We start from the raw sequence: 66,392 nt of genomic DNA, 5'->3' as shown, positions 1-66,392 counted from the left end.
GTGCCTCAGGTACTGGTTTTGTTCCTTGGGCTCTGGTTTTGTTCCTCGGTCCCTCTTTTTTTTCCTTGCCCTCTGGTTTTGTTCCTCGGGCACTGGTTTTGTTCCTCAGGCTCTGGTTTTTTTCCACGGGCTCTGGTGTAGTTTCTCGGGTCCTTTATTTATTCCTCAGGGTCTGTTTTTTTTCCTAGGGCTCTGGTTTTCTTCCTCGAGCTCTGGTTCCGTTCCTTGGGCTCTGATTTTGTTCCTCCAGCTGTGGTTTTGTTCCTCGGGCTCTAGTGTAGTGCCACGGTCTCTGGATTTCTTCCTTGGGCTCTTGTTTTGTTCCTCGGTCTCTGGTTTTGTTCCTTGACCTCTGGTTTTGTTCCTCGGGCTCTGGTTTTGTTCCTCGGGCTCTGGTTTTGTTCCTCGACATCTGGTTTTATTCCTCTAACTCTGGTTTTATTACTTGGGCTCTGGTTTTGTTCCTCGACTCCTGGTTTTATTGCTCGGGCCCTCCTTTTCTTCCTCGGTCTCTGGTTTTGATCCTCAGGCTTTGGTTTTCTTCCTCGGGCTCTGGTTTTGTTCCTCGGGCTCTGGTTTTGTTCCTCGGGCTCTGGTTTTGTTCCTCAAGCTCTGGTTTTGTTCCTCGGGCTCTAGTGTAGTTCCAAGGCCTCTGGTTTTGTTCCTCGGGCTCTGGTTTTCTTCCTCGGCCTCTGGTTTTAATCCTTGGGCTCTTGTTTTGTTCCTCCAACTCTGTTTTTTTCCCTCGGGCTCTGGTTTTGTTCCTCGGGCTCTCGTTTTGTTCCTCCAGCTCTGGTTTTATTCCTTGGGCTCTCGTTTTGTTCCTCGGGCTCTGGTTTTGTTCCTCGACATCTGGTTTTGTTACTCATCCTCTGGTTTTGTTCCTCGGGCTCTGGTTTTCTCCCTCAGCTTCTGGTTTAATTCCTTGGGCTCTGGTTTTGTTCCTCTAACTCTGGTTTTATTACTTGGGCTCTGGTTTTGCTCCTCTGGCTCTGGTTTTTGTTCCTCCAGCTCTGGTTTTATTCCTTGGGCTCTGGTTTTGTTCCTCGGGCTCTGGTTTAGTTACTCAGTCTCCGGTTTTATTCCTCGGGCTGTGGTTTTGTTCCTCTGGCTCTGGTTTTGTTCCTCCAGCTCTGGTTTTATTCCTTGGGCTCTGGTTTTGTTCCTCGGGCTCTGGTTTAGTTACTCAGTCTCCGTTTTTCTTCCTCGGGCTGTGGTTTTGTTCCTCTGGCTCTGGATTAATTCCTCGGGTCCTGATTTATTCCCTCGGGCTCTGGGTTTGTTCCTCGGACTCTGCTTTTGTCCCTCGGGCCCTCCTTTTTTTCCCCGGTCTATGGTTTTGTTCCTCAGGCTCTGGTTTTCTTCCTTGGGCTCTGGGTTTGTTACTTGGGCTCTGGTTTTGTTCCTCGAGCTCTGGTTTTGCTCCTTAGGCTCTGGATTTGTTCCTTGGGCTCTGGTTTAGTTCCTCGGGCTCTAGTTTTGTTCCTCAGGCTCTAGTTTTGTTCCACGGGCTCTGGTTTTGTTTCTCTAGTTCTCGTTTCATTCCTCGGGCACTGATTATTTTCCTCGGGCACTGGTTTTGTTCCTCTGGCTCTGGTTTTGTTCCTCGGACTCTGATTTTGTTCCTCCACACTTGGTTTTATTCCTCGGGCCCTCCTTTTGTTCCTCTGTCTCTGTTTTTTTTCCTCGACATTTGGTTTTGTTACTCATCCTCTGGTTTTGTTCCTCGGGCTCTGGTTTTCTCCCTCAGCTTCTGGTTTAATTCCTTGGGCTCTGGTTTTGTTCCTCTAACTCTGGTTTTATTCCTTGGGCTCTGGTTTTGGTTCCTCGGGCTCTGGTTTATTTACTCAGTCTCCGGTTTTCTTCCTCGGGCTGTGGTTTTGTTCCTCTGGCTCTGGTTTAATTCCTCGGGTCCTGATTTATTCCCTCGGGCTCTGGGTTTGTTTCTCGGAGTCTGGTTTTGTCCCTCGCGCCCTCCTTTTATTCCTCGGTCTATGGTTTTGTTACTCAGGCTCTGGTTTACTTCCTCGGGCTCTGGGTTTGTTCCTTGGGCTCTGGTTTTGTTCCTCGAGCTCTGGTTTTGTTCCTTAAGCTCTGGATTTGTTCCTTGGGCTCTGGGTTTGTTCCTCCAGCTCTGGTTTTGTTCCTCAGGCACTGGTTTAGTGCCTCAGGTACTGGTTTTGTTCCTCAGACTCTGGTTTTGTTCCTCGGTCCCTCGTTTTTTTCCTCGACATCTGGTTTTGTTCCTTGGGCTCTGGTTTTGTTCCTCAGGCTCTGGTTTTCTTCCTTGCCCTCTGGTTTAGTTCCTTGGGCTCTGGTTTTGTTCCTCGGGCTCTTATTTTGTTCCTCCAGCTCTGGTTTTGTTCCTCGGCCTCTAGTGTAGGTCCACGGACTCTGGTTTTGTTCCTCGGGCTCTTGTTTTGTTCCTCAGTCTCTGGTTTTGTTCCTTGAGCTCTGGTTTTGTTCCTCGACATCTGGTTTTATTCCTTGGGCTCTGGTTTTTTCCCTCGGACTCTGGTTTTGTTCCTCGACTCCTGGTTTTATTCCTCGGGCCCTCCTTTTGTTCCTCGGTCTCTGGTTTTGATCCTCAGGCTCTGGTTTTATTCCTTGGGCTCTGGTTTTCTTCCTCCAGCTCTGGTTTTGTTCCTCCGGCTCTGGTTTTGTTCCTCGGGCTCTGGTTTTGTTCCTCAAGCTCTGGTTTTGTTCCTCGGGCTCTAGTGTAGTTCCAAGGCCTCTGGTTTTGTTCCTCAGGCTCTGGTTTTCTTCCTCGGCTTCTGGTTTTAATCCTTGGGCTCTTGTTTTGTTCCTCCAACTCTGTTTTTATTCCTCGGGCTCTGGTTTTGTTCCTTGGGGTATGGTTTTGTTCCTCGGGCTCTGGTTTTGTTCCTCGGGCTCTACTGTAGTTCCAAGGCCTCTGGTTTTCTTCCTCGGGCTCTGGTTTTCTTCCTCGGCCTCTTGTTTTAATCCTTGGGGTCTTGTTTTCTTCCTCGAACTCTGTTTTTTTCCCTCGGGCTCTGGTTTTGCTCCTCGGGCTCTGGTTTTGTTCCTCCAGCTCTGGTTTTATTCCTCTGGCTCTCGTTTTGTTCCTCGGGCTCTGGTTTTGTTCCTCGACATCTGGTTTTGTTACTCATCCTCTGGTTTTGTTCCTCGGGCTCTGGTTTTCTCCCTCAGCTTCTGGTTTAATTCCTTGGGCTCTGGTTTTGTTCCTCTAACTCTGGTTTTATTCCTTGGGCTCTGGTTTTGCTCCTCTGGCTCTGGTTTTGTTCCTCCAGCTCTGGTTTTATTCCTTGGGCTCTGGTTTTGTTCCTCGGGCTCTGGTTTAGTTACTCAGTCTCCGGTTTTCTTCCTCGGGCTGTGGTTTTGTTCCTCTGGCTCTGGTTTAATTCCTCGGGTCCTGATTTATTCCCTCGGGATCTGGGTTTGTTCCTCGGACTCTGGTTTTGTCCCTCGTGCCCTCCTATTTTTCCTCGGTCTATGGTTTTGTTCCTCAGGCTCTGGTTTTCTTCCTTGGGCTCTGGGTTTGTTACTTGGGCTCTGGTTTTGTTCCTCGAGCTCTGGTTTTGCTGCTTAGGCTCTGGATTTGTTCCTTGGGCTCTGGTTTAGTTCCTCGGGCTCTAGTTTTGTTCCTCAGGCTCTAGTTTTCTTCCACGGGCTCTGGTTTTGTTTCTCTAGCTCTCGTTTCATTCCTCGGGCATTGATTATTTTCCTCGGGCACTGGTTTTGTTCCTCTGGCTCTGGTTTTGTTCCTTGGGCTCTGGTTTTGTTCCTCCACAATTGGTTTTATTCCTCGGGCCCTCCTTTTGTTCCTTTGTCTCTGGTTTTGTTCCTCGACATCTGGTTTTGTTACTCATCCTCTGGTTCTGTTCCTCGGGCTCTGGTTTTCTCCCTCAGCTTCTGGTTTAATTCCTTGGGCTCTGGTTTTGTTCCTCTAACTCTGGTTTTATTCCTTGGGCTCTGGTTTTGCTCCTCTGGCTCTGGTTTTGTTCCTCCAGCTCTGGTTTATTCCTTGGGCTCTGGTTTTGTTCCTCGGGCTCTGGTTTTATTCTTCAGGCTCTGGATTTGTTCCTCGGGCTCTGGTTTATTTCCTCGGGCTCTGGTTTTGTTCCTCTGCCTCTGGTTTTGTTCCTCAGGCACTGGTTTAGTGCCTCAGGTACTGGTTTTGTTCCTCGGACTCTGGTTTTGTTCCTCGGTCTCTCATTTTTTTCCTCGACATCTGGTTTTGTTCCTTGGGCTCTGGTTTTGTTCCTCAGGCTCTGGTTTTCTTCCTTGCTCTCTGGTTTAGTTCCTTGGGCTCTGGTTTTGTTCCTCAGGCTCTGGTTTTCTTCCTTGCTCTCTGGTTTAGTTCCTTGGGCTCTGGTTTTGTTCCTCGGGCTCTGGTTTTGTTCCTCGGGCTCTGGTTTTGTTCCTCCAGCTCTGGTTTTTTTCACGGGCTCTGGTGTAGTTTCTCGGGTCCTTTATTTCTTCCTCGGGGTCTGTTTTTTTTCCTAGGGCTCTGGTTTTCTTCCTCGAGCTCTGGTTCCGTTCCTTGGGCTCTGATTTTGTTCCTCCAGCTCTGGTTTTGTTCCTCGGGCTCTAGTGAAGTGCCACGGTCTCTGGATTTCTTCCTTGGGCTCTTGTTTTGTTCCTCGGTCTCTGGTTTTGTTCCTTGAGCTCTGGTTTTGTTCCTCGGGCTCTGGTTTTGTTCCTCGGACTCTGGTTTTGTTCCTCAACATCTGGTTTTATTCCTCTAACTCTGGTTTTATTACTCGGGCTCTGGTTTTGTTCCTCGGGCTCTGGTTTTGTTCCTCAAGCTCTGGTTTTGTTCCTCGGGCTCTAGTGTAGTTCCAAGGCCTCTGGTTTTGTTCCTCGGGCTCTGGTTTTCTTCCTCGGCCTCTGGTTTTAATCCTTGGGCTCTTGTTTTGTTCCTCCAACTCTGTTTTTTTTCCTCGGGCTCTGGTTTTGCTCCTCGGGCTCTGGTTTTGTTCCTCGGGCTCTGGTTTTATTCCTTGGGCTCTCGTTTTGTTCCTCGGGCTCTGGTTTTGTTTCTGTAGCTCTCGTTTCATTCCTCGGGCACTGATTACTTTCCTCGGGCACTGGTTTTGTTCCTCTGGCTCTGGTTTTGTTCCTTGGACTCTGGTTTTGTTCCTCCACACTTGGTTTTATTCTTCGGGCCCTTCTTTTGTTCCTCTGTCTCTGGTTTTGTTCCTCGACATCTGGTTTTGTTACTCATCCTCTGGTTCTGTTCCTCGGGCTCTGGTTTTCTCCCTCAGCTTCTGGTTTAATTCCTTGGGCTCTGGTTTTGTTCCTCTAACTCTGGTTTTATTACTTGGGCTCTGGTTTTGCTCCTCTGGCTCTGGTTTTGTTCCTCCAGCTCTGGTTTATTCCTTGGGCTCTGGTTTTGTTCCTCGGGCTCTGGTTTTATTCTTCAGGCTCTGGATTTGTTCCTCGGGCTCTGGTTTTTTTCCTCGGGCTCTGGTTTTGTTCCTCTGCCTCTGGTTTTGTTCCTCAGGCACTGGTTTAGTGCCTCAGGTACTGCTTTTGTTCCTCGGACTCTGGTTTTGTTCCTCGGTCTCTCATTTTTTTCCTCGACATCTGGTTTTGTTCCTTGGGCTCTGGTTTTGTTCCTCAGGCTCTGGTTTTCTTCCTTGCTCTCTGGTTTAGTTCCTTGGGCTCTGGTTTTGTTCCTCAGGCTCTGGTTTTCTTCCTTGCTCTCTGGTTTAGTTCCTTGGGCTCTGGTTTTGTTCCTCGGGCTCTGGTTTTGTTCCTCGGGCTCTGGTTTCTTTCCTCCAGCTCTGGTTTTTTTCCACGGGCTCTGGTGTAGTTTCTTGGGTCCTTTATTTCTTCCTCGGGGTCTGTTTTTTTTCCTAGGGCTCTGGTTTTCTTCCTCGAGCTCTGATTCCGTTCTTGGGTTCTGATTTTGTTCCTCCAGCTCTGGTTTTGTTCCTCGGGCTCTAGTGTAGTGCCACGGTCTCTGGTTTTCTTCCTCGGGCTCTTGTTTTGTTCCTCGGTCTCTGGTTTTGTTCCTTGAGCTCTGGTTTTGTTCCTCGGGCTCTGGTTTTGTTCCTCGGACTCTGGTTTTGTTCCTCGACATCTGGTTTTATTCCTCTAACTCTGGTTTTATTACTCGGGCTCTGGTTTTGTTCCTCGACTCCTGGTTTTATTCCTCGGGCCCTCCTTTTGTTCCTCGGTCTCTGGTTTTGATCCTCAGGCTCTAGTTTTCTTCCACGGGCTCTGGTTTTGTTTCTCTAGTTCTCGTTTCATTCCTCGGGCACTGATTATTTTCCTCGGGCACTGGTTTTGTTCCTCTGGCTCTGGTTTTGTTCCTCGGACTCTGATTTTGTTCCTCCACACTTGTTTTTATTCCTCGGGCCCTCCTTTTGTTCCTCTGTCTCTGGTTTTGTTCCTCGACATCTGGTTTTGTTACTCATCCTCTGGTTTTGTTCCTCGGGCTCTGGTTTTCTCCCTCAGCTTCTGGTTTAATTCCTTGGGCTCTGGTTTTGTTCCTCTAACTCTGGTTTTATTACTTGGGCTCTGGTTTTGCTCCTCTGGCTCTGGTTTTTGTTCCTCCAGCTCTGGTTTTATTCCTTGGGCTCTGGTTTTGTTCCTCGGGCTCTGGTTTAGTTACTCAGTCTCCGGTTTTCTTCCTCGGGCTGTGGTTTTGTTCCTCTGGCTCTGGTTTTGTTCCTCCAGCTCTGGTTTTATTCCTTGGGCTCTGGTTTTGTTCCTCGGGCTCTGGTTTAGTTACTCAGTCTCCGGTTTTCTTCCTCGGGCTGTGGTTTTGTTCCTCTGGCTCTGGTTTAATTCCTCGGGTCCTGATTTATTCCCTCGGGATCTGGGTTTGTTCCTCGGACTCTGGTTTTGTTCCTCGGGCCCTCCTTTTTTTCCTCGGTCTCTGGTTTTGTTCCTCAGGCTCTGGTTTTGTTCCTTGGGCTCTGGGTTTGTTACTTGGGCTCTGGTTTTGTTCCTCGAGCTCTGGTTTTGCTCCTTAGGCTCTGGATTTGTTCCTTGGGCTCTGGTTTAGTTCCTCTGGCTCTGGTTTTGTTCCTCAGGCTCTAGTTTTCTTCCACGGGCTCTGGTTTTGTTTCTCTAGTTCTCGTTTCATTCCTCGGGCACTGATTATTTTCCTCGGGCACTGGTTTTGTTCCTCTGGCTCTGGTTTTGTTCCTCGGACTCTGATTTTGTTCCTCCACAGTTGGTTTTATTCCTCGGGCCCTCCTTTTGTTCCTCTGTCTCTGGTTTTGTTCCTCGACATCTGGTTTTGTTACTCATCCTCTGGTTCTGTTCCTCGGGCTCTGGTTTTCTCCCTCAGCTTCTGGTTTAATTCCTTGGGCTCTGGTTTTGTTCCTCTAACTCTGGTTTTATTACTTGGGCTCTGTTTTTGTTCCTCGGGCTCTGGTTTTTGTTCCTCCAGCTCTGGTTTTATTCCTTGGGCTCTGGTTTTGTTCCTCGGGCTCTGGTTTAGTTACTCAGTCTCCGGTTTTCTTCCTCGGGCTGTGGTTTTGTTCCTCTGGCTCTGGTTTAATTCCTCGGGTCCTGATTTATTCCCTCGGGCTCTGGGTTTGTTTCTCGGAGTCTGGTTTTGTCCCTCGCACCCTCCTTTTGTTCCTCGGTCTATGGTTTTGTTCCTCAGGCTCTGGTTTACTTCCTCGGGCTCTGGGTTTGTTCCTTGGGCTCTGGTTTTGTTCCTCGAGCTCTCGTTTTGTTCCTTAAGCTCTGGATTTGTTCCTTGGGCTCTGGTTTAGTTCCTCAGGTACTGGGTTTTTCCCTCAGACTCTGGTTTTCTACCTCGGCCTCTGGTTTTGTTCCTTGAGCTCTGGTTTTGTTCCTCGGGCTCTGGTTTTGTTCCTCCAGCTCTGGTTTTGTTCCTCAGGCACTGGTTTAGTGCCTCAGGTACTGGTTTTGTTCCTCAGACTCTGGTTTTGTTCCTCGGTCCCTCGTTTATTTCCTCGACATCTGGTTTTGTTCCTTGGGCTCTGGTTTTGTTCCTCAGGCTCTGGTTTTCTTCCTTGCCCTCTGGTTTAGTTCCTTGGGCTCTGGTTTTGTTCCTCGGGCTCTTATTTTGTTCCTCCAGCTCTGGTTTTGTTCCTCGGCCTCTAGTGTAGGTCCACGGACTCTGGTTTTGTTCCTCGGGCTCTTGTTTTGTTCCTCAGTCTCTGGTTTTGTTCCTTGAGCTCTGGTTTTGTTCCTCGACATCTGGTTTTATTCCTTGGGCTCTGGTTTTTTCCCTCGGACTCTGGTTTTGTTCCTCGACTCCTGGTTTTATTCCTCGGGCCCTCCTTTTGTTCCTCGGTCTCTGGTTTTGATCCTCAGGCTCTGGTTTTCTTCCTTGGGCTCTGGTTTTGTTCCTCCGGCTCTGGTTTTGTTCCTCGGGCTCTGGTTTTGTTCCTCGGGCTCTGGTTTTGTTCCTCAAGCTCTGGTTTTGTTCCTCGGGCTCTAGTGTAGTTCCAAGGCCTCTGGTTTTGTTCCTCGGGCTCTGGTTTTCTTCCTCGGCCTCTGGTTTTAATCCTTGGGCTCTTGTTTTGTTCCTCCAACTCTGTTTTTTTTCCTCGGGCTCTGGTTTTGCTCCTCGGGCTCTGGTTTTGTTCCTCGGGCTCTGGTTTTATTCCTTGGGCTCTCGTTTTGTTCCTCGGGCTCTGATTTTGTTTCTCTAGCTCTCGTTTCATTCCTCGGGCACTGATTATTTTCCTCGGGCACTGGTTTTGTTCCTCTGGCTCTGGTTTTGTTCCTTGGACTCTGGTTTTGTTCCTCCACACTTGGTTTTATTCCTCGGGCCCTTCTTTTGTTCCTTTGTCTCTGGTTTTGTTCCTCGACATCTGGTTTTGTTCCTCGATGGCTGGTTCTGTTCCTCGGGCTCTGGTTTTCTTCCTCAGCTTCTGGTTTAATTCCTTGGGCTCTGGTTTTGTTCCTCTAACTCTGTTTTTATTAATTGGGCTCTGGTTTTGCTCCTCTGGCTCTGGTTTTGTTCCTCCAGCTCTGGTTTATTCCTTGGGCTCTGGTTTAGTTACTCAGTCTCCGGTTTTCTTCCTCGGGCTGTGGTTTTGTTCCTCTGGCTCTGGTTTAATTCCTCGGGTCCTGATTTATTCCCTCGGGCTCTGGGTTTGTTCCTCGGTCTATGGTTTTGTTCCTCAGGCTCTGGTTTTCTTCCGTGGGCTCTGGGTTTGTTACTTGGGCTCTGGTTTTGTTCCTCGACATCTGGTTTTGTTCCTCGGGCTCTGGTTTTCTTCCTCGGCCTCTGGTTTTAATCCTTGGGCTCTTGTTTTGTTCCTCCAATTCTGTTTTTTTTCCTCGGGCTCTGGTTTTGCTCCTCGGGCTCTTGTTTTGTTCCTCGGGCTCTGGTTTTATTCCTTGGGCTCTCGTTTTGTTCCTCGGGCTCTGGTTTTGTTTCTCTAGCTCTCGTTTCATTCCTCGGGCACTGATTATTTTCCTCGGGCACTGGTTTTGTTCCTCTGGCTCTGGTTTTGTTCCTCGGTCTCTGGTTTTGTTCCTCGACATCTGGTTTTGTTACTTATCCTCTGGTTTTGTTCCTCGGGCTCTGGTTTTCTCCCTCAACTTCTGGTTTAATACCTTGGGCTCTGGTTTTGTTCCTCTAACTCTGGTTTTATTACTCGGGCTCTGTTTTTGTTCCTCGGGCTCTGTTTTTGTTCCTCCAGCTCTGGTTTTATTCCTTGGGCTCTGGTTTCCTTCCTCTGGCGCTGGTTTGGTTCCTTGGACTCTGGTTTTGTTCCTCGGGCTCTGGTTTTATTCTTCAGGCTCTGGATTTGTTCCTCGGGCTCTGGTTTTTTTCCTCGGGCTCTGGTTTTGTTCCTTGAGCTCTGGTTTTCTTCCTCGGGCTCTGGTTTTGTTCCTCGGACTCTGGTTTTGTTCCTCGACATCTGGTTTTATTCCTCTAACTCTGGTTTTATTACTTGGGCTCTGGTTTTGTTCCTCGACTCCTGGTTTTATTGCTCGGCTCCTCCTTTTGTTCCTCGGTCTCTGGTTTTGATCCTCAGGCTTTGGTTTTGTTCCTCTGGCTCTGGTTTTGTTCCTCGGGCTCTGGTTTTGTTCCTCGGGCTCTGGTTTTGTTCCTCAAGCTCTGGTTTTGTTCCTCGGGCTCTAGTTTAGTTCCAAGGCCTCTGGTTTTGTTCCTCGGGCTCTGGTTTTCTTCCTCGGCCTCTGGTTTTAATCCTTGGGCTCTTGTTTTGTTCCTCCAACTCTGTTTTTTTCCCTCGGGCTCTGGTTTTGTTCCTCGGGCTCTGGTTTTGTTCCTCCAGCTCTGGTTTTATTCCTTGGGCTCTCGTTTTGTTCCTCGGGCTCTGGTTTTGTTCCTCGACATCTGGTTTTGTTCCTCATCCTCTGGTTTTGTTCCTCGGGCTCTGGTTTTCTCCCTCAGCTTCTGGTTTAATTCCTTGGGCTCTGGTTTTGTTCCTCTAACTCTGTTTTTATTACTTGGGCTCTGGTTTTGCTCCTCTGGCTCTGGTTTTTGTTCCTCCAGCTCTGGTTTTATTCCTTGGGCTCTGGTTTTGTTCCTCGGGTTCTGGTTTAGTTACTCAGTCTCCGTTTTTCTTCCTCGGGCTGTGGTTTTGTTCCTCTGACTCTGGTTTTGTTCCTCCAGCTCTGGTTTTATTCCTTGGGCTCTGGTTTTGTTCCTCGGGCTCTGGTTTAGTTACTCAGTCTCCGGTTTTCTTCCTCGGGCTATGGTTTTGTTCGTCTGGCTCTGGTTTAATTCCTCGGGTCCTGATTTATTCCCTCGGGCTCTGGGTTTGTTCCTCGGACTCTGGTTTTGTCCCTCGGGCCCTCCTTTTTTTCCTCGGTCTATGGTTTTGTTCCTCAGGCTCTGGTTTTCTTCCTTGGGCTCTGGGTTTGTTACTTGGGCTCTGGTTTTGTTCCTCGAGCTCTGGTTTTGCTGCTTAGGCTCTGGATTTGTTCCTTGGGCTCTGGTTTTGTTCCTCGGGCTCTGGTTTTGTTCCTCAAGCTCTGGTTTTGTTCCTCGGGCTCTAGTGTAGTTCCAAGGCCTCTGGTTTTGTTCCTCGGGCTCTAGTTTTCTTCCACGGGATCTGGTTTTGTTTCTCTAGCTCTCGTTTCCTTCCTCGGGCACTGATTATTTTCCTCGGGCACTGGTTTTGTTCCTCTGGCTCTGGTTTTGTTCCTTGGACTCTGGTTTTGTTCCTCCACCCTTGGTTTTATTCCTCGGGCCCTTCTTTTGTTCCTTTGTCTCTGGTTTTGTTCCTCGACATCTGGTTTTGTTACTCATCCTCTGGTTCTGTTCCTCGGGCTCTGGTTTTCTCCCTCAGCTTCTGGTTTAATTCCTTGGGCTCTGGTTTTGTTCCTCTAACTCTGGTTTTATTCCTTGGGCTCTGGTTTTGCTCCTCTGGCTCTGGTTTTGTTCCTCCAGCTCTGGTTTATTCCTTGGGCTCTGGTTTTGTTCCTCGGGCTCTGGTTTTATTCTTCAGGCTCTGGATTTGTTCCTCGGGCTCTGGTTTATTTCCTCGGGCTCTGGTTTTGTTCCTCTGCCTCTGGTTTTGTTCCTCAGGCACTGGTTTAGTGCCTCAGGTACTGGTTTTGTTCCTCGGACTCTGGTTTTGTTCCTCGGTCTCTCATTTTTTTCCTCGACATCTGGTTTTGTTCCTTGGGCTCTGGTTTTGTTCCTCAGGCTCTGGTTTTCTTCCTTGCTCTCTGGTTTAGTTCCTTGGGCTCTGGTTTTGTTCCTCAGGCTCTGGTTTTCTTCCTTGCTCTCTGGTTTAGTTCCTTGGGCTCTGGTTTTGTTCCTCGGGCTCTGGTTTTGTTTCTCGGGCTCTGGTTTTGTTCCTCCAGCTCTGGTTTTTTTCACGGGCTCTGGTGTAGTTTCTCGGGTCCTTTATTTCTTCCTCGGGGTCTGTTTTTTTTCCTAGGGCTCTGGTTTTCTTCCTCGAGCTCTGGTTCCGTTCCTTGGGCTCTGATTTTGTTCCTCCAGCTCTGGTTTTGTTCCTCGGGCTCTAGTGAAGTGCCACGGTCTCTGGATTTCTTCCTTGGGCTCTTGTTTTGTTCCTCGGTCTCTGGTTTTGTTCCTTGAGCTCTGGTTTTGTTCCTCGGGCTCTGGTTTTGTTCCTCGGACTCTGGTTTTGTTCCTCAACATCTGGTTTTATTCCTCTAACTCTGGTTTTATTACTCGGGCTCTGGTTTTGTTCCTCGGGCTCTGGTTTTGTTCCTCAAGCTCTGGTTTTGTTCCTCGGGCTCTAGTGTAGTTCCAAGGCCTCTGGTTTTGTTCCTCGGGCTCTGGTTTTCTTCCTCGGCCTCTGGTTTTAATCCTTGGGCTCTTGTTTTGTTCCTCCAACTCTGTTTTTTTTCCTCGGGCTCTGGTTTTGCTCCTCGGGCTCTGGTTTTGTTCCTCGGGCTCTGGTTTTATTCCTTGGGCTCTCGTTTTGTTCCTCGGGCTCTGGTTTTGTTTCTGTAGCTCTCGTTTCATTCCTCGGGCACTGATTACTTTCCTCGGGCACTGGTTTTGTTCCTCTGGCTCTGGTTTTGTTCCTTGGACTCTGGTTTTGTTCCTCCACACTTGGTTTTATTCTTCGGGCCCTTCTTTTGTTCCTTTGTCTCTGGTTTTGTTCCTCGACATCTGGTTTTGTTACTCATCCTCTGGTTCTGTTCCTCGGGCTCTGGTTTTCTCCCTCAGCTTCTGGTTTAATTCCTTGGGCTCTGGTTTTGTTCCTCTAACTCTGGTTTTATTACTTGGGCTCTGGTTTTGCTCCTCTGGCTCTGGTTTTGTTCCTCCAGCTCTGGTTTATTCCTTGGGCTCTGGTTTTGTTCCTCGGGCTCTGGTTTTATTCTTCAGGCTCTGGATTTGTTCCTCGGGCTCTGGTTTTTTTCCTCGGGCTCTGGTTTTGTTCCTCTGCCTCTGGTTTTGTTCCTCAGGCACTGGTTTAGTGCCTCAGGTACTGCTTTTGTTCCTCGGACTCTGGTTTTGTTCCTCGGTCTCTCATTTTTTTCCTCGACATCTGGTTTTGTTCCTTGGGCTCTGGTTTTGTTCCTCAGGCTCTGGTTTTCTTCCTTGCTCTCTGGTTTAGTTCCTTGGGCTCTGGTTTTGTTCCTCAGGCTCTGGTTTTCTTCCTTGCTCTCTGGTTTAGTTCCTTGGGCTCTGGTTTTGTTCCTCGGGCTCTGGTTTTGTTCCTCGGGCTCTGGTTTCTTTCCTCCAGCTCTGGTTTTTTTCCACGGGCTCTGGTGTAGTTTCTTGGGTCCTTTATTTCTTCCTCGGGGTCTGTTTTTTTTCCTAGGGCTCTGGTTTTCTTCCTCGAGCTCTGATTCCGTTCTTGGGTTCTGATTTTGTTCCTCCAGCTCTGGTTTTGTTCCTCGGGCTCTAGTGTAGTGCCACGGTCTCTGGTTTTCTTCCTCGGGCTCTTGTTTTGTTCCTCGGTCTCTGGTTTTGTTCCTTGAGCTCTGGTTTTGTTCCTCGGGCTCTGGTTTTGTTCCTCGGACTCTGGTTTTGTTCCTCGACATCTGGTTTTATTCCTCTAACTCTGGTTTTATTACTCGGGCTCTGGTTTTGTTCCTCGACTCCTGGTTTTATTCCTCGGGCCCTCCTTTTGTTCCTCGGTCTCTGGTTTTGATCCTCAGGCTCTAGTTTTCTTCCACGGGCTCTGGTTTTGTTTCTCTAGTTCTCGTTTCATTCCTCGGGCACTGATTATTTTCCTCGGGCACTGGTTTTGTTCCTCTGGCTCTGGTTTTGTTCCTCGGACTCTGATTTTGTTCCTCCACACTTGTTTTTATTCCTCGGGCCCTCCTTTTGTTCCTCTGTCTCTGGTTTTGTTCCTCGACATCTGGTTTTGTTACTCATCCTCTGGTTTTGTTCCTCGGGCTCTGGTTTTCTCCCTCAGCTTCTGGTTTAATTCCTTGGGCTCTGGTTTTGTTCCTCTAACTCTGGTTTTATTACTTGGGCTCTGGTTTTGCTCCTCTGGCTCTGGTTTTTGTTCCTCCAGCTCTGGTTTTATTCCTTGGGCTCTGGTTTTGTTCCTCGGGCTCTGGTTTAGTTACTCAGTCTCCGGTTTTCTTCCTCGGGCTGTGGTTTTGTTCCTCTGGCTCTGGTTTTGTTCCTCCAGCTCTGGTTTTATTCCTTGGGCTCTGGTTTTGTTCCTCGGGCTCTGGTTTAGTTACTCAGTCTCCGGTTTTCTTCCTCGGGCTGTGGTTTTGTTCCTCTGGCTCTGGTTTAATTCCTCGGGTCCTGATTTATTCCCTCGGGATCTGGGTTTGTTCCTCGGACTCTGGTTTTGTTCCTCGGGCCCTCCTTTTTTTCCTCGGTCTCTGGTTTTGTTCCTCAGGCTCTGGTTTTGTTCCTTGGGCTCTGGGTTTGTTCCTTGGGCTCTGGTTTTGTTCCTCGAGCTCTGGTTTTGCTCCTTAGGCTCTGGATTTGTTCCTTGGGCTCTGGTTTAGTTCCTCTGGCTCTGGTTTTGTTCCTCAGGCTCTAGTTTTCTTCCACGGGCTCTGGTTTTGTTTCTCTAGTTCTCGTTTCATTCCTCGGGCACTGATTATTTTCCTCGGGCACTGGTTTTGTTCCTCTGGCTCTGGTTTTGTTCCTTGGACTCTGATTTTGTTCCTCCACAGTTGGTTTTATTCCTCGGGCCCTCCTTTTGTTCCTCTGTCTCTGGTTTTGTTCCTCGACATCTGGTTTTGTTACTCATCCTCTGGTTTTGTTCCTCGGGCTCTGGTTTTCTCCCTCAGCTTCTGGTTTAATTCCTTGGGCTCTGGTTTTGTTCCTCTAACTCTGGTTTTATTACTTGGGCTCTGTTTTTGTTCCTCGGGCTCTGGTTTTTGTTCCTCCAGCTCTGGTTTTATTCCTTGGGCTCTGGTTTTGTTCCTCGGGCTCTGGTTTAGTTACTCAGTCTCCGGTTTTCTTCCTCGGGCTGTGGTTTTGTTCCTCTGGCTCTGGTTTAATTCCTCGGGTCCTGATTTATTCCCTCGGGCTCTGGGTTTGTTTCTCGGAGTCTGGTTTTGTCCCTCGCACCCTCCTTTTGTTCCTCGGTCTATGGTTTTGTTCCTCAGGCTCTGGTTTACTTCCTCGGGCTCTGGGTTTGTTCCTTGGGCTCTGGTTTTGTTCCTCGAGCTCTCGTTTTGTTCCTTAAGCTCTGGATTTGTTCCTTGGGCTCTGGTTTAGTTCCTCAGGTACTGGGTTTTTCCCTCAGACTCTGGTTTTCTACCTCGGCCTCTGGTTTTGTTCCTTGAGCTCTGGTTTTGTTCCTCGGGCTCTGGTTTTGTTCCTCCAGCTCTGGTTTTGTTCCTCAGGCACTGGTTTAGTGCCTCAGGTACTGGTTTTGTTCCTCAGACTCTGGTTTTGTTCCTCGGTCCCTCGTTTATTTCCTCGACATCTGGTTTTGTTCCTTGGGCTCTGGTTTTGTTCCTCAGGCTCTGGTTTTCTTCCTTGCCCTCTGGTTTAGTTCCTTGGGCTCTGGTTTTGTTCCTCGGGCTCTTATTTTGTTCCTCCAGCTCTGGTTTTGTTCCTCGGCCTCTAGTGTAGGTCCACGGACTCTGGTTTTGTTCCTCGGGCTCTTGTTTTGTTCCTCAGTCTCTGGTTTTGTTCCTTGAGCTCTGGTTTTGTTCCTCGACATCTGGTTTTATTCCTTGGGCTCTGGTTTTTTCCCTCGGACTCTGGTTTTGTTCCTCGACTCCTGGTTTTATTCCTCGGGCCCTCCTTTTGTTCCTCGGTCTCTGGTTTTGATCCTCAGGCTCTGGTTTTCTTCCTTGGGCTCTGGTTTTGTTCCTCCGGCTCTGGTTTTGTTCCTCGGGCTCTGGTTTTGTTCCTCGGGCTCTGGTTTTGTTCCTCAAGCTCTGGTTTTGTTCCTCGGGCTCTAGTGTAGTTCCAAGGCCTCTGGTTTTGTTCCTCGGGCTCTGGTTTTCTTCCTCGGCCTCTGGTTTTAATCCTTGGGCTCTTGTTTTGTTCCTCCAACTCTGTTTTTTTTCCTCGGGCTCTGGTTTTGCTCCTCGGGCTCTGGTTTTGTTCCTCGGGCTCTGGTTTTATTCCTTGGGCTCTCGTTTTGTTCCTCGGGCTCTGATTTTGTTTCTCTAGCTCTCGTTTCATTCCTCGGGCACTGATTATTTTCCTCGGGCACTGGTTTTGTTCCTCTGGCTCTGGTTTTGTTCCTTGGACTCTGGTTTTGTTCCTCCACACTTGGTTTTATTCCTCGGGCCCTTCTTTTGTTCCTTTGTCTCTGGTTTTGTTCCTCGACATCTGGTTTTGTTCCTCGATGGCTGGTTCTGTTCCTCGGGCTCTGGTTTTCTTCCTCAGCTTCTGGTTTAATTCCTTGGGCTCTGGTTTTGTTCCTCTAACTCTGTTTTTATTAATTGGGCTCTGGTTTTGCTCCTCTGGCTCTGGTTTTGTTCCTCCAGCTCTGGTTTATTCCTTGGGCTCTGGTTTAGTTACTCAGTCTCCGGTTTTCTTCCTCGGGCTGTGGTTTTGTTCCTCTGGCTCTGGTTTAATTCCTCGGGTCCTGATTTATTCCCTCGGGCTCTGGGTTTGTTCCTCGGTCTATGGTTTTGTTCCTCAGGCTCTGGTTTTCTTCCGTGGGCTCTGGGTTTGTTACTTGGGCTCTGGTTTTGTTCCTCGACATCTGGTTTTGTTCCTCGGGCTCTGGTTTTCTTCCTCGGCCTCTGGTTTTAATCCTTGGGCTCTTGTTTTGTTCCTCCAATTCTGTTTTTTTTCCTCGGGCTCTGGTTTTGCTCCTCGGGCTCTTGTTTTGTTCCTCGGGCTCTGGTTTTATTCCTTGGGCTCTCGTTTTGTTCCTCGGGCTCTGGTTTTGTTTCTCTAGCTCTCGTTTCATTCCTCGGGCACTGATTATTTTCCTCGGGCACTGGTTTTGTTCCTCTGGCTCTGGTTTTGTTCCTCGGTCTCTGGTTTTGTTCCTCGACATCTGGTTTTGTTACTTATCCTCTGGTTTTGTTCCTCGGGCTCTGGTTTTCTCCCTCAACTTCTGGTTTAATACCTTGGGCTCTGGTTTTGTTCCTCTAACTCTGGTTTTATTACTCGGGCTCTGTTTTTGTTCCTCGGGCTCTGTTTTTGTTCCTCCAGCTCTGGTTTTATTCCTTGGGCTCTGGTTTCCTTCCTCTGGCGCTGGTTTGGTTCCTTGGACTCTGGTTTTGTTCCTCGGGCTCTGGTTTTATTCTTCAGGCTCTGGATTTGTTCCTCGGGCTCTGGTTTTTTTCCTCGGGCTCTGGTTTTGTTCCTCTGGCTCTGGTTTTGTTCCTCAGGCACTGGTTTAGTGTCTCAGGTACTGGTTTTGTTCCTCAGACTCTGGTTTTGTTCCTCGGTCCCTCGTTTTTTTCCTCGACATCTGGTTTTGTTCCTCGGGCTCTGGTGTTGTTCCTCAGGCTCTGGTTTTCTTCCTTGCCCTCTGGTTTTGTTTCTCGGGCTCTGGTTTCTTTCCTCCAGCTCTGGTTTTTTTCCACGGGCTCTGGTGTAGTTTCTCGGGTCCTTTATTTCTTCCTCAGGGTCTGTTTTTTTTCCTAGGGCTCTGGTTTTCTTCCTCGAGCTCTGGTTCCGTTCCTTGGGCTCTTATTTTGTTCCTCCAGCTGTGGTTTTGTTCCTCAGGCTCTAGTGTAGTGCCACGGTCTCTGGATTTCTTCCTTGGGCTCTTGTTTTGTTCCTCGGTCTCTGGTTTTGTTCCTTGAGCTCTGGTTTTCTTCCTCGGGCTCTGGTTTTGTTCCTCGGACTCTGGTTTTGTTCCTCGACATCTGGTTTTATTCCTCTAACTCTGGTTTTATTACTTGGGCTCTGGTTTTGTTCCTCGACTCCTGGTTTTATTGCTCGGCTCCTCCTTTTGTTCCTCGGTCTCTGGTTTTGATCCTCAGGCTTTGGTTTTGTTCCTCTGGCTCTGGTTTTGTTCCTCGGGCTCTGGTTTTGTTCCTCGGGCTCTGGTTTTGTTCCTCAAGCTCTGGTTTTGTTCCTCGGGCTCTAGTTTAGTTCCAAGGCCTCTGGTTTTGTTCCTCGGGCTCTGGTTTTCTTCCTCGGCCTCTGGTTTTAATCCTTGGGCTCTTGTTTTGTTCCTCCAACTCTGTTTTTTTCCCTCGGGCTCTGGTTTTGTTCCTCGGGCTCTGGTTTTGTTCCTCCAGCTCTGGTTTTATTCCTTGGGCTCTCGTTTTGTTCCTCGGGCTCTGGTTTTGTTCCTCGACATCTGGTTTTGTTCCTCATCCTCTGGTTTTGTTCCTCGGGCTCTGGTTTTCTCCCTCAGCTTCTGGTTTAATTCCTTGGGCTCTGGTTTTGTTCCTCTAACTCTGTTTTTATTACTTGGGCTCTGGTTTTGCTCCTCTGGCTCTGGTTTTTGTTCCTCCAGCTCTGGTTTTATTCCTTGGGCTCTGGTTTTGTTCCTCGGGCTCTGGTTTAGTTACTCAGTCTCCGTTTTTCTTCCTCGGGCTGTGGTTTTGTTCCTCTGACTCTGGTTTTGTTCCTCCAGCTCTGGTTTTATTCCTTGGGCTCTGGTTTTGTTCCTCGGGCTCTGGTTTAGTTACTCAGTCTCCGGTTTTCTTCCTCGGGCTATGGTTTTGTTCGTCTGGCTCTGGTTTAATTCCTCGGGTCCTGATTTATTCCCTCGGGCTCTGGGTTTGTTCCTCGGACTCTGGTTTTGTCCCTCGGGCCCTCCTTTTTTTCCTCGGTCTATGGTTTTGTTCCTCAGGCTCTGGTTTTCTTCCTTGGGCTCTGGGTTTGTTACTTGGGCTCTGGTTTTGTTCCTCGAGCTCTGGTTTTGCTGCTTAGGCTCTGGATTTGTTCCTTGGGCTCTGGTTTTGTTCCTCGGGCTCTGGTTTTGTTCCTCAAGCTCTGGTTTTGTTCCTCGGGCTCTAGTGTAGTTCCAAGGCCTCTGGTTTTGTTCCTCGGGCTCTAGTTTTCTTCCACGGGATCTGGTTTTGTTTCTCTAGCTCTCGTTTCCTTCCTCGGGCACTGATTATTTTCCTCGGGCACTGGTTTTGTTCCTCTGGCTCTGGTTTTGTTCCTTGGACTCTGGTTTTGTTCCTCCACACTTGGTTTTATTCCTCGGGCCCTTCTTTTGTTCCTTTGTCTCTGGTTTTGTTCCTCGACATCTGGTTTTGTTACTCATCCTCTGGTTCTGTTCCTCGGGCTCTGGTTTTCTCCCTCAGCTTCTGGTTTAATTCCTTGGGCTCTGGTTTTGTTCCTCTAACTCTGGTTTTATTACTTGGGCTCTGGTTTTGCTCCTCTGGCTCTGGTTTTGTTCCTCTGGCTCTGGTTTTGTTCCTCCAGCTCTGGTTTATTCCTTGGGCTCTGGTTTTGTTCCTCGGGCTCTGGTTTAGTTACTCAGTCTCCGGTTTTCTTCCTCGGGCTGTGGTTTTGTTCCTCTGGCTCTGGTTTAATTCCTCGGGTCCTGATTTATTCCCTCGGGCTCTGGGTTTGTTCCTCGGTCTATGGTTTTGTTCCTCAGGCTCTGGTTTTCTTCCGTGGGCTCTGGGTTTGTTGCTTGGGCTCTGGTTTTGTTCCTCGAGCTCTGGTTTTGCTCCTTAGGCTCTGGATTTCTTCCTCGGCCTCTGGTTTTAATCCTTGGGCTCTTGTTTTGTTCCTCCAATTCTGTTTTTTTTCCTCGGGCTCTGGTTTTGCTCCTCGGGCTCTTGTTTTGTTCCTCGGGCTCTGGTTTTATTCCTTGGGCTCTCGTTTTGTTCCTCGGGCTCTGGTTTTGTTTCTCTAGCTCTCGTTTCATTCCTCGGGCACTGATTACTTTCCTCGGGCACTGGTTTTGTTCCTCTGGCTCTGGTTTTGTTCCTTGGACTCTGGTTTTGTTCCTCCACACTTGGTTTTATTCTTCGGGCCCTTCTTTTGTTCCTTTGTCTCTGGTTTTGTTCCTCGACATCTGGTTTTGTTACTCATCCTCTGGTTCTGTTCCTCGGGCTCTGGTTTTCTCCCTCAGCTTCTGGTTTAATTCCTTGGGCTCTGGTTTTGTTCCTCTAACTCTGGTTTTATTACTTGGGCTCTGGTTTTGCTCCTCTGGCTCTGGTTTTGTTCCTCCAGCTCTGGTTTATTCCTTGGGCTCTGGTTTTGTTCCTCGGGCTCTGGTTTTATTCTTCAGGCTCTGGATTTGTTCCTCGGGCTCTGGTTTTTTTCCTCGGGCTCTGGTTTTGTTCCTCTGCCTCTGGTTTTGTTCCTCAGGCACTGGTTTAGTGCCTCAGGTACTGCTTTTGTTCCTCGGACTCTGGTTTTGTTCCTCGGTCTCTCATTTTTTTCCTCGACATCTGGTTTTGTTCCTTGGGCTCTGGTTTTGTTCCTCAGGCTCTGGTTTTCTTCCTTGCTCTCTGGTTTAGTTCCTTGGGCTCTGGTTTTGTTCCTCAGGCTCTGGTTTTCTTCCTTGCTCTCTGGTTTAGTTCCTTGGGCTCTGGTTTTGTTCCTCGGGCTCTGGTTTTGTTCCTCGGGCTCTGGTTTCTTTCCTCCAGCTCTGGTTTTTTTCCACGGTCTCTGGTGTAGTTTCTTGGGTCCTTTATTTCTTCCTCGGGGTCTGTTTTTTTTCCTAGGGCTCTGGTTTTCTTCCTCGAGCTCTGATTCCGTTCTTGGGTTCTGATTTTGTTCCTCCAGCTCTGGTTTTGTTCCTCGGGCTCTAGTGTAGTGCCACGGTCTCTGGTTTTCTTCCTCGGGCTCTTGTTTTGTTCCTCGGTCTCTGGTTTTGTTCCTTGAGCTCTGGTTTTGTTCCTCGGGCTCTGGTTTTGTTCCTCGGACTCTGGTTTTGTTCCTCGACATCTGGTTTTATTCCTCTAACTCTGGTTTTATTACTCGGGCTCTGGTTTTGTTCCTCGACTCCTGGTTTTATTCCTCGGGCCCTCCTTTTGTTCCTCGGTCTCTGGTTTTGATCCTCAGGCTCTAGTTTTCTTCCACGGGCTCTGGTTTTGTTTCTCTAGTTCTCGTTTCATTCCTCGGGCACTGATTATTTTCCTCGGGCACTGGTTTTGTTCCTCTGGCTCTGGTTTTGTTCCTCGGACTCTGATTTTGTTCCTCCACACTTGGTTTTATTCCTCGGGCCCTCCTTTTGTTCCTCTGTCTCTGGTTTTGTTCCTCGACATCTGGTTTTGTTACTCATCCTCTGGTTTTGTTCCTCGGGCTCTGGTTTTCTCCCTCAGCTTCTGGTTTAATTCCTTGGGCTCTGGTTTTGTTCCTCTAACTCTGGTTTTATTACTTGGGCTCTGGTTTTGCTCCTCTGGCTCTGGTTTTTGTTCCTCCAGCTCTGGTTTTATTCCTTGGGCTCTGGTTTTGTTCCTCGGGCTCTGGTTTAGTTACTCAGTCTCCGGTTTTCTTCCTCGGGCTGTGGTTTTGTTCCTCTGGCTCTGGTTTTGTTCCTCCAGCTCTGGTTTTATTCCTTGGGCTCTGGTTTTGTTCCTCGGGCTCTGGTTTAGTTACTCAGTCTCCGGTTTTCTTCCTCGGGCTGTGGTTTTGTTCCTCTGGCTCTGGTTTAATTCCTCGGGTCCTGATTTATTCCCTCGGGATCTGGGTTTGTTCCTCGGACTCTGGTTTTGTTCCTCGGGCCCTCCTTTTTTTCCTCGGTCTATGGTTTTGTTCCTCAGGCTCTGGTTTTGTTCCTTGGGCTCTGGGTTTGTTACTTGGGCTCTGGTTTTGTTCCTCGAGCTCTGGTTTTGCTCCTTAGGCTCTGGATTTGTTCCTTGGGCTCTGGTTTAGTTCCTCTGGCTCTGGTTTTGTTCCTCAGGCTCTAGTTTTCTTCCACGGGCTCTGGTTTTGTTTCTCTAGTTCTCGTTTCATTCCTCGGGCACTGATTATTTTCCTCGGGCACTGGTTTTGTTCCTCTGGCTCTGGTTTTGTTCCTCGGACTCTGATTTTGTTCCTCCACAGTTGGTTTTATTCCTCGGGCCCTCCTTTTGTTCCTCTGTCTCTGGTTTTGTTCCTCGACATCTGGTTTTGTTACTCATCCTCTGGTTTTGTTCCTCGGGCTCTGGTTTTCTCCCTCAGCTTCTGGTTTAATTCCTTGGGCTCTGGTTTTGTTCCTCTAACTCTGGTTTTATTACTTGGGCTCTGGTTTTGCTCCTCTGGCTCTGGTTTTTGTTCCTCCAGCTCTGGTTTTATTCCTTGGGCTCTGGTTTTGTTCCTCGGGCTCTGGTTTAGTTACTCAGTCTCCGGTTTTCTTCCTCGGGCTGTGGTTTTGTTCCTCTGGCTCTGGTTTAATTCCTCGGGTCCTGATTTATTCCCTCGGGCTCTGGGTTTGTTTCTCGGAGTCTGGTTTTGTCCCTCGCACCCTCCTTTTGTTCCTCGGTCTATGGTTTTGTTCCTCAGGCTCTGGTTTACTTCCTCGGGCTCTGGGTTTGTTCCTTGGGCTCTGGTTTTGTTCCTCGAGCTCTCGTTTTGTTCCTTAAGCTCTGGATTTGTTCCTTGGGCTCTGGTTTAGTTCCTCAGGTACTGGGTTTTTCCCTCAGACTCTGGTTTTCTACCTCGGCCTCTGGTTTTGTTCCTTGAGCTCTGGTTTTGTTCCTCGGGCTCTGGTTTTGTTCCTCCAGCTCTGGTTTTGTTCCTCAGGCACTGGTTTAGTGCCTCAGGTACTGGTTTTGTTCCTCAGACTCTGGTTTTGTTCCTCGGTCCCTCGTTTTTTTCCTCGACATCTGGTTTTGTTCCTTGGGCTCTGGTTTTGTTCCTCAGGCTCTGGTTTTCTTCCTTGCCCTCTGGTTTAGTTCCTTGGGCTCTGGTTTTGTTCCTCGGGCTCTTATTTTGTTCCTCCAGCTCTGGTTTTGTTCCTCGGCCTCTAGTGTAGGTCCACGGACTCTGGTTTTGTTCCTCGGGCTCTTGTTTTGTTCCTCAGTCTCTGGTTTTGTTCCTTGAGCTCTGGTTTTGTTCCTCGACATCTGGTTTTATTCCTTGGGCTCTGGTTTTTTCCCTCGGACTCTGGTTTTGTTCCTCGACTCCTGGTTTTATTCCTCGGGCCCTCCTTTTGTTCCTCGGTCTCTGGTTTTGATCCTCAGGCTCTGGTTTTCTTCCTTGGGCTCTGGTTTTGTTCCTCCGGCTCTGGTTTTGTTCCTCGGGCTCTGGTTTTGTTCCTCGGGCTCTGGTTTTGTTCCTCAAGCTCTGGTTTTGTTCCTCGGGCTCTAGTGTAGTTCCAAGGCCTCTGGTTTTGTTCCTCGGGCTCTGGTTTTCTTCCTCGGCCTCTGGTTTTAATCCTTGGGCTCTTGTTTTGTTCCTCCAACTCTGTTTTTTTTCCTCGGGCTCTGGTTTTGCTCCTCGGGCTCTGGTTTTGTTCCTCGGGCTCTGGTTTTATTCCTTGGGCTCTCGTTTTGTTCCTCGGGCTCTGATTTTGTTTCTCTAGCTCTCGTTTCATTCCTCGGGCACTGATTATTTTCCTCGGGCACTGGTTTTGTTCCTCTGGCTCTGGTTTTGTTCCTTGGACTCTGGTTTTGTTCCTCCACACTTGGTTTTATTCCTCGGGCCCTTCTTTTGTTCCTTTGTCTCTGGTTTTGTTCCTCGACATCTGGTTTTGTTCCTCGATGGCTGGTTCTGTTCCTCGGGCTCTGGTTTTCTTCCTCAGCTTCTGGTTTAATTCCTTGGGCTCTGGTTTTGTTCCTCTAACTCTGGTTTTATTACTTGGGCTCTGTTTTTGTTCCTCGGGCTCTGTTTTTGTTCCTCCAGCTCTGGTTTATTCCTTGGGCTCTGGTTTAGTTACTCAGTCTCCGGTTTTCTTCCTCGGGCTGTGGTTTTGTTCCTCTGGCTCTGGTTTAATTCCTCGGGTCCTGATTTATTCCCTCGGGCTCTGGGTTTGTTCCTCGGTCTATGGTTTTGTTCCTCAGGCTCTGGTTTTCTTCCGTGGGCTCTGGGTTTGTTACTTGGGCTCTGGTTTTGTTCCTCGAGCTCTGGTTTTGTTCCTCGACATCTGGTTTTGTTCCTCGGGCTCTGGTTTTCTTCCTCGGCCTCTGGTTTTAATCCTTGGGCTCTTGTTTTGTTCCTCCAATTCTGTTTTTTTTCCTCGGGCTCTGGTTTTGCTCCTCGGGCTCTTGTTTTGTTCCTCGGGCTCTGGTTTTATTCCTTGGGCTCTCGTTTTGTTCCTCGGGCTCTGGTTTTGTTTCTCTAGCTCTCGTTTCATTCCTCGGGCACTGATTATTTTCCTCGGGCACTGGTTTTGTTCCTCTGGCTCTGGTTTTGTTCCTCGGTCTCTGGTTTTGTTCCTCGACATCTGGTTTTGTTACTTATCCTCTGGTTTTGTTCCTCGGGCTCTGGTTTTCTCCCTCAACTTCTGGTTTAATACCTTGGGCTCTGGTTTTGTTCCTCTAACTCTGGTTTTATTACTCGGGCTCTGTTTTTGTTCCTCGGGCTCTGTTTTTGTTCCTCCAGCTCTGGTTTTATTCCTTGGGCTCTGGTTTCCTTCCTCTGGCGCTGGTTTGGTTCCTTGGACTCTGGTTTTGTTCCTCGGGCTCTGGTTTTATTCTTCAGGCTCTGGATTTGTTCCTCGGGCTCTGGTTTTTTTCCTCGGGCTCTGGTTTTGTTCCTCTGGCTCTGGTTTTGTTCCTCAGGCACTGGTTTAGTGTCTCAGGTACTGGTTTTGTTCCTCAGACTCTGGTTTTGTTCCTCAGTCCCTCGTTTTTTTCCTCGACATCTGGTTTTGTTCCTCGGGCTCTGGTTTTGTTCCTCAGGCTCTGGTTTTCTTCCTTGCCCTCTGGTTTTGTTTCTCGGGCTCTGGTTTCTTTCCTCCAGCTCTGGTTTTTTTCCACGGGCTCTGGTGTAGTTTCTCGGGTCCTTTATTTCTTCCTCAGGGTCTGTTTTTTTTCCTAGGGCTCTGGTTTTCTTCCTCGAGCTCTGGTTCCGTTCCTTGGGCTCTGATTTTGTTCCTCCAGCTCTGGTTTTGTTCCTCGGGCTCTAGTGTAGTGCCACGGTCTCTGGATTTCTTCCTTGGGCTCTTGTTTTGTTCCTCGGTCTCTGGTTTTGTTCCTTGAGCTCTGGTTTTCTTCCTCGGGCTCTGGTTTTGTTCCTCGGACTCTGGTTTTGTTCCTCGACATCTGGTTTTATTCCTCTAACTCTGGTTTTATTACTTGGGCTCTGGTTTTGTTCCTCGACTCCTGGTTTTATTGCTCGGCTCCTCCTTTTGTTCCTCGGTCTCTGGTTTTGATCCTCAGGCTTTGGTTTTGTTCCTCTGGCTCTGGTTTTGTTCCTCGGGCTCTGGTTTTGTTCCTCGGGCTCTGGTTTTCTTCCTCGGCCTCTGGTTTTAATCCTTGGGCTCTTGTTTTGTTCCTCCAACTCTGTTTTTTTCCCTCGGGCTCTGGTTTTGTTCCTCGGGCTCTGGTTTTGTTCCTCCAGCTCTGGTTTTATTCCTTGGGCTCTCGTTTTGTTCCTCGGGCTCTGGTTTTGTTCCTCGACATCTGGTTTTGTTCCTCATCCTCTGGTTTTGTTCCTCGGGCTCTGGTTTTCTCCCTCAGCTTCTGGTTTAATTCCTTGGGCTCTGGTTTTGTTCCTCTAACTCTGTTTTTATTACTTGGGCTCTGGTTTTGCTCCTCTGGCTCTGGTTTTTGTTCCTCCAGCTCTGGTTTTATTCCTTGGGCTCTGGTTTTGTTCCTCGGGCTCTGGTTTAGTTACTCAGTCTCCGTTTTTCTTCCTCGGGCTGTGGTTTTGTTCCTCTGACTCTGGTTTTGTTCCTCCAGCTCTGGTTTTATTCCTTGGGCTCTGGTTTTGTTCCTCGGGCTCTGGTTTAGTTACTCAGTCTCCGGTTTTCTTCCTCGGGCTATGGTTTTGTTTCTCTGGCTCTGGTTTAATTCCTCGGGTCCTGATTTATTCCCTCGGGCTCTGGGTTTGTTCCTCGGACTCTGGTTTTGTCCCTCGGGCCCTCCTTTTTTTCCTCGGTCTATGGTTTTGTTCCTCAGGCTCTGGTTTTCTTCCTTGGGCTCTGGGTTTGTTACTTGGGCTCTGGTTTTGTTCCTCGAGCTCTGGTTTTGCTGCTTAGGCTCTGGATTTGTTCCTTGGGCTCTGGTTTTGTTCCTCCAGCTCTGGTTTTGTTCCTCAAGCTCTGGTTTTGTTCCTCGGGCTCTAGTGTAGTTCCAAGGCCTCTGGTTTTGTTCCTCGGGCTCTAGTTTTCTTCCACGGGATCTGGTTTTGTTTCTCTAGCTCTCGTTTCCTTCCTCGGGCACTGATTATTTTCCTCGGGCACTGGTTTTGTTCCTCTGGCTCTGGTTTTGTTCCTTGGACTCTGGTTTTGTTCCTCCACACTTGGTTTTATTCCTCGGGCCCTTCTTTTGTTCCTTTGTCTCTGGTTTTGTTCCTCGACATCTGGTTTTGTTACTCATCCTCTGGTTCTGTTCCTCGGGCTCTGGTTTTCTCCCTCAGCTTCTGGTTTAATTCCTTGGGCTCTGGTTTTGTTCCTCTAACTCTGGTTTTATTACTTGGGCTCTGGTTTTGCTCCTCTGGCTCTGGTTTTGTTCCTCTGGCTCTGGTTTTGTTCCTCCAGCTCTGGTTTATTCCTTGGGCTCTGGTTTTGTTCCTCGGGCTCTGGTTTAGTTACTCAGTCTCCGGTTTTCTTCCTCGGGCTGTGGTTTTGTTCCTCTGGCTCTGGTTTAATTCCTCGGGTCCTGATTTATTCCCTCGGGCTCTGGGTTTGTTCCTCGGTCTATGGTTTTGTTCCTCAGGCTCTGGTTTTCTTCCGTGGGCTCTGGGTTTGTTGCTTGGGCTCTGGTTTTGTTCCTCGAGCTCTGGTTTTGCTCCTTAGGCTCTGGATTTCTTCCTCGGCCTCTGGTTTTAATCCTTGGGCTCTTGTTTTGTTCCTCCAATTCTGTTTTTTTTCCTCGGGCTCTGGTTTTGCTCCTCGGGCTCTTGTTTTGTTCCTCGGGCTCTGGTTTTATTCCTTGGGCTCTCGTTTTGTTCCTCGGGCTCTGGTTTTGTTTCTCTAGCTCTCGTTTCATTCCTCGGGCACTGATTATTTTCCTCGGGCACTGGTTTTGTTCCTCTGGCTCTGGTTTTGCTCCTCGGTCTCTGGTTTTGTTCCTCGACATCTGGTTTTGTTACTTATCCTCTGGTTTTGTTCCTCGGGCTCTGGTTTTCTCCCTCAACTTCTGGTTTAATACCTTGGGCTCTGGTTTTGTTCCTCTAACTCTGGTTTTATTACTTGGGCTCTGTTTTTGTTCCTCGGGCTCTGTTTTTGTTCCTCCAGCTCTGGTTTTATTCCTTGGGCTCTGGTTTCCTTCCTCTGGCGCTGGTTTGGTTCCTTGGACTCTGGTTTTGTTCCTCGGGCTCTGGTTTTATTCTTCAGGCTCTGGATTTGTTCCTCGGGCTCTGGTTTTTTTCCTCGGGCTCTGGTTTTGTTCCTCTGGCTCTGGTTTTGTTCCTCAGGCACTGGTTTAGTGCCTCAGGTACTGGTTTTGTTCCTCGGACTCTGGTTTTGTTCCTCGGTCTCTCGTTTTTTTCCTCAACATCTGGTTTTGTTCCTTGGGCTCTGGTTTTGTTCCTCAGGCTCTGGTTTTCTTCCTTGCTCTCTGGTTTAGTTCCTTGGGCTCTGGTTTTGTTCCTCGGGCTCTGGTTTTGTTCCTCGGGTTCTGGTTTCTTTCCTCCAGCTCTGGTTTTTTTCCACGGGCTCTGGTGTAGTTTCTCGGGTCCTTTATTTCTTCCTCGGGGTCTGTTTTTTTTCCTAGGGCTCTGGTTTTCTTCCTCGAGCTCTGGTTCCGTTCCTTGGGCTCTGATTTTGTTCCTCCAGCTCTGGTTTTGTTCCTCGGGCTCTAGTGTAGTGCCACGGTCTCTGGATTTCTTCCTCGGGCTCTTGTTTTGTTCCTCGGTCTCTGGTTTTGTTCCTTGAGCTCTGGTTTTGTTCCTCGGGCTCTGGTTTTGTTCCTCGGACTCTGGTTTTGTTCCTCGACATCTGGTTTTATTCCTCTAACTCTGGTTTTATTACTCGGGCTCTGGTTTTGTTCCTCGACTCCTGGTTTTATTCCTCGGGCCCTCCTTTTGTTCCTCGGTCTCTGGTTTTGATCCTCAGGCTCTAGTTTTCTTCCACGGGCTCTGGTTTTGTTTCTCTAGTTCTCGTTTCATTCCTCGGGCACTGATTATTTTCCTCGGGCACTGGTTTTGTTCCTCTGGCTCTGGTTTTGTTCCTCGGACTCTGATTTTGTTCCTCCACACTTGGTTTTATTCCTCGGGCCCTCCTTTTGTTCCTCTGTCTCTGGTTTTGTTCCTCGACATCTGGTGTTGTTACTCATCCTCTGGTTTTGTTCCTCGGGCTCTGGTTTTCTCCCTCAGCTTCTGGTTTAATTCCTTGGGCTCTGGTTTTGTTCCTCTAACTCTGGTTTTATTACTTGGGCTCTGGTTTTGCTCCTCTGGCTCTGGTTTTTGTTCCTCCAGCTCTGGTTTTATTCCTTGGGCTCAGGTTTTGTTCCTCGGGCTCTGGTTTAGTTACTCAGTCTCCGGTTTTCTTCCTCGGGCTGTGGTTTTGTTCCTCTGGCTCTGGTTTAATTCCTCGGGTCCTGATTTATTCCCTCAGGCTCTGGGTTTGTTTCTCGGAGTCTGGTTTTGTCCCTCGCGCCCTCCTTTTGTTCCTCGGTCTATGGTTTTGTTCCTCAGGCTCTGGTTTACTTCCTCGGGCTCTGGGTTTGTTCCTTGGGCTCTGGTTTTGTTCCTCGACATCTGGTTTTGTTCCTTAAGCTCTGGATTTATTCCTTGGGCTCTGGTTTAGTTCCTCAGGTACTGGGTTTTTCCCTCAGACTCTGGTTTTCTACCTCGGCCTCTGGTTTTGTTCCTTGAGCTCTGGTTTTGTTCCTCGGGCTCTGGTTTTGTTCCTCCAGCTCTGGTTTTGTTCCTCAGGCACTGGTTTAGTGCCTCAGGTACTGGTTTTGTTCCTCAGACTCTGGTTTTGTTCCTCGGTCCCTCGTTTTTTTCCTCGACATCTGGTTTTGTTCCTTGGGCTCTGGTTTTGTTCCTCAGGCTCTGGTTTTCTTCCTTGCCCTCTGGTTTAGTTCCTTGGGCTCTGGTTTTGTTCCTCGGGCTCTTATTTTGTTCCTCCAGCTCTGGTTTTGTTCCTCGGCCTCTAGTGTAGTTCCACGGACTCTGGTTTTGTTCCTCGGGCTCTTGTTTTGTTCCTCAGTCTCTGGTTTTGTTCCTTGAGCTCTGGTTTTGTTCCTCGACATCTGGTTTTATTCCTTGGGCTCTGTTTTTTTCCCTCGGACTCTGGTTTTGTTCCTCGACTCCTGGTTTTATTCCTCGGGCCCTCCTTTTGTTCCTCGGTCTCTGGTTTTGATCCTCAGGCTCTGGTTTTCTTCCTTGGGCTCTGGTTTTCTTCCTCCAGCTCTGGTTTTGTTCCTCGGGCTCTGGTTTTGTTCCTCTGGCTCTGGTTTAGTTCCTTGGACTCTGGTTTTGTTCCTCCACACTTGGTTTTATTCCTCGGGCCCTTCTTTTGTTCCTTTGTCTCTGGTTTTGTTCCTCGACATCTGGTTTTGTTACTCATCCTCTGGTTCTGTTCCTCGGGCTCTGGTTTTCTCCCTCAGCTTCTGGTTTAATTCCTTGGGCTCTGGTTTTGTTCCTCTAACTCTGGTTTTATTACTTGGGCTCTGGTTTTGCTCCTCGGGCTCTGGTTTTGTTCCTCCAGCTCTTGTTTATTCCTTGGGCTCTGGTTTTGTTCCTCGGGCTCTGGTTTAGTTACTCAGTCTCCGGTTTTCTTCCTCGGGCTGTGGTTTTGTTCCTCTGGCTCTGGTTTTGTTCCTTAAGCTCTGGATTTATTCCTTGGGCTCTGGTTTAGTTCCTCAGGTACTGGGTTTTTCCCTCAGACTCTGGTTTTCTACCTCGGCCTCTGGTTTTGTTCCTTGAGCTCTGGTTTTGTTCCTCGGGCTCTGGTTTTGTTCCTCCAGCTCTGGTTTTGTTCCTCAGGCACTGGTTTAGTGCCTCAGGTACTGGTTTTGTTCCTCAGACTCTGGTTTTGTTCCTCGGTCCCTCGTTTTTTTCCTCAACATCTGGTTTTGTTCCTTGGGCTCTGGTTTTGTTCCTCAGGCTCTGGTTTTCTTCCTTGCCCTCTGGTTTAGTTCCTTGGGCTCTGGTTTTGTTCCTCGGGCTCTTATTTTGTTCCTCCAGCTCTGGTTTTGTTCCTCGGCCTCTAGTGTAGGTCCACGGACTCTGGTTTTGTTCCTCGGGCTCTTGTTTTGTTCCTCAGTCTCTGGTTTTGTTCCTTGAGCTCTGGTTTTGTTCCTCGACATCTGGTTTTATTCCTTGGGCTCTGGTTTTTTCCCTCGGACTCTGGTTTTGTTCCTCGACTCCTGGTTTTATTCCTCGGGCCTTCCTTTTGTTCCTCGGTCTCTGGTTTTGATCCTCAGGCTCTGGTTTTCTTCCTTGGGCTCTGGTTTTCTTCCTCCAGCTCTGGTTTTATTCCTCGGGCTCTGGTTTTGTTCCTCGGGCTCTGGTTTTGTTCCTCAAGCTCTGGTTTTGTTCCTCGGGCTCTAGTGTAGTTCCAAGGCCTCTGGTTTTGTTCCTCGGGCTCTAGTTTTCTTCCACGGGCTCTGGTTTTGTTTCTCTAGGTCTCGTTTCATTCCTCGGGCACTGATTATTTTCTTCGGGCACTGGTTTTGTTCCTCTGGCTCTGGTTTAATTCCTTGGACTCTGGTTTTGTTCCTCCACACTTGGTTTTATTCCTCGGGCCCTTCTTTTGTTCCTTTGTCTCTGGTTTTGTTCCTCGACATCTGGTTTTGTTACTCATCCTCTGGTTCTGTTCCTCGGGCTCTGGTTTTCTCCCTCAGCTTCTGGTTTAATTCCTTGGGCTCTGGTTTTGTTCCTCTAACTCTGGTTTTATTACTTGGGCTCTGGTTTTGCTCCTCTGGCTCTGGTTTTGTTCCTCCAGCTCTGGTTTATTCCTTGGGCTCTGGTTTTGTTCCTCGGGCTCTGGTTTAGTTACTCAGTCTCCGGTTTTCTTCCTCGGGCTGTGGTTTTGTTCCTCTGGCTGTGGTTTAATTCCTCGGGTCCTGATTTATTCCCTCGGGCTCTGGGTTTGTTCCTCGGTCTATGGTTTTGTTCCTCAGGCTCTGGTTTTCTTCCGTGGGCTCTGGGTTTGTTACTTGGGCTCTGGTTTTGTTCCTCGAGCTCTGGTTTTGCTCCTTAGGCTCTGGATTTGTTCCTCGGGCTCTGGTTTTGTTCCTCGACATCTGGTTTTATTCCTCTAACTCTGGTTTTCTTCCTCGGCCTCTGGTTTTAATCCTTGGGCTCTTGTTTTGTTCCTCCAATTCTGTTTTTTTTCCTCGGGCTCTGGTTTTGCTCCTCGGGCTCTTGTTTTGTTCCTCGGGCTCTGGTTTTATTCCTTGGGCTCTGGTTTTGTTTCTCTAGCTCTCGTTTCATTCCTCGGGCACTGATTATTTTCCTCGGGCACTGGTTTTGTTCCTCTGGCTCTGGTTTTGTTCCTCCGTCTCTGGTTTTGTTCCTCGACATCTGGTTTTGTTACTTATCCTCTGGTTTTGTTCCTCGGGCTCTGGTTTTCTCCCTCAACTTCTGGTTTAATACCTTGGGCTCTGGTTTTGTTCCTCTAACTCTGGTTTTATTACTTGGGCTCTGTTTTTGTTCCTCGGGCTCTGTTTTTGTTCCTCCAGCTCTGGTTTTATTCCTTGGGCTCTGGTTTCCTTCCTCTGGCGCTGGTTTGGTTCCTTGGACTCTGGTTTTGTTCCTCGGGCTCTGGTTTTATTCTTCAGGCTCTGGATTTGTTCCTCGGGCTCTGGTTTTTTTCCTCGGGCTCTGGTTTTGTTCCTCTGGCTCTGGTTTTGTTCCTCAGGCACTGGTTTAGTGCCTCAGGTACTGCTTTTGTTCCTCGGACTCTGGTTTTGTTCCTCGGTCTCTCGTTTTTTTCCTCAACATCTGGTTTTGTTCCTTGGGCTCTGGTTTTGTTCCTCAGGCTCTGGTTTTCTTCCTTGCTCTCTGGTTTAGTTCCTTGGGCTCTGGTTTTGTTCCTCGGGCTCTGGTTTTGTTCCTCGGGTTCTGGTTTCTTTCCTCCAGCTCTGGTTTTTTTCCACGGGCTCTGGTGTAGTTTCTCGGGTCCTTTATTTCTTCCTCGGGGTCTGTTTTTTTTCCTAGGGCTCTGGTTTTCTTCCTCGAGCTCTGGTTCCGTTCCTTGGGCTCTGATTTTGTTCCTCCAGCTCTGGTTTTGTTCCTCGGGCTCTAGTGTAGTGCCACGGTCTCTGGATTTCTTCCTCGGGCTCTTGTTTTGTTCCTCGGTCTCTGGTTTTGTTCCTTGAGCTCTGGGTTTGTTCCTCGGGCTCTGGTTTTGTTCCTCGAGCTCTGGTTTTGCTCCTTAGGCTCTGGATTTGTTCCTCGGGCTCTGGTTTTGTTCCTCGACATCTGGTTTTATTCCTCTAACTCTGGTTTTCTTCCTCGGCCTCTGGTTTTAATCCTTGGGCTCTTGTTTTGTTCCTCCAATTCTGTTTTTTTTCCTTGGGCTCTGGTTTTGTTCCTCGGGCTCTGGTTTTGTTCCTCGCGCTCTGGTTTTGTTCCTCGGGTTCTGGTTTCTTTCCTCCAGCTCTGGTTTTTTTCCACGGGCTCTGGTGTAGTTTCTCGGGTCCTTTATTTCTTCCTCGGGGTCTGTTTTTTTTCCTAGGGCTCTGGTTTTCTTCCTCGAGCTCTGGTTCCGTTCCTTGGGCTCTGATTTTGTTCCTCCAGCTCTGGTTTTGTTCCTCGGGCTCTAGTGTAGTGCCACGGTCTCTGGATTTCTTCCTTGGTCTCTTGTTTTGTTCCTCGGTCTCTGGTTTTGTTCCTTGAGCTCTGGTTTTGTTCCTCGGGCTCTGGTTTTGTTCCTCGGACTCTGGTTTTGTTCCTCGACATCTGGTTTTATTCCTCTAACTCTGGTTTTATTACTCGGGCTCTGGTTTTGTTCCTCGACTCCTGGTTTTATTCCTCGGGCCCTCCTTTTGTTCCTCGGTCTCTGGTTTTGATCCTCAGGCTCTAGTTTTCTTCCAAGGGCTCTGGTTTTGTTTCTCTAGTTCTCGTTTCATTCCTCGGGCACTGATTATTTTCCTCGGGCACTGGTTTTGTTCCTCTGGCTCTGGTTTTGTTCCTCGGACTCTGATTTTGTTCCTCCACACTTGGTTTTATTCCTCGGGCCCTCCTTTTGTTCCTCTGTCTCTGGTTTTGTTCCTCGACATCTGGTTTTGTTACTCATCCTCTGGTTTTTTTCCTCGGGCTCTGGTTTTCTCCCTCAGCTTCTGGTTTAATTCCTTGAGCTCTGGTTTTGTTCCTCTAACTCTGGTTTTATTACTTGGGCTCTGGTTTTGCTCCTCTGGCTCTGGTTTAGTTACTCAGTCTCCGGTTTTCTTCCTCGGGCTGTGGTTTTGTTCCTCTGGCTCTGGTTTAATTCCTCGGGTCCTGATTTATTCCCTCAGGCCCTGGGTTTGTTTCTCGGAGTCTGGTTTTGTCCCTCGCGCCCTCCTTTTGTTCCTCGGTCTATGGTTTTGTTCCTCAGGCTCTGGTTTACTTCCTCGGGCTCTGGGTTTGTTCCTTGGGCTCTGGTTTTGTTCCTCGAGCTCTGGTTTTGTTCCTTAAGCTCTGGATTTATTCCTTGGGCTCTGGTTTAGTTCCTCAGGTACTGGGTTTTTCCCTCAGACTCTGGTTTTCTACCTCGGCCTCTGGTTTTGTTCCTTGAGCTCTGGTTTTGTTCCTCGGGCTCTGGTTTTGTTCCTCCAGCTCTGGTTTTGTTCCTCAGGCACTGGTTTAGTGCCTCAGGTACTGCTTTTGTTCCTCAGACTCTGGTTTTGTTCCTCGGTCCCTCGTTTTTTTCCTCGACATCTGGTTTTGTTCCTTGGGCTCTGGTTTTGTTCCTCAGGCTCTGGTTTTCTTCCTTGCTCTCTGGTTTAGTTCCTTGGGCTCTGGTTTTGTTCCTCGGGCTCTGGTTTTGTTCCTCGGGTTCTGGTTTCTTTCCTCCAGCTCTGGTTTTTTTCCACAGGCTCTGGTGTAGTTTCTCGGGTCCTTTATTTCTTCCTCGGGGTCTGTTTTTTTTCCTAGGGCTCTGGTTTTCTTCCTCGAGCTCTGGTTCCGTTCCTTGGGCTCTGATTTTGTTCCTCCAGCTCTGGTTTTGTTCCTCGGGCTCTAGTATAGTGCCACGGTCTCTGGATTTCTTCCTCGGGCTCTTGTTTTGTTCCTCGGTCTCTGGTTTTGTTCCTTGAGCTCTGGTTTTGTTCCTCGGGCTCTGGTTTTGTTCCTCGAGCTCTGGTTTTGCTCCTTAGGCTCTGGATTTGTTCCTCGGGCTCTGGTTTTGTTCCTCGACATCTGGTTTTATTCCTCTAACTCTGGTTTTCTTCCTCGGCCTCTGGTTTTAATCCTTGGGCTCTTGTTTTTTTCCTCCAATTCTGTTTTTTTTCCTCGGGCTCTGGTTTTGCTCCTCGGGCTCTTGTTTTGTTCCTCGGGCTCTGGTTTTATTCCTTGGGCTCTCGTTTTGTTCCTCGGGCTCTGGTTTTGTTTCTCTAGCTCTCGTTTCATTCCTCGGGCACTGATTATTTTCCTCGGGCACTGGTTTTGTTCCTCTGGCTCTGGTTTTGTTCCTCGGTCTCTGGTTTTGTTCCTCGACATCTGGTTTTGTTACTTATCCTCTGGTTTTGTTCCTCGGGCTCTGGTTTTCTCCCTCAACTTCTGGTTTAATACCTTGGGCTCTGGTTTTGTTCCTCTAACTCTGTTTTTATTACTCGGGCTCTGTTTTTGTTCCTCGGGCTCTGTTTTTGTTCCTCCAGCTCTGGTTTTATTCCTTGGGCTCTGGTTTCCTTCCTCTGGCGCTGGTTTGGTTCCTTGGACTCTGGTTTTGTTCCTCGGGCTCTGGTTTTATTCTTCAGGCTCTGGATTTGTTCCTCGGGCTCTGGTTTTTTTCCTCGGGCTCTGGTTTTGTTCCTCTGGCTCTGGTTTTGTTCCTCAGGCACTGGTTTAGTGCCTCAGGTACTGCTTTTGTTCCTCGGACTCTGGTTTTGTTCCTCGGTCTCTCGTTTTTTTCCTCAACATCTGGTTTTGTTCCTTGGGCTCTGGTTTTGTTCCTCAGGCTCTGGTTTTCTTCCTTGCTCTCTGGTTTAGTTCCTTGGGCTCTGGTTTTGTTCCTCGCGCTCTGGTTTTGTTCCTCGGGTTCTGGTTTCTTTCCTCCAGCTCTGGTTTTTTTCCACGGGCTCTGGTGTAGTTTCTCGGGTCCTTTATTTCTTCCTCGGAGTCTGTTTTTTTTCCTAGGGCTCTGGTTTTCTTCCTCGAGCTCTGGTTCCGTTCCTTGGGCTCTGATTTTGTTCCTCCAGCTCTGGTTTTGTTCCTCGGGCTCTAGTGTAGTGCCACGGTCTCTGGATTTCTTCCTCGGGCTCTTGTTTTGTTCCTCGGTCTCTGGTTTTGTTCCTTGAGCTCTGGTTTTGTTCCTCGGGCTCTGGTTTTGTTCCTCGGACTCTGGTTTTGTTCCTCGACATCTGGTTTTATTCCTCTAACTCTGGTTTTATTACTCGGGCTCTGGTTTTGTTCCTCGACTCCTGGTTTTATTCCTCGGGCCCTCCTTTTGTTCCTCGGTCTCTGGTTTTGATCCTCAGGCTCTAGTTTCCTTCCACGGGCTAAGGTTTTGTTTCTCTAGTTCTCGTTTCATTCCTCGGGCACTGATTATTTTCCTCGGGCACTGGTTTTGTTCCTCTGGCTCTGGTTTTGTTCCTCGGACTCTGATTTTGTTCCTCCACACTTGGTTTTATTCCTCGGGCCCTCCTTTTGTTCCTCTGTCTCTGGTTTTGTTCCTCGACATCTGGTTTTGTTACTCATCCTCTGGTTTTGTTCCTCGGGCTCTGGTTTTCTCCCTCAGCTTCTGGTTTAATTCCTTGAGCTCTGGTTTTGTTCCTCTAACTCTGGTTTTATTACTTGGGCTCTGGTTTTGCTCCTCTGGCTCTGGTTTAGTTACTCAGTCTCCGGTTTTCTTCCTCGGGCTGTGGTTTTGTTCCTCTGGCTCTGGTTTAATTCCTCGGGTCCTGATTTATTCCCTCAGGCTCTGGGTTTGTTTCTCGGAGTCTGGTTTTGTCCCTCGCGCCCTCCTTTTGTTCCTCGGTCTATGGTTTTGTTCCTCAGGCTCTGGTTTACTTCCTCGGGCTCTGGGTTTGTTCCTTGGGCTCTGGTTTTGTTCCTCGAGCTCTGGTTTTGTTCCTTAAGCTCTGGATTTATTCCTTGGGCTCTGGTTTAGTTCCTCAGGTACTGGGTTTTTCCCTCAGACTCTGGTTTTCTACCTCGGCCTCTGGTTTTGTTCCTTGAGCTCTGGTTTTGTTCCTCGGGCTCTGGTTTTGTTCCTCGGGCTCTGGTTTTGTTCCTCAGGCACTGGTTTAGTGCCTCAGGTACTGGTTTTGTTCCTCAGACTCTGGTTTTGTTCCTCGGTCCCTCGTTTTTTTCCTCGACATCTGGTTTTGTTCCTTGTGCTCTGGTTTTGTTCCTCAGGCTCTGGTTTTCTTCCTTGCCCTCTGGTTTAGTTCCTTGGGCTCTGGTTTTGTTCCTCGGGCTCTTATTTTGTTCCTCCAGCTCTGGTTTTGTTCCTTGGCCTCTAGTGTAGGTCCACGGACTCTGGTTTTGTTCCTCGGGCTCTTGTTTTGTTCCTCAGTCTCTGGTTTTGTTCCTTGAGCTCTGGTTTTGTTCCTCGACATCTGGTTTTATTCCTTGGGCTCTGGTTTTTTCCCTCGGACTCTGGTTTTGTTCCTCGACTCCTGGTTTTATTCCTCGGGCCCTCCTTTTGTTCCTCGGTCTCTGGTTTTGATCCTCAGGCTCTGGTTTTCTTCCTTGGGCTCTGGTTTTCTTCCTCCAGCTCTGGTTTTGTTCCTCGGGCTCTGGTTTTGTTCCTCGGGCTCTGGTTTTGTTCCTCAAGCTCTGGTTTTGTTCCTCGGGCTCTAGTGTATTTCCAAGGCCTCTGGTTTTGTTCCTCGGGCTCTAGTTTTCTTCCACGGGCTCTGGTTTTGTTTCTCTAGCTCTCGTTTCATTCCTCGGGCACTGATTATTTTCTTCGGGCACTGGTTTTGTTCCTCTGGCTCTGGTTTTGTTCCTTGGACTCTGGTTTTGTTCCTCCACACTTGGTTTTATTCCTCGGGCCCTTCTTTTGTTCCTTTGTCTCTGGTTTTGTTCCTCGACATCTGGTTTTGTTACTCATCCTCTGGTTCTGTTCCTCGGGCTCTGGTTTTCTCCCTCAGCTTCTGGTTTAATTCCTTGGGCTCTGGTTTTGTTCCTCTAACTCTGGTTTTATTACTTGGGCTCTGGTTTTGCTCCTCTGGCTCTGGTTTTGTTCCTCCAGCTCTGGTTTATTCCTTGGGCTCTGGTTTTGTTCCTCCAGCTCTGGTTTAGTTACTCAGTCTCCGGTTTTCTTCCTCGGGCTGTGGTTTTGTTCCTCTGGCTCTGGTTTAATTCCTCGGGTCCTGATTTATTCCCTCGGGCTCTGGGTTTGTTCCTCGGTCTATGGTTTTGTTCCTCAGGCTCTGGTTTTCTTCCGTGGGCTCTGGGTTTGTTACTTGGGCTCTGGTTTTGTTCCTCGAGCTCTGGTTTTGCTCCTTAGGCTCTGGATTTGTTCCTCGGGCTCTGGTTTTGTTCCTCGACATCTGGTTTTATTCCTCTAACTCTGGTTTTCTTCCTCGGCCTCTGGTTTTAATCCTTGGGCTCTTGTTTTGTTCCTCCAATTCTGTTTTTTTTCCTCGGGCTCTGGTTTTGCTCCTCGGGCTCTTGTTTTGTTCCTCGGGCTCTGGTTTTATTCCTTGGGCTCTGGTTTTGTTTCTCTAGCTCTCGTTTCATTCCTCGGGCACTGATTATTTTCCTCGGGCACTGGTTTTGTTCCTCTGGCTCTGGTTTTGTTCCTCGGTCTCTGGTTTTGTTCCTCGACATCTGGTTTTGTTACTTATCCTCTGGTTTTGTTCCTCGGGCTCTGGTTTTCTCCCTCAACTTCTGGTTTAATACCTTGGGCTCTGGTTTTGTTCCTCTAACTCTGGTTTTATTACTTGGGCTCTGTTTTTGTTCCTCGGGCTCTGTTTTTGTTCCTCCAGCTCTGGTTTTATTCCTTGGGCTCTGGTTTCCTTCCTCTGGCGCTGGTTTGGTTCCTTGGACTCTGGTTTTGTTCCTCGGGCTCTGGTTTTATTCTTCAGGCTCTGGATTTGTTCCTCGGGCTCTGGTTTTTTTCCTCGGGCTCTGGTTTTGTTCCTCTGGCTCTGGTTTTGTTCCTCAGGCACTGGTTTAGTGCCTCAGGTACTGCTTTTGTTCCTCGGACTCTGGTTTTGTTCCTCGGTCTCTCGTTTTTTTCCTCAACATCTGGTTTTGTTCCTTGGGCTCTGGTTTTGTTCCTCAGGCTCTGGTTTTCTTCCTTGCTCTCTGGTTTAGTTCCTTGGGCTCTGGTTTTGTTCCTCGGGCTCTGGTTTTGTTCCTCGGGTTCTGGTTTCTTTCCTCCAGCTCTGGTTTTTTTCCACAGGCTCTGGTGTAGTTTCTCGGGTCCTTTATTTCTTCCTCGGGGTCTGTTTTTTTTCCTAGGGCTCTGGTTTTCTTCCTCGAGCTCTGGTTCCGTTCCTTGGGCTCTGATTTTGTTCCTCCAGCTCTGGTTTTGTTCCTCGGGCTCTAGTGTAGTGCCACGGTCTCTGGATTTCTTCCTCGGGCTCTTGTTTTGTTCCTCGGTCTCTGGTTTTGTTCCTTGAGCTCTGGTTTTGTTCCTCGGGCTCTGGTTTTGTTCCTCGAGCTCTGGTTTTGCTCCTTAGGCTCTGGATTTGTTCCTCGGGCTCTGGTTTTGTTCCTCGACATCTGGTTTTATTCCTCTAACTCTGGTTTTCTTCCTCGGCCTCTGGTTTTAATCCTTGGGCTCTTGTTTTGTTCCTCCAATTCTGTTTTTTTTCCTCGGGCTCTGGTTTTGCTCCTCGGGCTCTTGTTTTGTTCCTCGGGCTCTGGTTTTATTCCTTGGGCTCTCGTTTTGTTCCTCGGGCTCTGGTTTTGTTTCTCTAGCTCTCGTTTCATTCCTCGGGCAGTGATTATTTTCCTCGGGCACTGGTTTTGTTCCTCTGGCTCTGGTTTTGTTCCTCGGTCTCTGGTTTTGTTCCTCGACATCTGGTTTTGTTACTTATCCTCTGGTTTTGTTCCTCGGGCTCTGGTTTTCTCCCTCAACTTCTGGTTTAATACCTTGGGCTCTGGTTTTGTTCCTCTAACTCTGGTTTTATTACTCGGGCTCTGTTTTTGTTCCTCGGGCTCTGTTTTTGTTCCTCCAGCTCTGGTTTTATTCCTTGGGCTCTGGTTTCCTTCCTCTGGCGCTGGTTTGGTTCCTTGGACTCTGGTTTTGTTCCTCGGGCTCTGGTTTTATTCTTCAGGCTCTGGATTTGTTCCTCGGGCTCTGGTTTTTTTCCTCGGGCTCTGGTTTTGTTCCTCTGGCTCTGGTTTTGTTCCTCAGGCACTGGTTTAGTGCCTCAGGTACTGGTTTTGTTCCTCGGACTCTGGTTTTGTTCCTCGGTCTCTCGTTTTTTTCCTCAACATCTGGTTTTGTTCCTTGGGCTCTGGTTTTGTTCCTCAGGCTCTGGTTTTCTTCCTTGCTCTCTGGTTTAGTTCCTTGGGCTCTGGTTTTGTTCCTCGGGCTCTGGTTTTGTTCCTCGGGTTCTGGTTTCTTTCCTCCAGCTCTGGTTTTTTTCCACGGGCTCTGGTGTAGTTTCTCGGGTCCTTTATTTCTTCCTCGGGGTCTGTTTTTTTTCCTAGGGCTCTGGTTTTCTTCCTCGAGCTCTGGTTCCGTTCCTTGGGCTCTGATTTTGTTCCTCCAGCTCTGGTTTTGTTCCTCGGGCTCTAGTGTAGTGCCACGGTCTCTGGATTTCTTCCTCGGGCTCTTGTTTTGTTCCTCGGTCTCTGGTTTTGTTCCTTGAGCTCTGGTTTTGTTCCTCGGGCTCTGGTTTTGTTCCTCGGACTCTGGTTTTGTTCCTCGACATCTGGTTTTATTCCTCTAACTCTGGTTTTATTACTCGGGCTCTGGTTTTGTTCCTCGACTCCTGGTTTTATTCCTCGGGCCCTCCTTTTGTTCCTCGGTCTCTGGTTTTGATCCTCAGGCTCTAGTTTTCTTCCACGGGCTCTGGTTTTGTTTCTCTAGTTCTCGTTTCATTCCTCGGGCACTGATTATTTTCCTCGGGCACTGGTTTTGTTCCTCTGGCTCTGGTTTTGTTCCTCGGACTCTGATTTTGTTCCTCCACACTTGGTTTTATTCCTCGGGCCCTCCTTTTGTTCCTCTGTCTCTGGTTTTGTTCCTCGACATCTGGTTTTGTTACTCATCCTCTGGTTTTTTTCCTCGGGCTCTGGTTTTCTCCCTCAGCTTCTGGTTTAATTCCTTGAGCTCTGGTTTTGTTCCTCTAACTCTGGTTTTATTACTTGGGCTCTGGTTTTGCTCCTCTGGCTCTGGTTTAGTTACTCAGTCTCCGGTTTTCTTCCTCGGGCTGTGGTTTTGTTCCTCTGGCTCTGGTTTAATTCCTCGGGTCCTGATTTATTCCCTCAGGCTCTGGGTTTGTTTCTCGGAGTCTGGTTTTGTCCCTCGCGCCCTCCTTTTGTTCCTCGGTCTATGGTTTTGTTCCTCAGGCTCTGGTTTACTTCCTCGGGCTCTGGGTTTGTTCCTTGGGCTCTGGTTTTGTTCCTCGACATCTGGTTTTGTTCCTTAAGCTCTGGATTTATTCCTTGGGCTCTGGTTTAGTTCCTCAGGTACTGGGTTTTTCCCTCAGACTCTGGTTTTCTACCTCGGCCTCTGGTTTTGTTCCTTGAGCTCTGGTTTTGTTCCTCGGGCTCTGGTTTTGTTCCTCCAGCTCTGGTTTTGTTCCTCAGGCACTGGTTTAGTGCCTCAGGTACTGGTTTTGTTCCTCAGACTCTGGTTTTGTTCCTCGGTCCCTCGTTTTTTTCCTCGACATCTGGTTTTGTTCCTTGTGCTCTGGTTTTGTTCCTCAGGCTCTGGTTTTCTTCCTTGCCCTCTGGTTTAGTTCCTTGGGCTCTGGTTTTGTTCCTCGGGCTCTTATTTTGTTCCTCCAGCTCTGGTTTTGTTCCTTGGCCTCTAGTGTAGGTCCACGGACTCTGGTTTTGTTCCTCGGGCTCTTGTTTTGTTCCTCAGTCTCTGGTTTTGTTCCTTGAGCTCTGGTTTTGTTCCTCGACATCTGGTTTTATTCCTTGGGCTCTGGTTTTTTCCCTCGGACTCTGGTTTTGTTCCTCGACTCCTGGTTTTATTCCTCGGGCCCTCCTTTTGTTCCTCGGTCTCTGGTTTTGATCCTCAGGCTCTGGTTTTCTTCCTTGGGCTCTGGTTTTCTTCCTCCAGCTCTGGTTTTGTTCCTCGGGCTCTGGTTTTGTTCCTCGGGCTCTGGTTTTGTTCCTCAAGCTCTGGTTTTGTTCCTCGGGCTCTAGTGTATTTCCAAGGCCTCTGGTTTTGTTCCTCAGGCTCTAGTTTTCTTCCACGGGCTCTGGTTTTGTTTCTCTAGCTCTCGTTTCATTCCTCGGGCACTGATTATTTTCTTCGGGCACTGGTTTTGTTCCTCTGGCTCTGGTTTTGTTCCTTGGACTCTGGTTTTGTTCCTCCACACTTGGTTTTATTCCTCGGGCCCTTCTTTTGTTCCTTTGTCTCTGGTTTTGTTCCTCGACATCTGGTTTTGTTACTCATCCTCTGGTTCTGTTCCTCGGGCTCTGGTTTTCTCCCTCAGCTTCTGGTTTAATTCCTTGGGCTCTGGTTTTGTTCCTCTAACTCTGGTTTTATTACTTGGGCTCTGGTTTTGCTCCTCTGGCTCTGGTTTTGTTCCTCCAGCTCTGGTTTATTCCTTGGGCTCTGGTTTTGTTCCTCGGGCTCTGGTTTAGTTACTCAGTCTCCGGTTTTCTTCCTCGGGCTGTGGTTTTGTTCCTCTGGCTCTGGTTTAATTCCTCGGGTCCTGATTTATTCCCTCGGGCTCTGGGTTTGTTCCTCGGTCTATGGTTTTGTTCCTCAGGCTCTGGTTTTCTTCCGTGGGCTCTGGGTTTGTTACTTGGGCTCTGGTTTTGTTCCTCGAGCTCTGGTTTTGCTCCTTAGGCTCTGGATTTGTTCCTCGGGCTCTGGTTTTGTTCCTCGACATCTGGTTTTATTCCTCTAACTCTGGTTTTCTTCCTCGGCCTCTGGTTTTAATCCTTGGGCTCTTGTTTTGTTCCTCCAATTCTGTTTTTTTTCCTCGGGCTCTGGTTTTGCTCCTCGGGCTCTTGTTTTGTTCCTCGGGCTCTGGTTTTATTCCTTGGGCTCTGGTTTTGTTTCTCTAGCTCTCGTTTCATTCCTCGGGCACTGATTATTTTCCTCGGGCACTGGTTTTGTTCCTCTGGCTCTGGTTTTGTTCCTCCGTCTCTGGTTTTGTTCCTCGACATCTGGTTTTGTTACTTATCCTCTGGTTTTGTTCCTCGGGCTCTGGTTTTCTCCCTCAACTTCTGGTTTAATACCTTGGGCTCTGGTTTTGTTCCTCTAACTCTGGTTTTATTACTTGGGCTCTGTTTTTGTTCCTCGGGCTCTGTTTTTGTTCCTCCAGCTCTGGTTTTATTCCTTGGGCTCTGGTTTCCTTCCTCTGGCGCTGGTTTGGTTCCTTGGACTCTGGTTTTGTTCCTCGGGCTCTGGTTTTATTCTTCAGGCTCTGGATTTGTTCCTCGGGCTCTGGTTTTTTTCCTCGGGCTCTGGTTTTGTTCCTCTGGCTCTGGTTTTGTTCCTCAGGCACTGGTTTAGTGCCTCAGGTACTGCTTTTGTTCCTCGGACTCTGGTTTTGTTCCTCGGTCTCTCGTTTTTTTCCTCAACATCTGGTTTTGTTCCTTGGGCTCTGGTTTTGTTCCTCAGGCTCTGGTTTTCTTCCTTGCTCTCTGGTTTAGTTCCTTGGGCTCTGGTTTTGTTCCTCGGGCTCTGGTTTTGTTCCTCGGGTTCTGGTTTCTTTCCTCCAGCTCTGGTTTTTTTCCACAGGCTCTGGTGTAGTTTCTCGGGTCCTTTATTTCTTCCTCGGCGTCTGTTTTTTTTCCTAGGGCTCTGGTTTTCTTCCTCGAGCTCTGGTTCCGTTCCTTGGGCTCTGATTTTGTTCCTCCAGCTCTGGTTTTGTTCCTCGGGCTCTAGTGTAGTGCCACGGTCTCTGGATTTCTTCCTCGGGCTCTTGTTTTGTTCCTCGGTCTCTGGTTTTGTTCCTTGAGCTCTGGTTTTGTTCCTCGGGCTCTGGTTTTGTTCCTCGAGCTCTGGTTTTGCTCCTTAGGCTCTGGATTTGTTCCTCGGGCTCTGGTTTTGTTCCTCGACATCTGGTTTTATTCCTCTAACTCTGGTTTTCTTCCTCGGCCTCTGGTTTTAATCCTTGGGCTCTTGTTTTGTTCCTCCAATTCTGTTTTTTTTCCTCGGGCTCTGGTTTTGCTCCTCGGGCTCTTGTTTTGTTCCTCGGGCTCTGGTTTTATTCCTTGGGCTCTGGTTTTGTTTCTCTAGCTCTCGTTTCATTCCTCGGGCACTGATTATTTTCCTCGGGCACTGGTTTTGTTCCTCTGGCTCTGGTTTTGTTCCTCCGTCTCTGGTTTTGTTCCTCGACATCTGGTTTTGTTACTTATCCTCTGGTTTTGTTCCTCGGGCTCTGGTTTTCTCCCTCAACTTCTGGTTTAATACCTTGGGCTCTGGTTTTGTTCCTCTAACTCTGGTTTTATTACTTGGGCTCTGTTTTTGTTCCTCGGGCTCTGTTTTTGTTCCTCCAGCTCTGGTTTTATTCCTTGGGCTCTGGTTTCCTTCCTCTGGCGCTGGTTTGGTTCCTTGGACTCTGGTTTTGTTCCTCGGGCTCTGGTTTTATTCTTCAGGCTCTGGATTTGTTCCTCGGGCTCTGGTTTTTTTCCTCGGGCTCTGGTTTTGTTCCTCTGGCTCTGGTTTTGTTCCTCAGGCACTGGTTTAGTGCCTCAGGTACTGCTTTTGTTCCTCGGACTCTGGTTTTGTTCCTCGGTCTCTCGTTTTTTTCCTCAACATCTGGTTTTGTTCCTTGGGCTCTGGTTTTGTTCCTCAGGCTCTGGTTTTCTTCCTTGCTCTCTGGTTTAGTTCCTTGGGCTCTGGTTTTGTTCCTCGGGCTCTGGTTTTGTTCCTCGGGTTCTGGTTTCTTTCCTCCAGCTCTGGTTTTTTTCCACAGGCTCTGGTGTAGTTTCTCGGGTCCTTTATTTCTTCCTCGGGGTCTGTTTTTTTTCCTAGGGCTCTGGTTTTCTTCCTCGAGCTCTGGTTCCGTTCCTTGGGCTCTGATTTTGTTCCTCCAGCTCTGGTTTTGTTCCTCGGGCTCTAGTGTAGTGCCACGGTCTCTGGATTTCTTCCTCGGGCTCTTGTTTTGTTCCTCGGTCTCTGGTTTTGTTCCTTGAGCTCTGGTTTTGTTCCTCGGGCTCTGGTTTTGTTCCTCGAGCTCTGGTTTTGCTCCTTAGGCTCTGGATTTGTTCCTCGGGCTCTGGTTTTGTTCCTCGACATCTGGTTTTATTCCTCTAACTCTGGTTTTCTTCCTCGGCCTCTGGTTTTAATCCTTGGGCTCTTGTTTTGTTCCTCCAATTCTGTTTTTTTTCCTCGGGCTCTGGTTTTGCTCCTCGGGCTCTTGTTTTGTTCCTCGGGCTCTGGTTTTATTCCTTGGGCTCTCGTTTTGTTCCTCGGGCTCTGGTTTTGTTTCTCTAGCTCTCGTTTCATTCCTCGGGCACTGATTATTTTCCTCGGGCACTGGTTTTGTTCCTCTGGCTCTGGTTTTGTTCCTCGGTCTCTGGTTTTGTTCCTCGACATCTGGTTTTGTTACTTATCCTCTGGTTTTGTTCCTCGGGCTCTGGTTTTCTCCCTCAACTTCTGGTTTAATACCTTGGGCTCTGGTTTTGTTCCTCTAACTCTGGTTTTATTACTCGGGCTCTGTTTTTGTTCCTCGGGCTCTGTTTTTGTTCCTCCAGCTCTGGTTTTATTCCTTGGGCTCTGGTTTCCTTCCTCTGGCGCTGGTTTGGTTCCTTGGACTCTGGTTTTGTTCCTCGGGCTCTGGTTTTATTCTTCAGGCTCTGGATTTGTTCCTCGGGCTCTGGTTTTTTTCCTCGGGCTCTGGTTTTGTTCCTCTGGCTCTGGTTTTGTTCCTCAGGCACTGGTTTAGTGCCTCAGGTACTGGTTTTGTTCCTCGGACTCTGGTTTTGTTCCTCGGTCTCTCGTTTTTTTCCTCAACATCTGGTTTTGTTCCTTGGGCTCTGGTTTTGTTCCTCAGGCTCTGGTTTTCTTCCTTGCTCTCTGGTTTAGTTCCTTGGGCTCTGGTTTTGTTCCTCGGGCTCTGGTTTTGTTCCTCGGGTTCTGGTTTCTTTCCTCCAGCTCTGGTTTTTTTCCACGGGCTCTGGTGTAGTTTCTCGGGTCCTTTATTTCTTCCTCGGGGTCTGTTTTTTTTCCTAGGGCTCTGGTTTTCTTCCTCGAGCTCTGGTTCCGTTCCTTGGGCTCTGATTTTGTTCCTCCAGCTCTGGTTTTGTTCCTCGGGCTCTAGTGTAGTGCCACGGTCTCTGGATTTCTTCCTCGGGCTCTTGTTTTGTTCCTCGGTCTCTGGTTTTGTTCCTTGAGCTCTGGTTTTGTTCCTCGGGCTCTGGTTTTGTTCCTCGGACTCTGGTTTTGTTCCTCGACATCTGGTTTTATTCCTCTAACTCTGGTTTTATTACTCGGGCTCTGGTTTTGTTCCTCGACTCCTGGTTTTATTCCTCGGGCCCTCCTTTTGTTCCTCGGTCTCTGGTTTTGATCCTCAGGCTCTAGTTTTCTTCCACGGGCTCTGGTTTTGTTTCTCTAGTTCTCGTTTCATTCCTCGGGCACTGATTATTTTCCTCGGGCACTGGTTTTGTTCCTCTGGCTCTGGTTTTGTTCCTCGGACTCTGATTTTGTTCCTCCACACTTGGTTTTATTCCTCGGGCCCTCCTTTTGTTCCTCTGTCTCTGGTTTTGTTCCTCGACATCTGGTTTTGTTACTCATCCTCTGGTTTTGTTCCTCGGGCTCTGGTTTTCTCCCTCAGCTTCTGGTTTAATTCCTTGAGCTCTGGTTTTGTTCCTCTAACTCTGGTTTTATTACTTGGGCTCTGGTTTTGCTCCTCTGGCTCTGGTTTAGTTACTCAGTCTCCGGTTTTCTTCCTCGGGCTGTGGTTTTGTTCCTCTGGCTCTGGTTTAATTCCTCGGGTCCTGATTTATTCCCTCAGGCTCTGGGTTTGTTTCTCGGAGTCTGGTTTTGTCCCTCGCGCCCTCCTTTTGTTCCTCGGTCTATGGTTTTGTTCCTCAGGCTCTGGTTTACTTCCTCGGGCTCTGGGTTTGTTCCTTGGGCTCTGGTTTTGTTCCTCGAGCTCTGGTTTTGTTCCTTAAGCTCTGGATTTATTCCTTGGGCTCTGGTTTAGTTCCTCAGGTACTGGGTTTTTCCCTCAGACTCTGGTTTTCTACCTCGGCCTCTGGTTTTGTTCCTTGAGCTCTGGTTTTGTTCCTCGGGCTCTGGTTTTGTTCCTCCAGCTCTGGTTTTGTTCCTCAGGCACTGGTTTAGTGCCTCAGGTACTGGTTTTGTTCCTCAGACTCTGGTTTTGTTCCTCGGTCCCTCGTTTTTTTCCTCGACATCTGGTTTTGTTCCTTGTGCTCTGGTTTTGTTCCTCAGGCTCTGGTTTTCTTCCTTGCCCTCTGGTTTAGTTCCTTGGGCTCTGGTTTTGTTCCTCGGGCTCTTATTTTGTTCCTCCAGCTCTGGTTTTGTTCCTTGGCCTCTAGTGTAGGTCCACGGACTCTGGTTTTGTTCCTCGGGCTCTTGTTTTGTTCCTCAGTCTCTGGTTTTGTTCCTTGAGCTCTGGTTTTGTTCCTCGACATCTGGTTTTATTCCTTGGGCTCTGGTTTTTTCCCTCGGACTCTGGTTTTGTTCCTCGACTCCTGGTTTTATTCCTCGGGCCCTCCTTTTGTTCCTCGGTCTCTGGTTTTGATCCTCAGGCTCTGGTTTTCTTCCTTGGGCTCTGGTTTTCTTCCTCCAGCTCTGGTTTTGTTCCTCGGGCTCTGGTTTTGTTCCTCGGGCTCTGGTTTTGTTCCTCAAGCTCTGGTTTTGTTCCTCGGGCTCTAGTGTATTTCCAAGGCCTCTGGTTTTGTTCCTCAGGCTCTGGTTTTCTTCCACGGGCTCTGGTTTTGTTTCTCTAGCTCTCGTTTCATTCCTCGGGCACTGATTATTTTCTTCGGGCACTGGTTTTGTTCCTCTGGCTCTGGTTTTGTTCCTTGGACTCTGGTTTTGTTCCTCCACACTTGGTTTTATTCCTCGGGCCCTTCTTTTGTTCCTTTGTCTCTGGTTTTGTTCCTCGACATCTGGTTTTGTTACTCATCCTCTGGTTCTGTTCCTCGGGCTCTGGTTTTCTCCCTCAGCTTCTGGTTTAATTCCTTGGGCTCTGGTTTTGTTCCTCTAACTCTGGTTTTATTACTTGGGCTCTGGTTTTGCTCCTCTGGCTCTGGTTTTGTTTCTCCAGCTCTGGTTTATTCCTTGGGCTCTGGTTTTGTTCCTCGGGCTCTGGTTTAGTTACTCAGTCTCCGGTTTTCTTCCTCGGGCTGTGGTTTTGTTCCTCTGGCTCTGGTTTAATTCCTCGGGTCCTGATTTATTCCCTCGGGCTCTGGGTTTGTTCCTCGGTCTATGGTTTTGTTCCTCAGGCTCTGGTTTTCTTCCGTGGGCTCTGGGTTTGTTACTTGGGCTCTGGTTTTGTTCCTCGAGCTCTGGTTTTGCTCCTTAGGCTCTGGATTTGTTCCTCGGGCTCTGGTTTTGTTCCTCGACATCTGGTTTTATTCCTCTAACTCTGGTTTTCTTCCTCGGCCTCTGGTTTTAATCCTTGGGCTCTTGTTTTGTTCCTCCAATTCTGTTTTTTTTCCTCGGGCTCTGGTTTTGCTCCTCGGGCTCTTGTTTTGTTCCTCGGGCTCTGGTTTTATTCCTTGGGCTCTGGTTTTGTTTCTCTAGCTCTCGTTTCATTCCTCGGGCACTGATTATTTTCCTCGGGCACTGGTTTTGTTCCTCTGGCTCTGGTTTTGTTCCTCGGTCTCTGGTTTTGTTCCTCGACATCTGGTTTTGTTACTTATCCTCTGGTTTTGTTCCTCGGGCTCTGGTTTTCACCCTCAACTTCTGGTTTAATACCTTGGGCTCTGGTTTTGTTCCTCTAACTCTGGTTTTATTACTTGGGCTCTGTTTTTGTTCCTCGGGCTCTGTTTTTGTTCCTCCAGCTCTGGTTTTATTCCTTGGGCTCTGGTTTTGTTCCTCAGGCTCTGGTTTTCTTCCTTGCTCTCTGGTTTAGTTCCTTGGGCTCTGGTTTTGTTCCTCGGGCTCTGGTTTTGTTCCTCGGGTTCTGGTTTCTTTCCTCCAGCTCTGGTTTTTTTCCACAGGCTCTGGTGTAGTTTCTCGGGTCCTTTATTTCTTCCTCGGGGTCTGTTTTTTTTCCTAGGGCTCTGGTTTTCTTCCTCGAGCTCTGGTTCCGTTCCTTGGGCTCTGATTTTGTTCCTCCAGCTCTGGTTTTGTTCCTCGGGCTCTAGTGTAGTGCCACGGTCTCTGGATTTCTTCCTCGGGCTCTTGTTTTGTTCCTCGGTCTCTGGTTTTGTTCCTTGAGCTCTGGTTTTGTTCCTCGGGCTCTGGTTTTGTTCCTCGAGCTCTGGTTTTGCTCCTTAGGCTCTGGATTTGTTCCTCGGGCTCTGGTTTTGTTCCTCGACATCTGGTTTTATTCCTCTAACTCTGGTTTTCTTCCTCGGCCTCTGGTTTTAATCCTTGGGCTCTTGTTTTGTTCCTCCAATTCTGTTTTTTTTCCTCGGGCTCTGGTTTTGCTCCTCGGGCTCTTGTTTTGTTCCTCGGGCTCTGGTTTTATTCCTTGGGCTCTCGTTTTGTTCCTCGGGCTCTGGTTTTGTTTCTCTAGCTCTCGTCTCGTTTCGTTCCTCGGGCACTGATTATTTTCCTCGGGCACTGGTTTTGTTCCTCTGGCTCTGGTTTTGTTCCTCGGTCTCTGGTTTTGTTCCTCGACATCTGGTTTTGTTACTTATCCTCTGGTTTTGTTCCTCGGGCTCTGGTTTTCTCCCTCAACTTCTGGTTTAATACCTTGGGCTCTGGTTTTGTTCCTCTAACTCTGGTTTTATTACTCGGGCTCTGTTTTTGTTCCTCGGGCTCTGTTTTTGTTCCTCCAGCTCTGGTTTTATTCCTTGGGCTCTGGTTTCCTTCCTCTGGCGCTGGTTTGGTTCCTTGGACTCTGGTTTTGTTCCTCGGGCTCTGGTTTTATTCTTCAGGCTCTGGATTTGTTCCTCGGGCTCTGGTTTTTTTCCTCGGGCTCTGGTTTTGTTCCTCTGGCTCTGGTTTTGTTCCTCAGGCACTGGTTTAGTGCCTCAGGTACTGGTTTTGTTCCTCGGACTCTGGTTTTGTTCCTCGGTCTCTCGTTTTTTTCCTCAACATCTGGTTTTGTTCCTTGGGCTCTGGTTTTGTTCCTCAGGCTCTGGTTTTCTTCCTTGCTCTCTGGTTTAGTTCCTTGGGCGCTGGTTTTCTTCCTCGAGCTCTGGTTCCGTTCCTTGGGCTCTGATTTTGTTCCTCCAGCTCTGGTTTTGTTCCTCGGGCTCTAGTGTAGTGCCACGGTCTCTGGATTTCTTCCTCGGGGTCTGTTTTTTTTCCTCGGTCTCTGGTTTTGTTCCTTGAGCTCTGGTTTTGTTCCTCGGGCTCTGGTTTTGTTCCTCGGACTCTGGTTTTGTTCCTCGACATCTGGTTTTATTCCTCTAACTCTGGTTTTATTACTCGGGCTCTGGTTTTGTTCCTCGACTCCTGGTTTTATTCCTCGGGCCCTCCTTTTGTTCCTCGGTCTCTGGTTTTGATCCTCAGGCTCTAGTTTTCTTCCACGGGCTCTGGTTTTGTTTCTCTAGTTCTCGTTTCATTCCTCGGGCACTGATTATTTTCCTCGGGCACTGGTTTTGTTCCTCTGGCTCTGGTTTTGTTCCTCGGACTCTGATTTTGTTCCTCCACACTTGGTTTTATTCCTCGGGCCCTCCTTTTGTTCCTCTGTCTCTGGTTTTGTTCCTCGACATCTGGTTTTGTTACTCATCCTCTGGTTTTGTTCCTCGGGCTCTGGTTTTCTCCCTCAGCTTCTGGTTTAATTCCTTGAGCTCTGGTTTTGTTCCTCTAACTCTGGTTTTATTACTTGGGCTCTGGTTTTGCTCCTCTGGCTCTGGTTTAGTTACTCAGTCTCCGGTTTTCTTCCTCGGGCTGTGGTTTTGTTCCTCTGGCTCTGGTTTAATTCCTCGGGTCCTGATTTATTCCCTCAGGCTCTGGGTTTGTTTCTCGGAGTCTGGTTTTGTCCCTCGCGCCCTCCTTTTGTTCCTCGGTCTATGGTTTTGTTCCTCAGGCTCTGGTTTACTTCCTCGGGCTCTGGGTTTGTTCCTTGGGCTCTGGTTTTGTTCCTCGAGCTCTGGTTTTGTTCCTTAAGCTCTGGATTTATTCCTTGGGCTCTGGTTTAGTTCCTCAGGTACTGGGTTTTTCCCTCAGACTCTGGTTTTCTACCTCGGCCTCTGGTTTTGTTCCTTGAGCTCTGGTTTTGTTCCTCGGGCTCTGGTTTTGTTCCTCCAGCTCTGGTTTTGTTCCTCAGGCACTGGTTTAGTGCCTCAGGTACTGGTTTTGTTCCTCAGACTCTGGTTTTGTTCCTCGGTCCCTCGTTTTTTTCCTCGACATCTGGTTTTGTTCCTTGGGCTCTGGTTTTGTTCCTCAGGCTCTGGTTTTCTTCCTTGCCCTCTGGTTTAGTTCCTTGGGCTCTGGTTTTGTTCCTCGGGCTCTTATTTTGTTCCTCCAGCTCTGGTTTTGTTCCTTGGCCTCTAGTGTAGGTCCACGGACTCTGGTTTTGTTCCTCGGGCTCTTGTTTTGTTCCTCAGTCTCTGGTTTTGTTCCTTGAGCTCTGGTTTTGTTCCTCGACATCTGGTTTTATTCCTTGGGCTCTGGTTTTTTCCCTCGGACTCTGGTTTTGTTCCTCGACTCCTGGTTTTATTCCTCGGGCCCTCCTTTTGTTCCTCGGTCTCTGGTTTTGATCCTCAGGCTCTGGTTTTCTTCCTTGGGCTCTGGTTTTCTTCCTCCAGCTCTGGTTTTGTTCCTCGGGCTCTGGTTTTGTTCCTCGGGCTCTGGTTTTGTTCCTCAAGCTCTGGTTTTGTTCCTCGGGCTCTAGTGTATTTCCAAGGCCTCTGGTTTTGTTCCTCAGGCTCTAGTTTTCTTCCACGGGCTCTGGTTTTGTTTCTCTAGCTCTCGTTTCATTCCTCGGGCACTGATTATTTTCTTCGGGCACTGGTTTTGTTCCTCTGGCTCTGGTTTTGTTCCTTGGACTCTGGTTTTGTTCCTCCACACTTGGTTTTATTCCTCGGGCCCTTCTTTTGTTCCTTTGTCTCTGGTTTTGTTCCTCGACATCTGGTTTTGTTACTCATCCTCTGGTTCTGTTCCTCGGGCTCTGGTTTTCTCCCTCAGCTTCTGGTTTAATTCCTTGGGCTCTGGTTTTGTTCCTCTAACTCTGGTTTTATTACTTGGGCTCTGGTTTTGCTCCTCTGGCTCTGGTTTTGTTCCTCCAGCTCTGGTTTATTCCTTGGGCTCTGGTTTTGTTCCTCGGGCTCTGGTTTAGTTACTCAGTCTCCGGTTTTCTTCCTCGGGCTGTGGTTTTGTTCCTCTGGCTCTGGTTTAATTCCTCGGGTCCTGATTTATTCCCTCGGGCTCTGGGTTTGTTCCTCGGTCTATGGTTTTGTTCCTCAGGCTCTGGTTTTCTTCCGTGGGCTCTGGATTTGTTCCTCGGGCTCTGGTTTTGTTCCTCGACATCTGGTTTTATTCCTCTAACTCTGGTTTTCTTCCTCGGCCTCTGGTTTTAATCCTTGGGCTCTTGTTTTGTTCCTCCAATTCTGTTTTTTTTCCTCGGGCTCTGGTTTTGCTCCTCGGGCTCTTGTTTTGTTCCTCGGGCTCTGGTTTTATTCCTTGGGCTCTGGTTTTGTTTCTCTAGCTCTCGTTTCATTCCTCGGGCACTGATTATTTTCCTCGGGCACTGGTTTTGTTCCTCTGGCTCTGGTTTTGTTCCTCGGTCTCTGGTTTTGTTCCTCGACATCTGGTTTTGTTACTTATCCTCTGGTTTTGTTCCTCGGGCTCTGGTTTTCACCCTCAACTTCTGGTTTAATACCTTGGGCTCTGGTTTTGTTCCTCTAACTCTGGTTTTATTACTTGGGCTCTGTTTTTGTTCCTCGGGCTCTGTTTTTGTTCCTCCAGCTCTGGTTTTATTCCTTGGGCTCTGGTTTTGTTCCTCAGGCTCTGGTTTTCTTCCTTGCTCTCTGGTTTAGTTCCTTGGGCTCTGGTTTTGTTCCTCGGGCTCTGGTTTTGTTCCTCGGGTTCTGGTTTCTTTCCTCCAGCTCTGGTTTTTTTCCACAGGCTCTGGTGTAGTTTCTCGGGTCCTTTATTTCTTCCTCGGCGTCTGTTTTTTTTCCTAGGGCTCTGGTTTTCTTCCTCGAGCTCTGGTTCCGTTCCTTGGGCTCTGATTTTGTTCCTCCAGCTCTGGTTTTGTTCCTCGGGCTCTAGTGTAGTGCCACGGTCTCTGGATTTCTTCCTCGGGCTCTTGTTTTGTTCCTCGGTCTCTGGTTTTGTTCCTTGAGCTCTGGTTTTGTTCCTCGGGCTCTGGTTTTGTTCCTCGAGCTCTGGTTTTGCTCCTTAGGCTCTGGATTTGTTCCTCGGGCTCTGGTTTTGTTCCTCGACATCTGGTTTTATTCCTCTAACTCTGGTTTTCTTCCTCGGCCTCTGGTTTTAATCCTTGGGCTCTTGTTTTGTTCCTCCAATTCTGTTTTTTTTCCTCGGGCTCTGGTTTTGCTCCTCGGGCTCTTGTTTTGTTCCTCGGGCTCTGGTTTTATTCCTTGGGCTCTCGTTTTGTTCCTCGGGCTCTGGTTTTGTTTCTCTAGCTCTCGTTTCATTCCTCGGGCACTGATTATTTTCCTCGGGCACTGGTTTTGTTCCTCTGGCTCTGGTTTTGTTCCTCGGTCTCTGGTTTTGTTCCTCGACATCTGGTTTTGTTACTTATCCTCTGGTTTTGTTCCTCGGGCTCTGGTTTTCTCCCTCAACTTCTGGTTTAATACCTTGGGCTCTGGTTTTGTTCCTCTAACTCTGGTTTTATTACTCGGGCTCTGTTTTTGTTCCTCGGGCTCTGTTTTTGTTCCTCCAGCTCTGGTTTTATTCCTTGGGCTCTGGTTTCCTTCCTCTGGCGCTGGTTTGGTTCCTTGGACTCTGGTTTTGTTCCTCGGGCTCTGGTTTTATTCTTCAGGCTCTGGATTTGTTCCTCGGGCTCTGGTTTTTTTCCTCGGGCTCTGGTTTTGTTCCTTGGGCTCTGGTTTTGTTCCTCAGGCTCTGGTTTTCTTCCTTGCTCTCTGGTTTAGTTCCTTGGGCTCTGGTTTTGTTCCTCGGGCTCTGGTTTTCTTCCTCGGGCTCTGGTTTCTTTCCTCCAGCTCTGGTTTTTTTCCACGGGCTCTGGTGTAGTTTCTCGGGTCCTTTATTTCTTCCTCGGGGTCTGTTTTTTTTCCTAGGGCTCTGGTTTTCTTCCTCGAGCTCTGGTTCCGTTCCTTGGGCTCTGATTTTGTTCCTCCAGCTCTGGTTTTGTTCCTCGGGCTCTAGTGTAGTGCCACGGTCTCTGGATTTCTTCCTCGGGCTCTTGTTTTGTTCCTCGGTCTCTGGTTTTGTTCCTTGAGCTCTGGTTTTGTTCCTCGGGCTCTGGTTTTGTTCCTCGGACTCTGGTTTTGTTCCTCGACATCTGGTTTTATTCCTCTAACTCTGGTTTTATTACTCGGGCTCTGGTTTTGTTCCTCGACTCCTGGTTTTATTCCTCGGGCCCTCCTTTTGTTCCTCGGTCTCTGGTTTTGATCCTCAGGCTCTAGTTTTCTTCCACGGGCTCTGGTTTTGTTTCTCTAGTTCTCGTTTCATTCCTCGGGCACTGATTATTTTCCTCGGGCACTGGTTTTGTTCCTCTGGCTCTGGTTTTGTTCCTCGGACTCTGATTTTGTTCCTCCACACTTGGTTTTATTCCTCGGGCCCTCCTTTTGTTCCTCTGTCTCTGGTTTTGTTCCTCGACATCTGGTTTTGTTACTCATCCTCTGGTTTTTTTCCTCGGGCTCTGGTTTTCTCCCTCAGCTTCTGGTTTAATTCCTTGAGCTCTGGTTTTGTTCCTCTAACTCTGGTTTTATTACTTGGGCTCTGGTTTTGCTCCTCTGGCTCTGGTTTAGTTACTCAGTCTCCGGTTTTCTTCCTCGGGCTGTGGTTTTGTTCCTCTGGCTCTGGTTTAATTCCTCGGGTCCTGATTTATTCCCTCAGGCTCTGGGTTTGTTTCTCGGAGTCTGGTTTTGTCCCTCGCGCCCTCCTTTTGTTCCTCGGTCTATGGTTTTGTTCCTCAGGCTCTGGTTTACTTCCTCGGGCTCTGGGTTTGTTCCTTGGGCTCTGGTTTTGTTCCTCGAGCTCTGGTTTTGTTCCTTAAGCTCTGGATTTATTCCTTGGGCTCTGGTTTAGTTCCTCAGGTACTGGGTTTTTCCCTCAGACTCTGGTTTTCTACCTCGGCCTCTGGTTTTGTTCCTTGAGCTCTGGTTTTGTTCCTCGGGCTCTGGTTTTGTTCCTCCAGCTCTGGTTTTGTTCCTCAGGCACTGGTTTAGTGCCTCAGGTACTGGTTTTGTTCCTCAGACTCTGGTTTTGTTCCTCGGTCCCTCGTTTTTTTCCTCGACATCTGGTTTTGTTCCTTGTGCTCTGGTTTTGTTCCTCAGGCTCTGGTTTTCTTCCTTGCCCTCTGGTTTAGTTCCTTGGGCTCTGGTTTTGTTCCTCGGGCTCTTATTTTGTTCCTCCAGCTCTGGTTTTGTTCCTTGGCCTCTAGTGTAGGTCCACGGACTCTGGTTTTGTTCCTCGGGCTCTTGTTTTGTTCCTCAGTCTCTGGTTTTGTTCCTTGAGCTCTGGTTTTGTTCCTCGACATCTGGTTTTATTCCTTGGGCTCTGGTTTTTTCCCTCGGACTCTGGTTTTGTTCCTCGACTCCTGGTTTTATTCCTCGGGCCCTCCTTTTGTTCCTCGGTCTCTGGTTTTGATCCTCAGGCTCTGGTTTTCTTCCTTGGGCTCTGGTTTTCTTCCTCCAGCTCTGGTTTTGTTCCTCGGGCTCTGGTTTTGTTCCTCGGGCTCTGGTTTTGTTCCTCAAGCTCTGGTTTTGTTCCTCGGGCTCTAGTGTAGTTCCAAGGCCTCTGGTTTTGTTCCTCGGGCTCTAGTTTTCTTCCACGGGCTCTGGTTTTGTTTCTCTAGCTCTCGTTTCATTCCTCGGGCACTGATTATTTTCTTCGGGCACTGGTTTTGTTCCTCTGGCTCTGGTTTTGTTCCTCGGACTCTGGTTTTGTTCCTCCACACTTGGTTTTATTCCTCGGGCCCTTCTTTTGTTCCTTTGTCTCTGGTTTTGTTCCTCGACATCTGGTTTTGTTACTCATCCTCTGGTTCTGTTCCTCGGGCTCTGGTTTTCTCCCTCAGCTTCTGGTTTAATTCCTTGGGCTCTGGTTTTGTTCCTCTAACTCTGGTTTTATTACTTGGGCTCTGGTTTTGCTCCTCTGGCTCTGGTTTTGTTCCTCCAGCTCTGGTTTATTCCTTGGGCTCTGGTTTTGTTCCTCGGGCTCTGGTTTAGTTACTCAGTCTCCGGTTTTCTTCCTCGGGCTGTGGTTTTGTTCCTCTGGCTCTGGTTTAATTCCTCGGGTCCTGATTTATTCCCTCGGGCTCTGGGTTTGTTCCTCGGTCTATGGTTTTGTTCCTCAGGCTCTGGTTTTCTTCCGTGGGCTCTGGGTTTGTTACTTGGGCTCTGGTTTTGTTCCTCGAGCTCTGGTTTTGCTCCTTAGGCTCTGGATTTGTTCCTCGGGCTCTGGTTTTGTTCCTCGACATCTGGTTTTATTCCTCTAACTCTGGTTTTCTTCCTCGGCCTCTGGTTTTAATCCTTGGGCTCTTGTTTTGTTCCTCCAATTCTGTTTTTTTTCCTCGGGCTCTGGTTTTGCTCCTCGGGCTCTTGTTTTGTTCCTCGGGCTCTGGTTTTATTCCTTGGGCTCTGGTTTTGTTTCTCTAGCTCTCGTTTCATTCCTCGGGCACTGATTATTTTCCTCGGGCACTGGTTTTGTTCCTCTGGCTCTGGTTTTGTTCCTCGGTCTCTGGTTTTGTTCCTCGACATCTGGTTTTGTTACTTATCCTCTGGTTTTGTTCCTCGGGCTCTGGTTTTCACCCTCAACTTCTGGTTTAATACCTTGGGCTCTGGTTTTGTTCCTCTAACTCTGGTTTTATTACTTGGGCTCTGTTTTTGTTCCTCGGGCTCTGTTTTTGTTCCTCCAGCTCTGGTTTTATTCCTTGGGCTCTGGTTTTGTTCCTCAGGCTCTGGTTTTCTTCCTTGCTCTCTGGTTTAGTTCCTTGGGCTCTGGTTTTGTTCCTCGGGCTCTGGTTTTGTTCCTCGGGTTCTGGTTTCTTTCCTCCAGCTCTGGTTTTTTTCCACAGGCTCTGGTGTAGTTTCTCGGGTCCTTTATTTCTTCCTCGGGGTCTGTTTTTTTTCCTAGGGCTCTGGTTTTCTTCCTCGAGCTCTGGTTCCGTTCCTTGGGCTCTGATTTTGTTCCTCCAGCTCTGGTTTTGTTCCTCGGGCTCTAGTGTAGTGCCACGGTCTCTGGATTTCTTCCTCGGGCTCTTGTTTTGTTCCTCGGTCTCTGGTTTTGTTCCTTGAGCTCTGGTTTTGTTCCTCGGGCTCTGGTTTTGTTCCTCGAGCTCTGGTTTTGCTCCTTAGGCTCTGGATTTGTTCCTCGGGCTCTGGTTTTGTTCCTCGACATCTGGTTTTATTCCTCTAACTCTGGTTTTCTTCCTCGGCCTCTGGTTTTAATCCTTGGGCTCTTGTTTTGTTCCTCCAATTCTGTTTTTTTTCCTCGGGCTCTGGTTTTGCTCCTCGGGCTCTTGTTTTGTTCCTCGGGCTCTGGTTTTATTCCTTGGGCTCTCGTTTTGTTCCTCGGGCTCTGGTTTTGTTTCTCTAGCTCTCGTTTCATTCCTCGGGCACTGATTATTTTCCTCGGGCACTGGTTTTGTTCCTCTGGCTCTGGTTTTGTTCCTCGGTCTCTGGTTTTGTTCCTCGACATCTGGTTTTGTTACTTATCCTCTGGTTTTGTTCCTCGGGCTCTGGTTTTCTCCCTCAACTTCTGGTTTAATACCTTGGGCTCTGGTTTTGTTCCTCTAACTCTGGTTTTATTACTCGGGCTCTGTTTTTGTTCCTCGGGCTCTGTTTTTGTTCCTCCAGCTCTGGTTTTATTCCTTGGGCTCTGGTTTCCTTCCTCTGGCGCTGGTTTGGTTCCTTGGACTCTGGTTTTGTTCCTCGGGCTCTGGTTTTATTCTTCAGGCTCTGGATTTGTTCCTCGGGCTCTGGTTTTTTTCCTCGGGCTCTGGTTTTGTTCCTCTGGCTCTGGTTTTGTTCCTCAGGCACTGGTTTAGTGCCTCAGGTACTGCTTTTGTTCCTCGGACTCTGGTTTTGTTCCTCGGTCTCTCGTTTTTTTCCTCAACATCTGGTTTTGTTCCTTGGGCTCTGGTTTTGTTCCTCAGGCTCTGGTTTTCTTCCTTGCTCTCTGGTTTAGTTCCTTGGGCTCTGGTTTTGTTCCTCGGGCTCTGGTTTTGTTCCTCGGGCTCTGGTTTCTTTCCTCCAGCTCTGGTTTTTTTCCACGGGCTCTGGTGTAGTTTCTCGGGTCCTTTATTTCTTCCTCGGGGTCTGTTTTTTTTCCTAGGGCTCTGGTTTTCTTCCTCGAGCTCTGGTTCCGTTCCTTGGGCTCTGATTTTGTTCCTCCAGCTCTGGTTTTGTTCCTCGGGCTCTAGTGTAGTGCCACGGTCTCTGGATTTCTTCCTCGGGCTCTTGTTTTGTTCCTCGGTCTCTGGTTTTGTTCCTTGAGCTCTGGTTTTGTTCCTCGGGCTCTGGTTTTGTTCCTCGGACTCTGGTTTTGTTCCTCGACATCTGGTTTTATTCCTCTAACTCTGGTTTTATTACTCGGGCTCTGGTTTTGTTCCTCGACTCCTGGTTTTATTCCTCGGGCCCTCCTTTTGTTCCTCGGTCTCTGGTTTTGATCCTCAGGCTCTAGTTTTCTTCCACGGGCTCTGGTTTTGTTTCTCTAGTTCTCGTTTCATTCCTCGGGCACTGATTATTTTCCTCGGGCACTGGTTTTGTTCCTCTGGCTCTGGTTTTGTTCCTCGGACTCTGATTTTGTTCCTCCACACTTGGTTTTATTCCTCGGGCCCTCCTTTTGTTCCTCTGTCTCTGGTTTTGTTCCTCGACATCTGGTTTTGTTACTCATCCTCTGGTTTTTTTCCTCGGGCTCTGGTTTTCTCCCTCAGCTTCTGGTTTAATTCCTTGAGCTCTGGTTTTGTTCCTCTAACTCTGGTTTTATTACTTGGGCTCTGGTTTTGCTCCTCTGGCTCTGGTTTAGTTACTCAGTCTCCGGTTTTCTTCCTCGGGCTGTGGTTTTGTTCCTCTGGCTCTGGTTTAATTCCTCGGGTCCTGATTTATTCCCTCAGGCTCTGGGTTTGTTTCTCGGAGTCTGGTTTTGTCCCTCGCACCCTCCTTTTGTTCCTCGGTCTATGGTTTTGTTCCTCAGGCTCTGGTTTACTTCCTCGGGCTCTGGGTTTGTTCCTTGGGCTCTGGTTTTGTTCCTCGAGCTCTGGTTTTGTTCCTTAAGCTCTGGATTTATTCCTTGGGCTCTGGTTTAGTTCCTCAGGTACTGGGTTTTTCCCTCAGACTCTGGTTTTCTACCTCGGCCTCTGGTTTTGTTCCTTGAGCTCTGGTTTTGTTCCTCGGGCTCTGGTTTTGTTCCTCCAGCTCTGGTTTTGTTCCTCAGGCACTGGTTTAGTGCCTCAGGTACTGGTTTTGTTCCTCAGACTCTGGTTTTGTTCCTCGGTCCCTCGTTTTTTTCCTCGACATCTGGTTTTGTTCCTTGTGCTCTGGTTTTGTTCCTCAGGCTCTGGTTTTCTTCCTTGCCCTCTGGTTTAGTTCCTTGGGCTCTGGTTTTGTTCCTCGGGCTCTTATTTTGTTCCTCCAGCTCTGGTTTTGTTCCTTGGCCTCTAGTGTAGGTCCACGGACTCTGGTTTTGTTCCTCGGGCTCTTGTTTTGTTCCTCAGTCTCTGGTTTTGTTCCTTGAGCTCTGGTTTTGTTCCTCGACATCTGGTTTTATTCCTTGGGCTCTGGTTTTTTCCCTCGGACTCTGGTTTTGTTCCTCGACTCCTGGTTTTATTCCTCGGGCCCTCCTTTTGTTCCTCGGTCTCTGGTTTTGATCCTCAGGCTCTGGTTTTCTTCCTTGGGCTCTGGTTTTCTTCCTCCAGCTCTGGTTTTGTTCCTCGGGCTCTGGTTTTGTTCCTCGGGCTCTGGTTTTGTTCCTCAAGCTCTGGTTTTGTTCCTCGGGCTCTAGTGTAGTTCCAAGGCCTCTGGTTTTGTTCCTCGGGCTCTAGTTTTCTTCCACGGGCTCTGGTTTTGTTTCTCTAGGTCTCGTTTCATTCCTCGGGCACTGATTATTTTCTTCGGGCACTGGTTTTGTTCCTCTGGCTCTGGTTTTGTTCCTTGGACTCTGGTTTTGTTCCTCCACACTTGGTTTTATTCCTCGGGCCCTTCTTTTGTTCCTTTGTCTCTGGTTTTGTTCCTCGACATCTGGTTTTGTTATTCATCCTCTGGTTCTGTTCCTCGGGCTCTGGTTTTCTCCCTCAGCTTCTGGTTTAATTCCTTGGGCTCTGGTTTTGTTCCTCTAACTCTGGTTTATTCCTTGGGCTCTGGTTTTGTTCCTCGGGCTCTGGTTTAGTTACTCAGTCTCCGGTTTTCTTCCTCGGGCTGTGGTTTTGTTCCTCTGGCTCTGGTTTAATTCCTCGGGTCCTGATTTATTCCCTCGGGCTCTGGGTTTGTTCCTCGGTCTATGGTTTTGTTCCTCAGGCTCTGGTTTTCTTCCGTGGGCTCTGGGTTTGTTACTTGGGCTCTGGTTTTGTTCCTCGAGCTCTGGTTTTGCTCCTTAGGCTCTGGATTTGTTCCTCGGGCTCTGGTTTTGTTCCTCGACATCTGGTTTTATTCCTCTAACTCTGGTTTTCTTCCTCGGCCTCTGGTTTTAATCCTTGGGCTCTTGTTTTGTTCCTCCAATTCTGTTTTTTTTCCTCGGGCTCTGGTTTTGCTCCTCGGGCTCTTGTTTTGTTCCTCGGGCTCTGGTTTTATTCCTTGGGCTCTGGTTTTGTTTCTCTAGCTCTCGTTTCATTCCTCGGGCACTGATTATTTTCCTCGGGCACTGGTTTTGTTCCTCTGGCTCTGGTTTTGTTCCTCGGTCTCTGGTTTTGTTCCTCGACATCTGGTTTTGTTACTTATCCTCTGGTTTTGTTCCTCGGGCTCTGGTTTTCTCCCTCAACTTCTGGTTTAATACCTTGGGCTCTGGTTTTGTTCCTCTAACTCTGGTTTTATTACTCGGGCTCTGTTTTTGTTCCTCGGGCTCTGTTTTTGTTCCTCCAGCTCTGGTTTTATTCCTTGGGCTCTGGTTTCCTTCCTCTGGCGCTGGTTTGGTTCCTTGGACTCTGGTTTTGTTCCTCGGGCTCTGGTTTTATTCTTCAGGCTCTGGATTTGTTCCTCGGGCTCTGGTTTTTTTCCTCGGGCTCTGGTTTTGTTCCTCTGGCTCTGGTTTTGTTCCTCAGGCACTGGTTTAGTGCCTCAGGTACTGGTTTTGTTCCTCGGACTCTGGTTTTGTTCCTCGGTCTCTCGTTTTTTTCCTCAACATCTGGTTTTGTTCCTTGGGCTCTGGTTTTGTTCCTCAGGCTCTGGTTTTCTTCCTTGCTCTCTGGTTTAGTTCCTTGGGCTCTGGTTTTGTTCCTCGGGCTCTGGTTTTGTTCCTCGGGTTCTGGTTTCTTTCCTCCAGCTCTGGTTTTTTTCCACGGGCTCTGGTGTAGTTTCTCGGGTCCTTTATTTCTTCCTCGGGGTCTGTTTTTTTTCCTAGGGCTCTGGTTTTCTTCCTCGAGCTCTGGTTCCGTTCCTTGGGCTCTGATTTTGTTCCTCCAGCTCTGGTTTTGTTCCTCGGGCTCTAGTGTAGTGCCACGGTCTCTGGATTTCTTCCTCGGGCTCTTGTTTTGTTCCTCGGTCTCTGGTTTTGTTCCTTGAGCTCTGGTTTTGTTCCTCGGGCTCTGGTTTTGTTCCTCGAGCTCTGGTTTTGCTCCTTAGGCTCTGGATTTGTTCCTCGGGCTCTGGTTTTGTTCCTCGACATCTGGTTTTATTCCTCTAACTCTGGTTTTCTTCCTCGGCCTCTGGTTTTAATCCTTGGGCTCTTGTTTTGTTCCTCCAATTCTGTTTTTTTTCCTCGGGCTCTGGTTTTGCTCCTCGGGCTCTTGTTTTGTTCCTCGGGCTCTGGTTTTATTCCTTGGGCTCTCGTTTTGTTCCTCGGGCTCTGGTTTTGTTTCTCTAGCTCTCGTTTCATTCCTCGGGCACTGATTATTTTCCTCGGGCACTGGTTTTGTTCCTCTGGCTCTGGTTTTGTTCCTCGGTCTCTGGTTTTGTTCCTCGACATCTGGTTTTGTTACTTATCCTCTGGTTTTGTTCCTCGGGCTCTGGTTTTCTCCCTCAACTTCTGGTTTAATACCTTGAGCTCTGGTTTTGTTCCTCTAACTCTGGTTTTATTACTTGGGCTCTGGTTTTGCTCCTCTGGCTCTGGTTTAGTTACTCAGTCTCCGGTTTTCTTCCTCGGGCTGTGGTTTTGTTCCTCTGGCTCTGGTTTAATTCCTCGGGTCCTGATTTATTCCCTCAGGCTCTGGGTTTGTTTCTCGGAGTCTGGTTTTGTCCCTCGCGCCCTCCTTTTGTTCCTCGGTCTATGGTTTTGTTCCTCAGGCTCTGGTTTACTTCCTCGGGCTCTGGGTTTGTTCCTTGGGCTCTGGTTTTGTTCCTCGAGCTCTGGTTTTGTTCCTTAAGCTCTGGATTTATTCCTTGGGCTCTGGTTTAGTTCCTCAGGTACTGGGTTTTTCCCTCAGACTCTGGTTTTCTACCTCGGCCTCTGGTTTTGTTCCTTGAGCTCTGGTTTTGTTCCTCGGGCTCTGGTTTTGTTCCTCCAGCTCTGGTTTTGTTCCTCAGGCACTGGTTTAGTGCCTCAGGTACTGGTTTTGTTCCTCAGACTCTGGTTTTGTTCCTCGGTCCCTCGTTTTTTTCCTCGACATCTGGTTTTGTTCCTTGTGCTCTGGTTTTGTTCCTCAGGCTCTGGTTTTCTTCCTTGCCCTCTGGTTTAGTTCCTTGGGCTCTGGTTTTGTTCCTCGGGCTCTTATTTTGTTCCTCCAGCTCTGGTTTTGTTCCTTGGCCTCTAGTGTAGGTCCACGGACTCTGGTTTTGTTCCTCGGGCTCTTGTTTTGTTCCTCAGTCTCTGGTTTTGTTCCTTGAGCTCTGGTTTTGTTCCTCGACATCTGGTTTTATTCCTTGGGCTCTGGTTTTTTCCCTCGGACTCTGGTTTTGTTCCTCGACTCCTGGTTTTATTCCTCGGGCCCTCCTTTTGTTCCTCGGTCTCTGGTTTTGATCCTCAGGCTCTGGTTTTCTTCCTTGGGCTCTGGTTTTCTTCCTCCAGCTCTGGTTTTGTTCCTCGGGCTCTGGTTTTGTTCCTCGGGCTCTGGTTTTGTTCCTCAAGCTCTGGTTTTGTTCCTCGGGCTCTAGTGTAGTTCCAAGGCCTCTGGTTTTGTTCCTCGGGCTCTAGTTTTCTTCCACGGGCTCTGGTTTTGTTTCTCTAGCTCTCGTTTCATTCCTCGGGCACTGATTATTTTCTTCGGGCACTGGTTTTGTTCCTCTGGCTCTGGTTTTGTTCCTTGGACTCTGGTTTTGTTCCTCCACACTTGGTTTTATTCCTCGGGCCCTTCTTTTGTTCCTTTGTCTCTGGTTTTGTTCCTCGACATCTGGTTTTGTTACTCATCCTCTGGTTCTGTTCCTCGGGCTCTGGTTTTCTCCCTCAGCTTCTGGTTTAATTCCTTGGGCTCTGGTTTTGTTCCTCTAACTCTGGTTTTATTACTTGGGCTCTGGTTTTAATCCTTGGGCTCTTGTTTTGTTCCTCCAATTCTGTTTTTTTTCCTCGGGCTCTGGTTTTGCTCCTCGGGCTCTTGTTTTGTTCCTCGGGCTCTGGTTTTATTCCTTGGGCTCTGGTTTTGTTTCTCTAGCTCTCTTTTCATTCCTCGGGCACTGATTATTTTCCTCGGGCACTGGTTTTGTTCCTCTGGCTCTGGTTTTGTTCCTCGGTCTCTGGTTTTGTTCCTCGACATCTTGTTTTGTTACTTATCCTCTGGTTTTGTTCCTCGGGCTCTGGTTTTCACCCTCAACTTCTGGTTTAATACCTTGGGCTCCGGTTTTGTTCCTCTAACTCTGGTTTTATTACTTGGGCTCTGTTTTTGTTCCTCGGGCTCTGTTTTTGTTCCTCCAGCTCTGGTTTTATTCCTTGGGCTCTGGTTTTGTTCCTCAGGCTCTGGTTTTCTTCCTTGCTCTCTGGTTTAGTTCCTTGGGCTCTGGTTTTGTTCCTCGGGCTCTGGTTTTGTTCCTCGGGTTCTGGTTTCTTTCCTCCAGCTCTGGTTTTTTTCCACAGGCTCTGGTGTAGTTTCTCGGGTCCTTTATTTCTTCCTCGGGGTCTGTTTTTTTTCCTAGGGCTCTGGTTTTCTTCCTCGAGCTCTGGTTCCGTTCCTTGGGCTCTGATTTTGTTCCTCCAGCTCTGGTTTTGTTCCTCGGGCTCTAGTGTAGTGCCACGGTCTCTGGATTTCTTCCTCGGGCTCTTGTTTTGTTCCTCGGTCTCTGGTTTTGTTCCTTGAGCTCTGGTTTTGTTCCTCGGGCTCTGGTTTTGTTCCTCGAGCTCTGGTTTTGCTCCTTAGGCTCTGGATTTGTTCCTCGGGCTCTGGTTTTGTTCCTCGACATCTGGTTTTATTCCTCTAACTCTGGTTTTCTTCCTCGGCCTCTGGTTTTAATCCTTGGGCTCTTGTTTTGTTCCTCCAATTCTGTTTTTTTTCCTCGGGCTCTGGTTTTGCTCCTCGGGCTCTTGTTTTGTTCCTCGGGCTCTGGTTTTATTCCTTGGGCTCTCGTTTTGTTCCTCGGGCTCTGGTTTTGTTTCTCTAGCTCTCGTTTCATTCCTCGGGCACTGATTATTTTCCTCGGGCACTGGTTTTGTTCCTCTGGCTCTGGTTTTGTTCCTCGGTCTCTGGTTTTGTTCCTCGACATCTGGTTTTGTTACTTATCCTCTGGTTTTGTTCCTCGGGCTCTGGTTTTCTCCCTCAACTTCTGGTTTAATACCTTGGGCTCTGGTTTTGTTCCTCTAACTCTGGTTTTATTACTCGGGCTCTGTTTTTGTTCCTCGGGCTCTGTTTTTGTTCCTCCAGCTCTGGTTTTATTCCTTGGGCTCTGGTTTCCTTCCTCTGGCGCTGGTTTGGTTCCTTGGACTCTGGTTTTGTTCCTCGGGCTCTGGTTTTATTCTTCAGGCTCTGGATTTGTTCCTCGGGCTCTGGTTTTTTTCCTCGGGCTCTGGTTTTGTTCCTCTGGCTCTGGTTTTGTTCCTCAGGCACTGGTTTAGTGCCTCAGGTACTGCTTTTGTTCCTCGGACTCTGGTTTTGTTCCTCGGTCTCTCGTTTTTTTCCTCAACATCTGGTTTTGTTCCTTGGGCTCTGGTTTTGTTCCTCAGGCTCTGGTTTTCTTCCTTGCTCTCTGGTTTAGTTCCTTGGGCTCTGGTTTTGTTCCTCGGGCTCTGGTTTTGTTCCTCGGGCTCTGGTTTCTTTCCTCCAGCTCTGGTTTTTTTCCACGGGCTCTGGTGTAGTTTCTCGGGTCCTTTATTTCTTCCTCGGGGTCTGTTTTTTTTCCTAGGGCTCTGGTTTTCTTCCTCGAGCTCTGGTTCCGTTCCTTGGGCTCTGATTTTGTTCCTCCAGCTCTGGTTTTGTTCCTCGGGCTCTAGTGTAGTGCCACGGGCTCTGGATTTCTTCCTCGGGCTCTTGTTTTGTTCCTCGGTCTCTGGTTTTGTTCCTTGAGCTCTGGTTTTGTTCCTCGGGCTCTGGTTTTGTTCCTCGGACTCTGGTTTTGTTCCTCGACATCTGGTTTTATTCCTCTAACTCTGGTTTTATTACTCGGGCTCTGGTTTTGTTCCTCGACTCCTGGTTTTATTCCTCGGGCCCTCCTTTTGTTCCTCGGTCTCTGGTTTTGATCCTCAGGCTCTAGTTTTCTTCCACGGGCTCTGGTTTTGTTTCTCTAGTTCTCGTTTCATTCCTCGGGCACTGATTATTTTCCTCGGGCACTGGTTTTGTTCCTCTGGCTCTGGTTTTGTTCCTCGGACTCTGATTTTGTTCCTCCACACTTGGTTTTATTCCTCGGGCCCTCCTTTTGTTCCTCTGTCTCTGGTTTTGTTCCTCGACATCTGGTTTTGTTACTCATCCTCTGGTTTTTTTCCTCGGGCTCTGGTTTTCTCCCTCAGCTTCTGGTTTAATTCCTTGAGCTCTGGTTTTGTTCCTCTAACTCTGGTTTTATTACTTGGGCTCTGGTTTTGCTCCTCTGGCTCTGGTTTAGTTACTCAGTCTCCGGTTTTCTTCCTCGGGCTGTGGTTTTGTTCCTCTGGCTCTGGTTTAATTCCTCGGGTCCTGATTTATTCCCTCAGGCTCTGGGTTTGTTTCTCGGAGTCTGGTTTTGTCCCTCGCACCCTCCTTTTGTTCCTCGGTCTATGGTTTTGTTCCTCAGGCTCTGGTTTACTTCCTCGGGCTCTGGGTTTGTTCCTTGGGCTCTGGTTTTGTTCCTCGAGCTCTGGTTTTGTTCCTTAAGCTCTGGATTTATTCCTTGGGCTCTGGTTTAGTTCCTCAGGTACTGGGTTTTTCCCTCAGACTCTGGTTTTCTACCTCGGCCTCTGGTTTTGTTCCTTGAGCTCTGGTTTTGTTCCTCGGGCTCTGGTTTTGTTCCTCCAGCTCTGGTTTTGTTCCTCAGGCACTGGTTTAGTGCCTCAGGTACTGGTTTTGTTCCTCAGACTCTGGTTTTGTTCCTCGGTCCCTCGTTTTTTTCCTCGACATCTGGTTTTGTTCCTTGTGCTCTGGTTTTGTTCCTCAGGCTCTGGTTTTCTTCCTTGCCCTCTGGTTTAGTTCCTTGGGCTCTGGTTTTGTTCCTCGGGCTCTTATTTTGTTCCTCCAGCTCTGGTTTTGTTCCTTGGCCTCTAGTGTAGGTCCACGGACTCTGGTTTTGTTCCTCGGGCTCTTGTTTTGTTCCTCAGTCTCTGGTTTTGTTCCTTGAGCTCTGGTTTTGTTCCTCGACATCTGGTTTTATTCCTTGGGCTCTGGTTTTTTCCCTCGGACTCTGGTTTTGTTCCTCGACTCCTGGTTTTATTCCTCGGGCCCTCCTTTTGTTCCTCGGTCTCTGGTTTTGATCCTCAGGCTCTGGTTTTCTTCCTTGGGCTCTGGTTTTCTTCCTCCAGCTCTGGTTTTGTTCCTCGGGCTCTGGTTTTGTTCCTCGGGCTCTGGTTTTGTTCCTCAAGCTCTGGTTTTGTTCCTCGGGCTCTAGTGTAGTTCCAAGGCCTCTGGTTTTGTTCCTCGGGCTCTAGTTTTCTTCCACGGGCTCTGGTTTTGTTTCTCTAGGTCTCGTTTCATTCCTCGGGCACTGATTATTTTCTTCGGGCACTGGTTTTGTTCCTCTGGCTCTGGTT

Source organism: Calonectris borealis, unplaced genomic scaffold (assembly GCF_964195595.1).
Source record: "Calonectris borealis unplaced genomic scaffold, bCalBor7.hap1.2 HAP1_SCAFFOLD_39, whole genome shotgun sequence".
NCBI lineage: Eukaryota > Metazoa > Chordata > Aves > Procellariiformes > Procellariidae > Calonectris > Calonectris borealis.
Note: the sequence above shows the minus strand (reverse complement) of the source record.